Genomic DNA, 64,791 nt, shown 5'->3' with positions numbered 1-64,791 from the left:
CCCCCCCCCCCCTCCTCCCACCACTTCCTCCTTGGGAAAATGCGGACGCGAGCTGTCTTTCACTCTCTCTTAGCACGGAAGAATAAGCGGAGAGTCGCGTCGGCAATTATGGCGAGAGACAATCGCCGCGGAAACTCCGAAGTGGATCGAAGCGCACTGAGAAAAAATTTGTTGGTACTTTCTTAAAGTGAAAAGTAGTTAGTGCTTTTGATTGAATTAATTAAAACATATTTTTAGCAATAATAATAACTGAATTCATCGCATATAGAAAGTGTTTGTAACTATAATCTTACAAGTGAAAGAACTATAGTCAGAAGGAGCATTTTTTCTAGTAAGTGTTACTATGTTTGTGATGATAAACTTACATGCGTATTGCCATTACTATTTTTTGGGTTAAAACCAGGAGAAAGTGCATTCTCTTAAAATGAATTAGTGATAACGTTTCGGATTGAATCGGTAAAATACTCGTATATTTCATCAATACATATCGGTACTTTCATTGATTTCCAATGAAAATGCTCCGACTTAGCTCTTCCTATAGTCATATTACACTTCACTAATTTTGGCTAATGAAAGTAAAATTCCACTACAAAGAAATCCTTTCAAAGAGATTTTATTGATTGCAGTGCACTTTTAAACCACCGAGGCTATACTTATAACTGATTCCCCTGTTTTTTAGTGATAATATACTAATTCCATGTTAGAGAGCAATTGAGGCCGAAAATGACTGCAATTTTAATGTACAGTAAAAGATTTTATGTTATTTTAACATGGGGAATGTGTTAAAAAGCACACAAATATAATGTTAAATTAACACATTCATCTTGTTTCAACATATGTTAATTTAACATTAATATTTGTGTACTTTTCAATACGTTCCCTCGATGTTAAAACAACATAAAACTTCAGTGGACCGTTTTAAAGCAAACATTTTTACTAACGTGGGATTTCTCTCAGTGCGTTCTGTAAGATCTTCGACGCGAGTCTCTACGCGCCTCCGCGCACTAAGCGGCTCTTTCGCCGAATTGCGCGATTTCGCATTGTTCGGAAGAGACTTATATCCTTTTTCCCTCTCGGTACCGTCGCATTTTTCCGGATTCGCGCGCAAGATGCAGCGACGACGCCACGCGACAACACCGCGAGGACCCCCGCCGTCGGCGAATTGGAAATAACAGATAAAGTCAATCGTTGGATCCCTACTTTGATTAGTGTTTAATCGCCTAATTAAGAATAATACATTAGTGTAATAATCGGTAGTAACGCTAATAATATACACACGTGTGTGCACAATGTATGTCGGTTCCTGCGTTCGTCTCGTTTTTTAAACTTCCGAGAACGCAACGGGGTCCGGCAAAGAGTGAGACCAAAAACACGGGTTTTTTCGCCTGCTTCCTGGCCCTCGAAATTTGAATCGAATTGTGTGCCAAACGATGCTATATGATGGAACATTAATTAATTTCCGAAAAGTTTTAAATTGAGCATAGGGATAGTTTTGGAGATATAGGGAGTCAAAATAGCCGAATTTCCAAGTATAATACACACCAAAAGAAAGTTAAAACTTTCCATAACAGTGAGCTTCTGATTAAAATTAGTCAGAATGGTTCTCTGACTGTCGTACTAAAAATCGAACTTCTTTGTTGCTTTATTTTTTAAAAGGGTAAATTGCCCCCAAAATACTTTTCTGTCGAATTTCAAAACGAACAACTTTTACTTGAAACATTTTCGTATCTGCATCCGTTTTTGAGAAATTCAGCAAAAAGTATTTTAGGGGTAGTTTACCCCTTTAAAAAATTAAGCAACAGAGGTGGAAGAGTTAGATTTTTAGTACAACAGTCAGAGAACCATTCTGACTAATTCTAATCAAAAGTCCATTGTAATCAGAAGTTTTAACTTTCCTTTTATGTGTATTATACTTGGAAATTCGACTATTTCGCCTCCCTTCAAAACTACCCTTATGTTCAACTTAAAATTTTTCTGAGATTAATATCCCATCATATAGCATCGTTTGGCATACAATTCGATTCAAATTTCGAGGGCCAGAAAATAGGCGAAATTCGGTCTCATTCTTTGCCGTTGCACAGCGCTTCACCAGTGCGTCGCGGTTGGACTGTGTGTTTACGCGCGCGCGCACGTGTGTATGTGTGTGTATATGTGTGTTTGTGATTTTAACTGTGCGCGCGCACCCGATCGCCGTAACGATCGCGTACAATTCTTCGCGCTGAGGTCGATCGATCGATCGATCGATCGTTGCAGCACTGTCGCGCGCGCGCGGATCACGCGCGATTCTTGGGATTCCGGTGTTCAATTTCGTGAAATCGCTGTCGCGCACGCGCACGTATTTATCCTTATTACTGCTTAGAGAAACATCGTTTTACATAAAGTAGGTAACTGGTTTACTGACACACACACAGAGATTAATTTTTTTTTTTTCCGAAAGACTCGTTTGCAAAAAGACTCCACCGCGCCTAAAGCGACCGGTGTTTTACACGTACATTAATTGATGCGACAATAGTAAACGGTCATGTAATTCTTACATGCTACACTTACGTCCGTTATCGATTCTTACGACCTCGCGATATTTTGTTCGCGCGTTTTGTCGCTCACGCGTTACTCGCTAAGACGCCTCGCGATCACTTACGATCTACCATATTCGTCGGTAGTTTTAGTCGAGTCTCGATGTACTCTCTCTCTCTCTCTCTCTCTCTCGTTCGCTCGCTCACTCGCTCTCTTTCTCATTCGCACTCACGCGCACTCGCCCCTCGCTCTCCCAACATTTTCTCTCGCCGTCTCGTCAGAATTATGCGGATTAATTAACAGTGTAAGATAATTACTCGGCAATTACCTGCGTCCATTTCCGCGTTCCATTGTCAGCAAGGATTAAGATACACCTCAGCTGAAACGTATTGTCAGATTTCGTTTGATTATCTTTCGAAATTACATAGTCAATCGTTCAATGAGCAAAAAAACACAAATATTACGTATGAAATGTGAAGCAACTTTCGCGGTTACCGACAGTCAGAACTCATCTTTAAATTAAGATGAGAATATATAACTTTTGCGGTGTATGTAAAGATGTAAAAAATATGAACCCGTTTGGATTCTTTTAAGTTTTCCTGATCAGTATCCTTTTTAAAAATCGGACGTTTCCCAGCCGGATTCTGATGGGATTTCCTAGTCAGATTCTAGTGATAATTGGGGAAATCCGACTGGATGCCTACTTAAATTTCTACATAGGTACCACCATTATCTCTGACCCCACATCGTCTTCCCTCGTTCGAGAGATGAATGTACTAATTCTCGCATTAAACAGCTGCTTTATGTCGCATAAATCGCGTGCGAGATGTTAACGTGAAGATCTCTTCGTTTTGCGTTCCCGCGCTGTAACGAAATCAGAGATTGAAAGGGGAAAGTCATCGCACGTCACTATTCTGTGCAATATTCCATCATTATTCTGTCTGGAAAACAAGGAAAGTGCAGATCACTAAATGTTTCATCTTGTCCCTCTCTGTCAGTTCATGGGGAACTTATTTGTCCAACTTTTTCACTCTTCCCAAGGCTTTTAAATGTCGAACGACAGTTGAATGATGAATGTTGAATCTTCTCGCAATCTCTCGAACTGTCAATCTCGGATCTGCTTCAATCATGTCCTTTAAAACGGCGTCGTCAATGACGGACAGTGTATGCCCGCGAGGTAAATTGTCGAGATTTGTGTCTCTAGACCGAAATTTTTCGAACCAAAGCTTCGTCGTCCTTTCACAGGCAGAACCTTCGCCGAAAGCAGTATTAATGGTTCACGTTGTTTCGGCCGCAGTTTAAATTTGTATAGTAGAGTTTGAATTCGTATAAGTAAATTAAACGAATATCTTTATTTTTCATGTTGACTTGAATGCGAATTTGAACAATTAATACTGTAGTAAGTAAAGTTATATAAATTCATGTACGGCACACGTACTTTTCACATGATATACATACAATGCTACCTGTATGAAAGAAAGATGAATTACAAAGGCGAGAAATTTAAAATACGGAAAACGGCCATTTCATTTTTATCAACCTAATAGCTTATTCCTACATAAAATTAAAATTCAAAAATCGACTCTTAAAATATTTGTGCAGTACTTAAAAAACGCTGAATATTTATTTACTACGACAGCAATTAAATTTGCTATCTATATAAATTATTTCTCTCCGTATGCAGACTAATGAAAACTTATTGCCAGTGCTACACTTGTTACCTTCTCCTTTAAACCTTTTTAATTCTACAGATTAAATTTTAATGCTACCCTGAAGCTATAAATTTTCTCAATATTCAGATTGTTAACTTCACATGAGTATTCAAAACAGGCTATTTTGTCGCAAAAACAGTAAAAAACGAAAGTTTAAAATATTATCTTGGTGAAAGTAAAAATAAATTATATCATTAGAATTGAATATATTTCGCTATTTTAGTTCCTGCTGTGTCGTAAAATTACCATGATTCAACATCAAATTTCGGGGGCAATATTTTGACTCGGTTCCGCGATGTATTAACACGTACCGTTTCACTGCTGAAGGGCAGCTGAATATTACACGTGGCAAGCATTCACACGCCCGCCTTCCCCTTCTTCGGAACGCAACGTGACCTTTTTCATTCGCCCGACCCTTCGATTATCGCGATAACATTCGCAAAGGGAAGAACCATGCTCTCTCGTTCCCCGGAAAAGTGTCGATTGGCGGTGATCGGGGCATAACGAGCTGCGGTCGCGTTTAAATATTCCCGTGGAGTGCGCGTGCGACTTCACAAGGTCCCGTTCGCATATTTGCTGTACAGTCCGCAAATAACCACGGCGGGTCCAACGACCGGACCGTGCCGCGCACCGTTCGTGCAATCGATTGCCATAGTGTGGAGAAATATGCGTTCCCCCTCTTCCCCTCTCTCACCTTCTTCCTCTTCCGTAAAAAGAGAGGCCTGGCGCGCCCCTATCGATCCCCACCCTCTTGCCCACCGCTATGCTAATAATCCGTTGAACGAGTGCCACAGTCTTATCAGCGAATTCCATATTGACTCCCTCGCGCTCGGCTACCTTCCCGATCGCTCGCTATAACCTTTACCTACGAATTATACCGATCGCTTCACTCCGTCGTGGGGTCAGGCAGAGAAAGGCTGGAGAGATGAGAATAAAAATAAAAAAAGAAGAAGAAGGAAAAGAGTGAAAGAGAGAGAGAGAGAGAGAGAGAATAAATCGGGAGCGATGAAGTAGAGAAAGAGAGGATGCGAGAAAGAAAGCGAGATAAAGCGGGGGAGAGGAGGGAGGAGGGAAGGAGAATGAAAATAAAATAGCACAGAGTCTGTATTACATGTCCCGAGACCGTAATATCTTCAAGATCTCATGCGCGGAGGGTTGCCGGGCAAAATTGGAAAACCTTGCAACACCTCGGTCGAATCTCGCGCGGCGCGCTGGAAGTATCAATTAAACGCGAATCGGGGAGCGAACTGTATCCGAGAGACAAGAGCCAGGAGGATTTCGGCCGCGGCACGAACGATCTCGCTAAGAAAGTTAATGCTAATGATAGTTGAGAATGTTTAAAAGTGGGGTCTCTCAGGGGAGTCGCGGAAGGTTAGATAGGAAACGAGGCAAGTGCTCAGAGCGGCGGAGAGCGAAGAGAGCGCGCGCGCACACACATACACATAGGCATACACACACATACAGATACAGTCGCTCATTTAAACAATACGGAACCAGGCGCGCGAAATGTATTTATCGATTTATCGTTGTGTGGTGTATTGCGCGTCACGTACGTGCGTAAGCGCGTACATTTCCGCTAATGTACACGCTGTATCGGGTGTATAGGATTAATGGTACCGCTTGGAGCTTATGTTTCACCCTCTCGCTCGCACAAAACACGCACACACGCGTATCTTTTCACCTCTTTCTCTCTCTCTCTCTCTCTCTTTCTCCCTCTTCTCGTTCTTTCTTTCTCGCTGTATTTTTTCGGCGAAAGAAAATCAGGCAGCTCGTCGAGGCGAGGTGCTATTAGCTCGACGGAGTTAAAAAGTCCCTTGAGTCTGAACAATCTCGACAGATTTTTCATTGGCTTCGGATTACTTGGAAGCAAAATGGAGTAACCAATCGATGCTGTCGTATTCCAACTTCGAGTACAACTATGTATGGAGAGAACTAAACAGTTATATTTTCCGCAAAGGGATAAAATTTGGAACATTAATAAATCTAAGAATTGATGAAAAAGTTGCGACGTCATTTTTACACTTCACAGTGCCTACATCTATTCTGTCTTATTTAACTTTACTTTAACAAGTTCAAACCATAATGTATTTTCTTATTTGTTCATAATAGTAAAATATAAGAAATATATGTCTAAACAAGTTAATGTTGGGTCTATGCATAATTCCGTAGCGAAAATCGAGTAAATTTCAAACGCAAAATATTTAGCAAAAAAAAAGCGATTTTAATCAAGTAAATATGTTCCATTCTGTTCAATGACTTTCTGCCATCTCTTCACGAGCTTCGTTATCCCTCTTTCATAAAAGTTCTGAGATTTTTGGGCAAAGAAGTCATCCAAGTTTTTGAGGACATCCGGGGAATTGAAGGTTTTGTTATTCAAATTGTTCTGTAACGCCTGGAACAAGTGATAGTCTGAAGGTGCAAGATCCGGACTATACGGTGAGTGCACCAAAACATTCCACCCAAGCCGCAATAACTTTTACCGGGTCATCAGAGAAACGTGTGGTCTAGTGTTGTCTTCGTGGAACACAACGCCCTTTTTGTTCGCCAATTCGGGCCGCTTCTGATCGATTGCTCGCTTCAATTTGGCCAGTTGTGAGCAGGACTTGGTCGAACTAATTGTTTTGTTGGGTGGCAGCAGCTCATAATAGACGATTCCTTTCCAATCTCACCAGCCTTTGCGACCGTCTGAGCAGCCTTCCTGCGCTTCGACTATGATTTTTTCGACTGACATTGTTGTAGACAATCCACTTTTCATCGCCAGTAATCATCCGCTTTAAAAATGATTCGTTTTGATGGCGTTTGAGCAGCGAATCGCAAGCTGAAATTCGGTCCATTACATTCTTTCCGCTCAGTTCGTGCAACATCCAAACATCAAGCTTGTTTATCATCCCAAACTTCCGTAAATGTCTCGAAACAGTTGATTAGTTAATGTTGAGATTATGCCGATTTCTGTAGTCGTCAAATGCCGATCGGAATCGATTAAAGCCTTGATTTGATCGACATAGTGACTGGCCGACCACAACGAGGAGCATCTTTTGGAGATCAAAATCTCCACAACGGAATTTCGCAAACCACTTCCGACACACACTTTCGCTTATGGCATTCTCTCCGTACACGGCGTATATCTTTATGTGAGTTTGCGACGCGTTTTTGCCTTTTCGGAAATAAAAAAGCGAAATGCACCGAAAATACACGTTTTTTTCCTTTTCAAAATATAATTAAACTTCGTATACGTCACGGATCTCGATGAATACTTTCTTAAAATGTCGGCACAAATTTCAGCTTTCACTTAAAGTACGACACTTCATATGTTTGACACATGTGCGAGCGGAAAAACAACTGCGAACGACATCCGTCGGAATTCGCTACGGACTTATGCATAGACCCAATACAATGTGTATATTCAATACATCGCTACACGTTACAGTATATTTTGTATAGAAAACTCCATTGATGCTGTCTTATTCCTTAGGCATAATAACATCGGAAATTTCCAATCGGGAATATTATTTGCACATCATGACTGTTGCTAATTTGATGAATCGGCAACGATTCTTCAAAACAGCAGTCATAGTTCACAAATATTCAGAAATAACGTACCTAATTTGATATTTTCAATATTATTATACCTAAAGAATGGACAGCAGAGTCTGCTGTGTAGAAGACTTCATTAATATCGTGGCGTAATAGTGAAAGCAAAGTGACATTAAAAATTTCCAGTTAGACACATTTCTAAATATTTATTTCTAAATATTTGTACACCATGACTGTTGCTGTGAAATATCGTTACCAGTTTACAGGGTAATCAACAGTCATGATGCATGAATATTCAGAATGATGTGCTTAATTTGAAATTTTCAACGTCACTATACCTAGAAAATGGGACAGTATTAGCGGAGTTTGTTTACAATAACTAGATCCTTAAATAAAAAAAATAAATCAAAACTATCGACCATTTTGCTTCGAAACGAAAAATCGCCCAGATTCTACATTCGGAGAATTTGTTTTCTAAATGGAACTAGACGAGGAACGTACCGTTTTCGCCGATATTTTTCGAAATGGCGAGCGCAGATGTGGCACACGCGCGCTCGCCAGACCTCTCCTCTATCTCGCGGCGCCCTTTTCCGCATTGTGCGATCGATTCCTTCTGCAAGAAGCCCGGTCGTATGCGTCTCGAGCAACGATTGAATCGCGCTGTCGCCGGGGGAGAGGGGCGGGTGTTCCGTTGGCAGGTATATACGCGGGATTTCCGTCTTACGGAAATGGTATTTCTCACTAATTGGCGGATCTGCCCTGTGCCCCGTCGTCATGAGGACTAACCGCAAGTCGTTCCCGATCATCGCCGACGACGTGTCCCCTTTTGACGCGGTTTTACACTGTTACACAGTCGGGCACAGAACACGGTCCGCCATGTGACAGATTAAACGCGCAGGTGTGATCGTGTGTCGCTGTTCTCGCGATGGGAAGTGAATTTGTGCACTGCGACACCCCGCGCTCGCGGAATACGCGCGTACACGTGCGCCTCTTTATCTCGGTTTTATGTAGAGATCCCTCGTTTTCTCCCCTTTCAATTTTGGACCCTTCGAGGCAAAGTGATCACTCATCGCGCATTTGACAGCGATACACACGCGCGCGTTCACACATACATACGTACACCCACATATACTGATCCATGCACGCGCATGCAACACGGACGATGCGCGGTCGAAGGTATCGATGCGCGATTGATCGTTTCACGACGATTTACTTTTTCTCTATCTCCCCCTTTCACGCGATATCTCGATCGAACGGCGCACCGCCGAGTTTCCAGGGAACGAAAAATTAATTATTGCTGTAGTTAGGCTACGATATATATATATATATATATATATATATATATATATTTATATATTTATATATTTATATATATTTATATATTTATATATATTTATGTATATTTATATATTATGTATAATAGGAGGACTTGTGTTTGTAGAGAATAAAATTTTCCCGCGCCATTTTGTACCTTATCCCTATATACGCAAGGAGTCGCACGGGATACGCATACGCGTGCACATAAATCGACTCACACGTATACACATGTACGTGAAAAAAAATAAATTTGCTGTTGTAACGAAACTATCATTGCTACTACACATTCGACAGCGATGAGATTTAGCTGGCGTGACCGAATTAACAAATTATTCTTAATTAGAGCTGAGATAGGGATTTTGTCGCCGGGATGGAAAAATTCTGCCGAGTGAATTTATTCTTAGAACCACGTTAATTTGCGGTTAGAACGAAACAATATTTTCCTACATTCGCTGATTTGTTATTACAGCGAAATAATTTGTAGATTCAGCAAAATAATTCCAAGCGGGTAATTAGTATTACCAGATCATTTCACCGTCTGTATAGCGTTTAACAGATTTCGCTGCGACAGCATAGAATTTGTGCGGCGCCAGGAAATTACTTTTCCCCGTGCACACACACACACACACACACACACACACACACACACACACTTATATACCCGCTTACGCGCGAATCCGTATATACCCTACACGTACGTGACAGAATCGTTAAATTCTACGTAATACGTAATCCTCCGTTTAAAAGTAACATCGAAGACTCACGATTGGAACGCCGGACGTTTAAAGAGCCCGCTGCGGGGCCCGCGAATGTATATATATATATATATATATATATATATATATATATATATATATATAGTAGGAAACGTATCTTACATATCTCCTCTCACTTCCTCTCATTTATTTGTCAGTGATTCCGCCGAGACGATCCTAAAGCTGGTCGGTGTTTACGCAGCCGATCGATCGCGCGATCGGCCGTCCTCGTCTCCTTCCCGTCTTCTTCCAGTCGTCTCTGTGTCGTCGCCGCGTAAATATGACATACACATACACACGTGGTGCGTGTGGTGCACAGATCGAACGCCTTGGAGATCGCGTTTCCTCGCGCTCCGGTGCGATCGCGTCCGACGACTTCTTCCTGAACGATTCTGCGAGCCGTGTCACCCACGTGGGGATTCTCGCGTTGTCCTTACGCAATTATGGATTGTCATTCCTCTTCGTGTACGCGAACCAAGAGATTAGGCACGGAAACGGGTGTTCTCCATCCGGAGCGGCCGTCCGGGATGCGAGCGTCTCTCTCCCGCTTTTCCCTTCTCGCTCGGAAGAAGTGGAGGAGGAGGAGAAGGTGATCCTGCGTGCGATGGAACGCGGCCGGTAAGCGAAAAAATGCGCCTGGATGGAGGTGGGAGCGAAATATGCGCTGCCTCTTGGTCTACGAGAAGTCGGTATTCCTCGCTCCACGGGGTACATGGTGAAACCTGTACGAGAGCGCGCGATTGTGTGTTCCCTTTGGCCGGCCGGAGTGGCCACTGTTTTAACTCCGTTCTTTCTTCATCTCACGTTATTTACACGTCAATGTCCCGGACGCGCGTACGTATAACTCGACGGATCACGCGGCTGAGACTTTCCCGCCAAACGTGTCCTGTCTCGACGGGACGCTCTGTTATTGTGGCTGGTTCGCTTCCCCCGACGACGAGGTCGCGCAGGAAGGATCCCCTTGGGCGTCTTCAGATCCTCTCGCTCCCCGGAACCCACCAGTTGGACACTGATGTCCCAGTCGCCTCGTCGAATACATCTAGACTGGAGAGACGTCCCCCGCACGTCTCCGGGATAAGATCTGACGCTATCGGCTCAACGCTGTCGTGAAAGGAGCCCTCGGAGGGTGAGGAGGGTACCGGCGGGAATTACACGGACGTCGTCCTGACTCGGCGGTGCCGAGTCGTTCCTCGGCGCCTCCTACGTCCAATGCGTCGAGTGTTCGGATCCCGAAGAATTCGTCGCCTTCTTCACTTTGCTGAGGAAGAGGAACGCGTATTCCCGAATCCTCTCCGAAGTATCTCTTCCTCCGTCCTCCTCGCGCTCGCTCCATCCTCGGTCGATTCGAGGGAACGGGGATCGGCTCGGTGCGATCTCGGGAGAACGCGCGTCCTCGAGGTGCTATCGGTGTGTCGGCATGCCCGAGGACGGAAACGTGTATGCATTACTTACACACGTATATACGCGTATACATGCATGTGTGCTCACCCGCTGCGCGTATGTATGAATTACATTGCCGTTAGCGTCTCTCCTCTTGGTCGACGCTAGGCTGCAACGCTCATTTGTACAGTATTCGGCGGAACGCGCGGCGAAAGTCCTTGTTGAAGACCGTGTAGATGAAAGGGTTCAGCGCCGAGTTGGTGTAGCCGAGCCAGAAGGCGATGACGAAGGCCTGCGGCGGTATCTCGAAATCAGGGAACATCGGCTTGACGATATAGAGGACGAAGAAGGGCAGCCAGCAGAGGATGAAGCTGCCCATTATGAAGCCCAAAATCAGCGTGGCGCGCTTCTCCTTCTTCCTCGCCAGTCGCCTCTTCTCCCTCTCGGGATCGCGCGGCTTCGCCGCCTTCGCGTCGCCGCCGGAATCGTCCTTGCCGTGGTGTCGCGCCGCGTCGCCGTGCTCCCTCCGCAACTTACCTATGTGCTTGCGGCCGAAGATCGGCTGGCAGAGGCCCAGTTTCAACGGCTTCACCACTCCGCATCGCGACACCACGCCACTGTCCGACGACGAGGGATCGAACTCGGACACCATGTCGACGTCGATGCCGACGCTCGGCGCCCGGCATCGCGCCGGCACGCTCTGCCCGCCCGACTGGCCGTCCCCGTTCACCGACAGGCTCGCCTTCAGATTGCTCTTCTGCGTCTGCACCGGCGCGCTCACCTGCAACCATTACGACAAAGGTCGTCATACGTCGCTCGATCGCTTCTCCCTTTCTTTTCTTATTCGTCTCGCAATAACGTAATATAAGCACCACCGGTGTGTCGGAAATCAAATCGTTAGAGATGATCTTGGAATCCTGAGCGTAAAGGAAGATGTAAAAAACTTGCCGCTAGATTTAACGTAACGTTTTACGTGGACTAACTATTGTATTAAAGAGCCTGATATGTGAGTAGCAATCAGTGGATGCTACTCTATGTTAAATATTGATGATATTGAGAAATATTATGCGTAATATATTTAAAACTATCGTGTATCGTGGGAAGTGGTCAAGGCAATAGTTAAGCATACAACACACAACTACGATTCTCTTTAAGAATAAGCTCTGTTTCGCAGTCTTTATAAACGTCCGTCATCTTCCATTCTCGCTTGTCTTCTCCCTTTTCTTTCTCGACATCCCCCTTTGTCTTTCTCCTCGAGCGCCCTTTGCGCACCGACCGCCAACGCTCGGCTTCTTTTATTCTCGCGTCAGGAGGGCACGTTCGGCCACACGCGCGTAACTTAAAATAATTGTAATCGGCCTACGGCGAAAACACTTATTCATTGTCTTAAAAGACAGATCGTAGATATACTAGAAAGAAATAAAAAAAAATCGTCCCACAAATGAACACGCATAATCTCGAAATTTGAAAAGTGGCACAATGTTTTCGAGAGAACACGCAATCCCGAAAACTAAATACCGAGACAACTTCCCGAAATATTAGAAAATGAAAGTGAAAGTGAAGGTAAACGTGTATAATTTCGAAAAATCAGAATTTCGCAATTTAATAAGTAGAACAACATTCCGAAAGTCGCAATCCCGAAAATCGAATACCGAGATATTCTCCCGAAATATTGGGAGAAAATAAAGTTGTCTTACAAAATCATAACTTTGCGAAACAATTCCAGTATTTCAAGAGATTGTCCCGGTATTCGTTTTACGGAATTGTAACTTTTCGGGATGTCCTACTTTTTGAACTTCGGTACTTTTTTTTCGGGAATATGCATGTCCACCAAAATGGAAAACTTCATCAAGAAAATGGAAGTGAAAATGAAAACTTTATTTTTATCCAATATTTCGGGAGATTGTTTTGGTATTCAGTTTTCGGGATTGCGACTTTTCAAGATAATTACATTATATGTTTACAATATTTCGGGAAAGTTGTATTTCAGAAGATTATCCCGATATTCAGTTTTCGAAATGTTGTCCTACTTTTTGAATTTCAATACTATTTTCTCAGGAATATGCGTGTCCATTGTTTCGCGTTCTTTCGCGTGATCGTAAAAAAGAGTTCGTTCGTTCGTTTTTTTGCGAGGAGGGGAACAAAATTCTCCACAGCGGATTTAAATTAACCCTTTTCGTACGATTTGTATGATTTCGTACGATGATATCAGCATCATACTATAAAGAAGTGTGTTACAAAAAGACCTGTTTTTAATGCGTTCAGGAGAAATAAAATAGACAATTTCTTATAGTTTTTAGGACGATAAATCCAAGAAAATCTATTTGCACGAACATATTCCAGTCGGCTTTCTCCACACATCGGTTAGCGCTCAAAACCTGTTCGTTGTCTGCTATTTTGACTCGGGTATAATTTGAAAATTATCGTTGCTTCATCATTTTTATACTTAGACTTTCGTCTCAGAATATCCCGAAGAATCTGTCATTTTAAGGGCATACGGTGGATTCGGGACACCATGTTGCCCGGCGAGAGCCGGCCTCCATTGAAATATTAGCGAGATGTACGACGAGTGATAAAATTCCGACATATAATTATTGATATACGAGCGACGTTATGGACGGCGCGTTCGCTCGCGCCTAAGTATAACATACATCAGGAATATTGACTGACGCGTCTCTCGACGGAGAGTATCTCGCCGCTTCGGAGACAGAACATCGCGTATCAATTTCACGATACAACGCGGATATTTGACGTGGAGCAAGCAATACCGATTGTCGTCGTCGTCGTCGATAGGACGTCCTCGATGCGCGGACTTTAATTTATCACGGTATTGAGATACAGTTTACGGGAAGCGACACGACGGCCTAGTAATCTGGGCGCGCGGCAGATGCCGAAGGAAGCACGGGTATGATCGATCGATCGATCGATCATGCGATCCGTGATACCGCGCGCCGACATTGCGCACCCGTCCACAAGACTTTCCTCCGATTCCGCGAATCCACCTCCGATAACGAAATGTGTCTGATTTCGAAGATTTACTGCTCTTACTTTCGCTCTTTCTCTCTTTCTTTTTATGCGAGAGCCACCGACGATACAGGATATACTGTGACAGTAATAGCGAACGATATCGATACAATGACGCGGAAACCATAATCCAGGAATGCGACGAACGGAATAAGACTCCGACCTGAGACTCACGGAAATCACCTCCCCGTAATCTTTGCCGAGTGAACGATTTTACGTTGTACAAATGAAATTAAAAGAAGAAAAAAACAGGGCTTCCGGTCGATCATTGATGCTCAGTGGATCGTCATGAAACTCGAGATTCGGTCGAAACTAATTAAACACAGAGCCAATAAAAACCTGCACACAGATGTTGCAGGATATAACAAACGGTAAAATGCAATTTAAGGGGAGCGCCTCAATTCATCAGAATTTACTAGAATTTTTCGAACACGCTATTCTCGTTTCTGATTACGTAGAATCATAAGTCCTTTTGCACGATGATAATATATACGTTAATATAGTTTGGTCGACTTTATACCGAAAACGAAAAAAAAAAGTTTAAGAATGGTATTTCTTTTTACTAGTTCTTATTTCAATATGGCGTTTATAGCGATCAACCAAATATTCGCTTCATGCAAAAGTTCTGTGGGTTATGCGAATAAAGCAAAACCAGGCCGGGTACTGCACTGTGAAACACTATTCAACTGTTAGAAGTAAACTGTGCTGCTCCGTTTTGTTTTAATATGTGTGTATAGTCGGTCACAAAACCGTTGCAATATTTTCCTTACATACTTCAGAACACATAAAAAATACGAGGAAGCGATGATTGAAACTTTAAGTCAAATATCTCCGAAACTATATACGACTCCTACATAGTTGTGTAGGAAAAAGTTACTCAGAATTTCATTCTTTATAAGATATTTCAAAAAGAAAAAAATCAGCGTTACCTCTTATGCACTTTAACCGTTTTATTCTATGCTCTCTAAATTTCCCATACTTTTTGCAATTTCTTCGACGTTATAAATATATATCAGCCGAGAGTACTGCGGTACAATTCCGGTTCGTGAATGTTTATATCTTTGAGAGGAAATATTCTGCATGTGCTTGATTAATTCACATACGGAAAAAAAATTTGGTTGAATTTATCTGAACAAAGTAAACGCGTTTTGATTGAAGGGAACGGAATTTCTGATTTTTACGTGTTAAATTTGGCTCTTATAACTAGAAATGCCGTTGCCGTTTCTCGTTCCACAAAAACGCGTTCGGTTCGTTCATTTCAGGTGAACTCGAGCAAACTATTTTTCTTTGTGTATCGGATATCTGTAGACATTGATTATTTATTATCGCGAGATTCGAGCCGAGAACTGGCTTGGGAAAATTCGTGTGTATCCTGTTTTCCGACGCTATCGCTTCTCGAGTCATCACGCTTGCCTCGGCTGACGCGATGATATCGGGATCGAACGGTCACGTGACGTCCCACTACCTTGAGCGTGTCCTTCTCCTCCATCGGTATACTGATCCCTCCGCCGGGATCGGCCTCGGACGTGCTGACGTCACTGGCCAAGTCGCACGTGACAATCGGTATCTGGACCGGCTGATTCTCGATCGTCGCAACGTTCTCCATGACTGATCCCGGAGGCTTCTTGGCGTCGGTCGCCGGCGTGCTCTGAGTGAAGCTGGTCTGCCTGACGTCCGGCGATTCCGGCGGCACTGCCGCGCGCGGACGCGGCTGCTTCCGAATCCCGCGACGCGCGCGGGCCTTCGCGGCGAAATATATGCGTATATACACGAACACCATGATGCAGGATGGGATGTAGAAGCTGCCCAAAGCGGAGTATATCACGTACCCAATGTCCTCCGACAGCTGAAACACATAAATGAGCGCATTCGTTAGTTTCTCCAACGCTCTCAATCACATCTCATACAGCAATGAATATATACGCACACGTGTGTACGTGGCGGCACGCAAATTGGTATTCAAATTCGCGTAATTCGCGAATCGTCTTACAGTCGCCAGCGCGAATGCATTTTCCCACGACGCCATTCTCGCGTTAATGCAATTGCTATTAGCAGCGGAACCGCCGTCACGGCGCCCGGTATCATGGAAGTAGTCTCGGCTCGGGTTAGTAGTGAGCTACTCGACGTAATGTCTCGTTACATCGAATTACGAGGCCGCGGTTAAACGGGACCGAGCGATTCGGATACGCGAAGTGTAACACATCGGAGAACGCGTGTAACGCGACTGCTTCCTCTCTTCCTTTCTCTTTCCCTCTCCTCCTCCCCCCTCTCTCTCACTCGTGCGTATTCTTCTTGAATCATGACCTTTCCTTTGACGTCGTTTTACCTTCCTACACGTTGCATCTCAACTGCCAGTTTCTATTTTATTGTTTCGAGTACTCTGCTTTGCATCGGCATGCTCATTTAACGCGTTCACTATCGGCTTCATACATATGCGACCCAACGATCTCTCGAGAGGGACCAGATAAATCCAACTAAACTCATTTTCCAGTGTACTATTTTTCTCATTCCTTCTGTAAATCTGCAAGTAGTTTTTCCAAATTTTGCGAGCAAATTTTTTGACGCTTACACGTCGCGAATTTTAGGACGGACGATGATTGGATTGTAGTTAATTTTAATTCCGTACGTTTAGCTATGCACAGCGAATTTTCCAACTGTTGCTCGATGCAATCAATGGCGTACAGTCATTACGCGGGCGTATATACATACATAAACGAACATACGTTTGGCGACGTTCTGATTACGGAATATCCATCGTAAAGCAACTCAAAGCTGCGATCTTTGCTGTCTCTATTACCAGTATATTTTATTATTTATTTTACAAGCGTCTTTCTTGCCGTCTCTCTGTCGCCACGGCACATTGTTCTACAGGAATAGTCGATTGACCTTTAGATCCTTAGCACCCCAGTCGAGCTTATTAATGAGCGCTATCAGCGGTCATTAGTTCTCACGTCGCTGGATGCATTAAAATCGCGCTCGCTGTGTGATCGCATGGAAAACATCGGCTTATTCATGTCATTAGCGAGCGAAGCTAAAAAGAAGAGGTAATTCGCGTTTTTAACTGCCATATAAAAGTGAGACATGTTAATATTTACGGAGACTCCAATATTACATGATGTAATATTATATTTATTAACCATATTTATTAACCAGCTTTCAGAAATGAGTGAAACTACACCAGAAAAACGGTTTGCTTGAATTTACCTGAAATAGACAAACCAAATGCATTTTGATCGAGAAAAATAGAATTTCTAGTTGTAAAAAGAAGTTTCTAGTTATAAAATTTGACTTCTAAAAATCGGAAATTCTGTTTCCAGCAACCAAAACGCATTTGATTGTCCATTTCAAACGAATTTAATTAAATTCTTTTTCCGTGTAGTACCAAAACAAAACGTTCTTTCAATATGAGAAATTAATTACGTAGAAGAATTTAGCTCCACGGTTTTCTCGTGGCAGTGAATGTATTAATACAACACTTCGATCGAATATTAATTACGCAAAACCTTCCTGCCGATGGCGGAAATTAAGGGTCACGTGTAAAGCGGATTTCATTTCTCGTGGGGGCGCGCTTCTTCTCGCCATTATTTTTCATTATTTTCTCCCTCGAGCGGCGGCGTCTTTTCTTTCGCGGCAGAGATGCGCGCCTCTTGGCGCGACAGGAAAAGAAATTTCCCGAGGTGCGGCAGGTGCGCCGACTACGCGAGGGTCGCAGGAGGCGCGAATACGCGAGATAACGAGCAATTTCTTCAGTTCAGAAAGTCAAATTTATGAAAAGCGCGCGCGCGCGTGCGCGCAGGTCGACGTGCAGCGCTGCTTGTTTGCCGGGGCGATGCACAGATTTATCTTTGTCTATTCTCGTGTCGGGAGACTAATGGAAGTTCGCGGGACATCGTCAAGCTTCGCACCGTCTCGCGGCTGAGAAACGTCTCTGCTTGACACTCGAAGCGATTAATCGGCACATTCGCCAGAATCGCAATAGCGTTAATTAATACCTCAAAGCGAGAACAAGTTCTCGAGAAGGAGAGACAGAGACAGACAAAGAGACAAAGAGGAAGGTCGCGGTCTGCTCGTAAGCAGCGAGCGGATGATACAGAGCCGAGAACGAAGCGCCAGCGAATTATCCGTCCGCTTTAAAAGAATTCTCTCTATTTGAGCGTGGGATTGAAGAGCGAGCCGGTGGAGAAGCCGGCGAGGCGAGTAATCCGATGTCATTTTCGTCGAATAAAGATTACTCGCGCTTTCCGCCGTTTGCGAGATTCGCGCAATTTACATTTTGACGATCTATCGGTGATCAAAAAGAAAAAAAATCAAGAGAGAAATGGGACCGAAAAAGCGCGAGGTCGTCGTGATTCTGCGACGAGCCAATAGTTCCCTTCTCCCTCTCCACCCCCTCTTCCTATCGAGCCGACCTCATACGGGTGTACACACGCGTTGACGCTTAATACAAACGTGTGGCAGCGGCGTACGTGAAGTAACGAGCAATCCCGCAAGCGGCGAATGAAAATTCATGAAAATATGAATAGTAAGGTCAGCGGCGGGAGGCCGGGAAGCGGAGACAACGGTCTGGCCGGAGAAGCGCGGTCTGAAAGCGGGATACGTGGGAAAAAGCGGAAATCCGCGGAACGTTCCCGCGGGAGATACCTGTCGTGACGCGCCTGTGCTGTTTCGAGAACGGCCAGGCATACAAAAGGAGAGATACAGAGAACTGCGAAACGCGACGCAACACGCAGCAATTGCGTCGAACGCCGCGCGAAACGGACCGTCGAATCTCTTATCGGCGCGAGCTCGCGCGAAGAATTGACCGACGAACGCTCCAAGTCATGGCCCTACGGTTAATTTTAATTCCGCAACACAGTGGGAGCCGAGCTGATGAAATAAGTTTAATTTTACTCGATATAATTTACTCCTATTTTAATCACGATTATATGTCTTAAATATACGTTTCCCCTGTTTTTAGCGTCAAAATATAAGAAGAGGGGGTTGTTTTGAATACGCAAACGAACTTAATAATTGAAATATAGAGAGCATTTGTAGCTTCAAAGTAGCGCTAAATTAAATCTGTAGAATTAAAAGCTCGAATGAAAGATGTTAAGAAGTGTAATAACGATAAAGTAGGTTTTTTTAGTTAATCCATAGATCGTTTAAAGTAGGCGCAAACTGCACTGGTCGACAAAGCCTCTCTGTCGAGTATATTGCGTAACAAATTTCTTGAGTTTAGTATTAATTACTGTTGAGAACGTCCTGCTAAACATTGATCCTGTTGTGATCGGTCTTCAGTTCTTTACGCTAATTGGAAATTTGGATTTCGTAATCAACGTGATCCTTCCATGAAGATTATTGGAAATTTTTTAACGGGTTGAATTAGTATTGTTTTTTATTGAATTGCAAATATGACAACGTTCCTTTATTATTATCTGAAATTCGTTTCCAAAATAGAAATCTTGTTTTTTTTATGAATTGACCGATATGCATCTTATTTATTGGGAAGCTGGGTGTGAATAGCCAATATTTCGAAAAACTATTGCAACTTTATCACTGAATTGTAAAAAGTTCACTCTAGCGCCCAAACGGCTCATTTGCGAATATTCATTGACAAAGATTTTTTTATTTTTGTATCTTTTATAACCACTCAAAGTTTCTCGGTTTAACTTCGGGGCATGCATATGATGTAACCAAAGAGATAGCACAGCTGTATAACCAACCTTAGCTATTCGTGCCAATAATTCCAGGTAATAAAGCTATACCTTGCAGCAAATGCATTTTACTATCCAATTTTCGGTAACGACAGTAAAGTTCGTGCCAACTAAAGAAATTTAACTGCTATTATTAAGTCATTTCTCTGAACGTAAGTTTGGAACGACGGTCGAACGATTATCATGAACTCCCGTCATGAATTCCATCGTCGTCGTTAAATAACAAAACAAAGAACACAAAAAGGAAAAAAAGTAAACGATCCCCACACACACACACACACACACACACACATTCGTTAAATAGAATAGATAATAATAACAGCGAGGAGAGATCGCGCATCTGTTTGCAGAATTCCGGAAAATCGCTGTTTAGCCGACGGATTCTGCTCCGCGTCGCTGTCGCGGCAACCGATGGAGCGATCGTCATGTTTATTTATCTTAAAAATAAACAGGCGCACGTGCGCGCGCATTTACACTCGAAATACTCGGCCGAAAAGAGCCGGACTTATCGGCGGCGGAATGGGTGCATATATGCATATCGAGCGTTCGGAATGTTAAAGGTTAAAGGCGTGCGCGCAGTTTCGAACGTTGCAAACGCCCGTCCTACTTCCTTCCTTGCGCCTTGCTGGACGTCGTATAATTAGGATTGGATAGAAAATTAGGCCAAGTGGCCAGCTTGTATGCACGTGTGTATATGTGTGTGGAAGTTCCTTCTCGCTCGCGTTGGCTGTCAGCAGTGTCAAGGGCAAGGTGATATGCAAACATCGCGCGATTAGTGTGTCGGCCGGCGGAGGTGAAGAGGGTGAAATTACTTGTGTTCAACTACGGTCGCTTGTACTTGTTTGCGTTTGTTCTTGCCGGAGGGGAGACGGCACGCGCGAGAAGAGCGCGCTCTTGGAACTTGCGAATTTCCCGTATGCGATGCGACGCGACCGTAGTAACCGGAATGACAAACGGACGAACGCGTCAACGCTCTTCCGTCGGCAATATACGGCGGCTCGTCATGACTGTCCAAAGTATTCGAGTTGGAGAGGAAGCGCGACCGAGACTGAATATCGCGCAATTATCGAGCGCTTTACTCGTGTTTACTCTTTGTGCCTCTCGTCGAAGATGACACATACGCACACATATCTCGAATCGCATCTTTCGTAACTACACCGCGAGAGAAATCCTGTTAAAATCTTAGTCGATTCTCGGCAACTCGATCGTATCTTCTTCCGCTTTCAACCCGAAATATAGTACTAGCGCGCACTGAAAAATGAGTTTGGTTGGATTCACATGAAAATGAATAATCAAACGCGTTTCGGTTGAAAGAAACGAAATTTCTAGTTCTTCAACCGAATTTCCTTTTTACAACCAGAAATTCTGTTTCCTTCAGCCAAAACGCGTTTGATTGTCCATTTTTCAGTGCAATCTGAATAGAAATGTATCTAACCGGCCTGAGTCAAAAGCTTGTAGCTGGAACAGGATAGATTAGATTTTCGAACTCGTTACTAATTCGTTGCTAGCTAATTATTCACTAAAATGTAGAATTGGTTTGGTAACCTAACCGTCGTCTATCCATTGCATGTTAAATATGACAGAGTAGAGAGAGAGAGAGAGAGAGAGCATTCGAACGGTCGAAATGTGCAATTGCCGTGAGCGCTCCTTAAAATCTATTACACGGTTAAATCCGCGATTTTCTTCGGAGAATTACGACAGCCGCTGTTACGCTGATACAAAGAATGAAAGCAACACGGCGCTCGTACAGCCGCGCGGTCAGTATTTTCACGCGACGTCCAATAACCATATGCGTGTACACATAAACACGCACAGCCCGCACATACACATACACACGGATCTGCGTTAGCTCGCGGTATTGCACAAAAAAGTGTCCAAGTCGCGAACGCCAAACTGGGGACCCAGTTAGCCGCAAAGCTTTAAAGGGCGGCTTCTCGTGCCGCAAAATTACGGCAATCCGAGCACGTCCGCGGAATCTGGCACGCGCGCGCGGCACACGCTGGCTGGCTGGCTGGCTTGCGGAAAATACCAAATTGTGCCTTTGCTCGCCGTATGTTACGCCGCGAGTGTATAACAGCTACGGTCCGTGAAACTACAGCGATGTTCAACGGACCACGAAAGACCAAGAATACCGCGGCGCGCTCCTCCACGCTTTCTCGCTCTCATTCGCCGAATAACGGCGAGTACATTACGCCCGACCCAATTAAAATCTACCCTCACTCTCGTCCTCCATCGCCTCTTCCTTTTCCTTCCTCCACCCTTCATTCACATCCACATCCACTTCGCCTTCGGTTTTTCCATCGGTCGTTTTTTTCCCCTTTTTTTCCATTCGCTTTCATTTCGATCAACATTCTTCTTTACTTCGTATGTAACGGCCCGTAATTCCCTCCGCAGCTCGTAATTGCTTTTTTAAGCTAGCGTCATGTTGGTCTGGGGGAGAAAATGAGGTGGAGGAGGAGGATCGCGCGTATGTTACGCTCTTGGTTCATAAATCTCTGTCAGGCTCTGTGTATCGAGAGAACCGGAGCAGAGACGAGAGAGAGAGAGAGAGAGAAAGAGAGATGGGGAGAACGAGTATGTGTAACTGGAAGATTACGCTTTCGGAAGGTGTATTAACGTCGGATCGTTAACGTAAATCTGTCGCTCGTACGAGCTAACTCGTGCGAGGGGTCGACTCTCGAGCGCGCGTGTTTCTTTCCCTCCCGGCCGAAAAACGCGCACAACGAGCACGTCGGTGGTTAGCCGGTGGTTAATAGTACTTCGTCCCGCCCGAACTGAGATTTTGATGACGCTTTCACGCTTCTAAGGTCAATAAATATTCTACGTCTAGTTAAACGTTTAGTTAAATTATTATAGACTAATAGAAATCTATTTCGACGATACTACACTGAAAAAAATTGCTGCGTTCAAGTAAATATTTGCTAATGAGTCATTCAGAACAGCCTATTTCGGCGCTAAAAACAGCAAAGACGAAAATTTAAGATATCACCGTGGTCAAAGGTAGGAGTAAATAATTAATATTGAAGCTATTTTGCAATCTTAGCTCCTGTTTCGTCGTAGAATGAAAGGTTCAACGCAAAGCCGAAGTATCGGCTCGGACGACACGACGATCTCGAACAGGCCGATATTAGTTTCTCGATGATGAGACTCTTCTTTTTTCCTCTCCTTTATTTGTCACCTCGTCGTCGTGAAAGAGCGATATTTTCACGCGTATCCCGCGGCATAATAGAATTTTCAGCGTCGGGACGCGTCGACCAATACACCAGGCTCGCCGCTTTTGTTGGGAATTTCCAAGATTAGGGGTTCATCAGGGATGGCTTTCCGCGCCGTTCTCTACCCCGAAGCCGCCCCCTGCCATTTCCGTTCGCGAGCTCGCTCCTTTGACGCTTCGATTGATACTCCCTTTGTCGCGCGGCTATTGTGACGGCGACCCGGTGCGTCCTCCGCGCATTCCGGTGCCGGGCTCCGCTCGAAACGAAGATGCGAATGAAGATATTAATTACGGTTCACTGCACACGATAGCAACTGCGGTGATGTAACGGTGATATTCATCGCTCACGCGCGCGCGCGCGAGGTTTTGAAGCTTAACGCATTGAGCGCGGTGAGCACTGAGAGATACACTTTGCAACGTGTGCTCGCGGCGTTGAATTCGACACGATGCTCCGTCTCGCTGACATAGATCGAAACTTTCACGAATTCACGAAGCATCGAGATCCTCCGACATGTCGTTTGCCAATCAATTCTGCGAGGGCTCGCATAGAAATTTTCCCATACATATAGATTTTCCGATATACAGCCTGGATTCCGATTACTATGCCCGAAGTTGTCCCAAAATAGATTATTCCATTGCGATACCAATTGGAAACTCCATTCTTATCTCTCCAAATATGGGATGAAGCCTCTTGTGCGCGATGTTGATTGGCTGTGCGCTACGGTTTGCTTCTAGAATCTTTGAAAGAATCTGGTTGTTGTCCGTGTATGGGTATTGGTAAAGTCAAACTTTGTAATTAAATGGCGGAACAAAGTAAAAGTATATATAAAATATAAAAGCACATATACAAGTCAGGCAAATCCAAACGGAAGTACTATAAATGACAGAATAATTATAATCTTAGATGCATAATTCTCATAAAAATAATATCATTTCATTAATATGTCCTAATATCCTATAAAATTAACAGTTTTACATTAAGTATTGTGTTGTAAATATCAAATAGAAATTTGATTTATAATTGACTACATTAATTTAATATTCAAGGCATGATATAATAATTCTATATACTACAAGATAAATTCTTTATCAGATTAGGAGGTTAATAAACGGAGTTATATTTATTATTAACTTATTATTAATTTAGTTACTATGTTTAACAACGCGCGTATAACGTGTGTACTTGTAAAATGTAAATTATAATTTTAGTGGTTCGTAAAAATCGATTTTTTTTATTTTTCCATGGTTCTTTTCGACCTCTTTCTGCGGAAAATGTCAAAAAATATGTTTTTCCATTTTCAGGATATTTCCGGATATTTCTGTTTTCATTTCGTAGAAAAATTGAAACAAAGTTTTTTTTACGTTTTTTGTTTTAATTGTAGTATAAATACTTAAAGTGTTTCTCGTATATTTTGCTCAATCGTAGTGTAAAATGGAAAACCGAGAAAATCTCTGGAAAAACGTTGGAAGCGACCAGATAGGATTTGCTTGTTTTCCACTTAGAATCATGTGTCATTTGAAACATTAGACTTCTAGCCAAAATCAACGTAGATTACTGAACTAGAATCCACAATTATTTCGGGAAATCGTGATCGAATTCTAAATTAGATCCCAAGAAATTTTCTATGCAAGCGTTTATTCGGAAAACACACACGCTCACTCGCCGTTTCGCCGATTCGAGATGCAACAAGTACCGTTAACCACTTCTTCATCAGGTCACTCGGAAACAAAGCGCGGCAACTATTAAAAAGAACCTCCTCCATATCCGCGCAGTGAGAATACGCACACGAGAGTGCGGAACGAAGGGCCGGAGGAAATGGCGGGGAAAAAGAATTGACGTAAAATCGTCATGTAGGCGCGCGAACAGTGACGATGCGTTATTGAGATCGCGAGTGAGCCTTCGCGTTCCTCAGTACAACGCGAAGACCTACGAGGATGTTGACGCGAAAAGGCTGCCGACGTCACGATTGTATCGAGAAAATTACATGCTTTGTGCAGAGAGAGAAAAAATCTACCCATGTAGCGCGCGCACGGGCGTTGGAAAATAATCAATGGGAACTGTCAGGAGCAGATGAGAAGAATTCCTCTTTCTTTTTTCTTTTTTTTTATATCAGAGTCGAAGCCGACAAAAAGAACGGTTTGACGGAGGGAAAGCAGGGAAGGCAGACAGACCGCTGAACGTATCGAACATAATATGCGCGATCTGGATCTCGATTATTTCCTTGTAAGGGTATCCTCTCTCTCTCTCTTTCTCTCTCTCCATCCAGCGCTTCTTCTTCCCCTACCGTCCTCCTTTCTCTCTCTTTTTGCCTATCCGTCTTTCTTCTTTCTTTTTTTTCTTTTAATCGAAGAGAGAGTTAGAAATAGAGAGAGAGAAGTTATAACGCAGTGCGGAATATCTAGTAACGCGACGGAGGTGAGAATATGAAACGATATGGAAATAGAGTTCGGCTGTTTTATCTTCGCGCGAAGTGCCATATCGCGCTCGAAATGGAGGCTGTAACTCCGCTATTGCCCTGCACTGAGTGAACGACCGCGACGAGGTTACCGTTTCGAATAACAGCCGAATCTGCGCGTCGAAACCGCCGCTGCTCTTTTTTTTGCGCGCGTCAACCGGGCCTCTGCTCGATGTATCACGCTGTCCATATCATTCAGAGTCCCACGAAGTTCTAGATATAAATAGAGAAGCGACATTGTGTTCGAGAGAGAGAGAGAGAGAGAGACAGAGAAGAGAGATTTCGCGATGTCACAACGATCTTTCGAACCTCTCGCAGATCCCTCATTGTTTACGGGGATGTTAGTAAAGCATCTTCAACAACAATATCCAGATTCGCCCTTTGAGCCGAGTTGCGCTGAATTAAGATAAAGCCGGAAGAAAAGTGTTTTCTTTCCGAAGTATTCCTTCCTGACTCTCGGCGCTCTTGAAGGGCGATATTCACCGCGCGCCGCTGCCCATATTTCTCATTTTTATGTTCCGGCTTATTACAGACGGTAATTAATCTTGATGAAAGTATTTCCTGCCGGCCGCCGCCGTTGTTTGTTCTTGATTCGATAGCGCGTCCGCGCCGCTATTGTCCGCATTTACAGCTAATAAGACTCGCTCGCGGCCACCTCGCTAGATTTTACATTCTATTCAAATGTATTCCCCGCAGCTGCGGCCGCCGGACGCATTCGTGTTCGTTAATTCAATGCGCGTTCGTGCGCGCTCGCCCGCTAATAATTCCGTAATTTTTCATGCAAATAAAATGTAAACCAATCGCACTTAATCTCTCCCCCAAAATCGCACGTATAAATATTTAACTATCTCGCGCACTACGTACACGCGAACACGGAAGGGTACTGCGTGAGCTGAACAAAAACCGCGCTCGTAAAGCATTCCCCTCTCTTTCTGAGGATGTAAAATAAAATCGTGAAACGTGAACGCGGCCGTAAAGAAAAAAAGCGCGACCGCTGGGACGTGTTTCGACGAAATGGTTTCTTAAAGGTTCTTCAAAGGATTATAAAATGATGTTTTTAGCACAGAAACGTCCAAAATGGACGAAACCTATGCCGGCTTTTACTCTACATTACAGATTTAAACAGGATAAATGTTTTCAGCGATAGTTGACAGTGATAGGTTTCATGATAGTTGACGACAGAAAGAGACGATACGGTACCGATTCAACTATCTTTCTTTGATCGGCTGCCGTCGTGGTGGGAATATGTCTGTGCACCTTCCGATGTATTGGGGAACCTGGGGATATTTGATTCTTTGGAAGATTTGGTCCTTAATCATTACTTCGACAAAGGAAAGATATAATTTTTTTATATAGACATCAATATACTCGTATGTATATTCATCAACTGTAGGGAAAGTTAAATATCATTTTGATAGTTGAGTGCCGATAACAACAAAGTGAGGATGTGTTTTATTTTCTGGAGTGCCCAATTCTTCCTTTCGTAAATGTTTCAATTGTCCTTCAAGTTGTTAGATTTTATAGTTAGATTGGGACTCTACATTAGAATGAAAAGTTGGTTGCTTTAAAAAGGCAATTGCAAAATTAATCAACAAAAATCTATTTGTTTATAAAAAATAAGATGAAAATTAAAAAAAAATCGTTCATTCGCTCAGACAAAAGAATTCATTCCTCACTAACTATTGCGAATTTTGCAAAACGATACATGACTTTTCTGCTCAGTTTCACCCGTTCTACTTGCACACTGCGGGAACTGAGATTAGTCTGAGACATTCTGTGTATAATTTAATGACACAGAAATCAATGTTTGATTAATTTCTCCAAGGATCACCGCGAGATCGCATATTCGTCCTTATCTTCGCACTCGGTGGTATCTTCCCGCATTTGAGCGCAAGGACTCGTTGATATCGCGCGCCCTCACACGCGCGTTCGCTCGCTCGTTCGCATTTATCAAGCTCTACGTACGCGTCGTCGCGCATACGCGTTCATAAAACAACGCCGGGCGGAGTCGGGCGAATAAATCACGGACGTGCGACGTTCGAGCGGGCGAAATACACCGTCGGGAGCGATAAAGGTGTACCTGAGATTTCTCCGATTCGAGAGTCAGCGAAAATCGGGAGGAAAACGCGTGCCGGTGTTTCTCGCGCGTCCGAGATTGAAACAGTAAATCTTCATGAGTCCGCGAGAGAGGGAGAGAACCAAAGAGAAAGACGAGGGAAGCGCACGGAGCACCCGGTACTGCCATCATATCCGTCGAGCCACGAAGCCCGGCGAGCGCGACATTAAAATATGCGCGCCGCGCCCCTCGGCGCGTATCGTCATTAATTACGTCTATCAATAGAGGTTTAATCTGCTCGGGAAAATATTAATTAATCGAGGGGAAGCGCGATAGTGCGCGGATCATTTGGTAGGGCTTGTCAAATAAATTTGCCGCTCGCGGAACGAGAGCGTATGTATGTAACAAGTTGGACGCGCGGAGAGTGCCGCCTTGCTTCGTACGCAAATACGCGTGAATTCGACGTGCGGCCCGCGACCGCCGGTGAAGTGATGCTACGTAAAAAAGAAAAAAGAAAAAAAGGGGAAAAAAACAAACGAAAGTCGAAAATGATACTTTATCTTTCCACTTAGTGTGGAAGTTCCATTGATTTTTAATATCCGCCCGTTTGCCACGTCGATTTTCGTCGATTGTGCAAAAGTTTCATCGAGTGCTCATTCAGCGTCGTTCGCGGCGCGTCATTCGATCTCGACGCCGCGTGCGAAATCGCTGCCTCGGCGGCTTCTCGCGCAAGGTCCCGCGGGAGGAACCGGTGTATTGGTGGCTGTACTCGTGAAAACAGCTTTCAGTGCTCGACGGCCGCACCGACAGGCTTCTAACGATTTTTTGGTCGATTTAATTCGTCGTAGCCGACCGCGCCGTCGGTCGGAGTCTGTCGGGGAATTGCGGTCGACTCTGACGGCCGGCGGGGGACGCGCTCGCCGGCAATTTCGATCCCATCGGGAGTACACCGCGACCGCGGTAAGCCGTGCGGAGAACAATGCCGTCCCGGAGGAGAAAAACAAGACGCGGTCGCCGCAGGGGAGATGCGACGGACTAACGGAGAGGAAGAGATGGATAGATTGATAAATGAATGGGAAGGGAGGGAGAGAGAGAGAGAGAATACGACACGCACGCGCCAGCACGTTGCTTCAAGGACGAGTAGAGAAAAGGACAGGCCAAGGAGAAAGGGGTTGCGGAGGCTCAGGGATAAAAGAACACGAGATGGTTAAGCAAAAACGACGGTGGCTGCGGCGACGACGGAGGATATCGCGGCGAAAAGCGAGTTTCGAGATGAGGTTGACACGTTAAAACGGGAAAAAGAGGGAGAAAGGGAGAAAGAAAGACAGCCATCCTTCATCCTCTCTCTCTCCCCCCCTCTTCCTCTTTCTTGCCCTCTGCCGTTCCAGAGGGGACTTTAATTTATGCAAATTTATAATGCGCGAGCACTTTGCGGTTCACCCGTAAAAACCGGTCGAAATCATCGTGTCGCGCTCCAGCCCCGTGGTGCAGCGTTTTTCGTCGCGGGCACAACGTAGCGCCGGTAAAACCGGGTAACCGTACGACGACGGGGGCTGCGACAAGCAAGAGAGTTGGATACGTGCCGCGGCATGGCGTCGAGGCTTAAAGTGTCCGCCGCGCGCGCTATCGCGAAGATGCGGCTACGGCCGCTTCAGGCATGCATGACCACGTAAACGAGACGCGGGTAACACCGGCCGTGCGTCCATTCGTCCCACTTTTCGGTCCATTTTCATTCATTTCCGCCCGCGGCCGGCGAAGAAACAGGCGGCGCGCGCGACGAGAGATTGAAGAGAGGAAGAGAGATTGCACGCGGGATGTCCTTACGGGATTTATCGCGCGACCGCTCATTCCCGCCGATTAGCGCGCGGTGAATTAACGCGTCGCATCGCGTCGCGTTATTATCGGCCTCTCGCGCGGCGCTGTTGAGCGTGTAATGCTACAGTCAGCCCGCGATCAACCTTTCTCCTCTGTGTTCTCGTCGCAATTGTATGTCACGCCTATGTCCGATAGGTTTGACCATCGGCGAGTAAATGTTATGCATGCCCGTGCAGCGCACAGCGATCGAAACCAGGCAATTTGCGGCAATTCGTGCTCGGCGCAGTTGATTTTGCGTTAATCGTTCCAAGTTGTCAGTCCACACATCTCCTTTCTTGAGAATCTTGAACATTTTAACGACGCGTCAATCGAAACGTGGTCTGCATACGTGTAAAATTAGCAATCGCATCGGAGACGAAATAATTGAAATCAAATATGTGGCACTATTTACATATATCCCTGTCGAAGAAAACCAGGTGAGAATCCATATATAGGAAGTCCACATGGAAAATTTGGCCATATAATTTTCTAGAAATTTTTTGACGAAAAAAGTGTACAATTCCGGATAACAATTGAAGTATATAACAGCTAATCTGAAGATTGGACGATATTGTACACGCTATATTTTCCTTTATGTTTCTTGGCTAGACGTCTTTTTAATAACAGAGCAGTTAAATTATCTTAAATATCGATAATCAATAAGGAAAAATGCGTAAAATATAGAGAAATATAAAAACATCCGACGTCTCATAATTTTTCTAATGACCTGCGTTACTTTGTGTCTGTCGATACATACGATGTATTCATAATATAAGCTTTACACGACCTTACACCGACTTAACCGCCCTTACACGGGCAGTCTCAGTCGAAAATATTATACGTCGAAACACGAAAAACAATTATTATTTTATAAGCTTTTAAACATTATATAAGTCTGATTGATATTCTATTGTTACAATGTCAAGATAATATATCATAAATCATATTTATGAACATTTACCACAAATTTCTCGATTTCTTTTGTATTACATTAACCATGTGTTATATTAATCATTGCGTTATATTGCCTTTCTAACAATATTGTCACCGACTAAATGACTTTAACTCTTCAAGCTCCAATCATCATAATCAGAATATTGTCGAACATTGTATATATATGTGACAACATGGCCAACTATGACAACCGTTGGATGGATGGGTTTCTGAGAGCCATATATAAACTAAAATATGTTTTTCATGATTTCTCCTAAAAATGTTTAAATAGCTTTGGAAGGAAAACAGCACTTACAGAGTTTCCAAATAAATATGTCTCGGGTCTTAACACTTTCGCTGCCGATCCCGCGCCAGCGCGTGATATGACGTCAACACTACAGAGCCAATCACGCGCGGGGTGCGGTGTGATGTATCAGTAGCCAGTCACGCGTTCGGCGGGACACTAACCATCAACACACCCCCACATGACTGGCAGCCAATGTGTCAAGTAAATATTACTTGAATGTGTGTAGCACTTTCTCGGCAGTTAACGTGTTAAAGGGTGCGTGCGCCATCGACAATGCGTAATCGCTGTAATCGACTGTCGTTATTTATATTTTATCCTCGCCACAGTCGCACCCATTCGCAATTTTACGAGTATCGTATAAACGAGGGCAAACGCTGCGCGTGAGATATCCTTGACTGGTTTTACGAAAGGGCGAAGTAGAATTAAATGATTCCGCGCACTTCGGCATTTGAGAAAACTGGGGTGAATTGTGCCAACTCGCGCGATTTCGCATATTTTCACTGCGCGCCGTCGTTTCTATGAGAGGAACACGAGAACGCAAATAACCAAGGTGCTGCGCTTTTTCTCTTCGCCACCCCCTTCCCTCACCCTCTTCGTCTCTTCCGATTTCAAATCCTGCTGCTTTTTCCGAGAAAAATCCTCGCGCGTCACTCGGTCTCAAAATAGAGAGTAAGACGACGGGGGACGATGATATCGATTGCACGTCATCGTTCAAATCAGTCGTCTGGAATATTCGCATGGTGTGAATTAAATTACGTGGGGACGGCTGAATAGATTTCCGGTTATTGATTGGAGAGAATTAAAACGCTGACGAGCAAATTTTGAGATGCACATCAAACGCTCGCGCGCGTATTTTATTACGCTCGATCAGTCCTTCTTCCGTTTTTGTTTTATACACGCTACCAGCGCTTTCTCGCGCCCAATACGTTATTGTAGCGAAAAATAACAAGATGTCTGACGCGAGAACGCGCCAATTCTCCTCCAAGTTGGCAGGGTTGCGGTCATAGAATTTTCACGCGGTCGCAATGGCAGCAGAAACCAACTTGAAGCAAATTAGGAAACAAAACTCAGCTTGCTGTCTCACGATTAAGCTCTTAAACACGAGTAAATTCTCTCTCTCTCTTTCTCTCTCTCCCCCTCTCACCGGAGTAGTTTCTGGAAGTGAGAAGTCACGAGAAGCTTCTTAAAACTTCCGCTTCGGTCGTTTTTTAGAGGATCAAATTATTGTTGTCGAGACACAGTGATAAAAGCCATGTTTTTTTTTAATCTGAACATATAAATAATTGGGAATAACGCGACAGGAAAGAACAACAACGGGCTTACAAGCAGATAAACATTTAATATTAACGTTACGATTGTTTAATACAATATAAATAATTTATTTCTTACTCTCTCTCTCTCTCTCTCTCTCTCTCGACAGATATGAAAAAAGGCACGCATAGTAGCCGATACGTTATCTCCACATTTTCATATATATTTTCACTGCATTAATCGACGATAAAGTTGAACGAAAATAAGCTCGAATCAGAGAGGCCGGACCACATCGGCGACTATTTTTTGCAACCACCTCTAGCGGACGATTCAAACGCATCGTCGACAATCGATTTCGGCCGTTTCACGCCGTTCCGGTTTATTGACACTTCCCATTAAACCAGAATTTTCGATATACACGAGGCACGCTGTAACACTCCGTGCAGTTATTATGCTGATTTCGTGGTTTTACAGCGATAAATCATCGTCGTAATAATCCCCGGTGCACGTAACGAAGCTGTGTCGGAGATAGCGCATCAATTACGTTGATCCCGATACGCGTGTATCGCGCGACATACTGACATGAAATATATTACCAGCGAAAAATAATATCTCTCGATGACGCGACGGAGATATGACGCAAACGCGCGACACACCGGAGACGATATTGTTAATCGTGATTAATGCCCCCCCGACGACATAAATAACCGAATTACACATTTTCCACGAGTGAGGCTCCTAAATAGTTCGTTACCCGTGAGGCTCCAAATGAAGCGATGCCGATAATCAATAACTAGTGCATTATCGCGCGTGTGTGTTGTGTGTCCATATATATATATATATATATATATTATATTATATTATATATATGGATAGAAAATATATAGGATATAAGGAAACCTCAACCTTAACTGCCGTTCGGAATCGGTGTTAAACTGTAAGTCCCATATACTTGTGTATAATCTGCATATGTACCACAAGTATATGCGAAAAAGAAGTAGGCCCAGGCCCTACAAAGGGCTGCAGCGTCAAGAAAGAAGAAGAATCGCTTTTCTTTATAATACAATAACATTTTTCTCCGTGAATGGAATTTCGTATCAATTGGTATCGCAGGAAGATAATTTATTTTGGGACAATTTTGGATTCTAATCGGAATCTGTGCTGTATCGGGGAAAATCATGAAAAATTTTTATACAGACACTGCGGGATATTGTGTGTGGAACTCGCGTTCGAATGTAACCACTTTCACCGGGCTTTCCAAAATGTCGGTTTAGTCGGTTAATAAATTTCCGAGATCAATCGGCGCGAAACAACGGCGCCCCCGCGCGCGGACGGCTGCCAGCGTCGAACGAAAAAATGGTCCGAGAACGGTACAGAGCTTGATGCGCGTGTACGCGCTCACGTTTTCATTGTTTCAGTATTTCAATCGTTGCCGCGCCAACCATTTCCGAGATACACACACTCTCTCTCTCTCTCTATCTCTCTATGTGTGTGTGCGCGCGCTGCACGGCCATCGAATGATATTCCATCCGCCGTTCTCGCTGGTGGAAAAATCGAAATCAAATCCGCCGCGGGATTCCCGCGCTGAGGAGGGATCTTTGAAACGTCCTCGAAACATCTTGTACGCAGAAAGCCGCGGAGAAATCACGTTTGCGGATTCAACGAGAACAACAAACAAAGAAATATTCGTGTGAATCGCAGCAGGTTAATACGAAGCGACAAACGTATACGCGTTCCTCTTTTCCTTCGAGCTCGCTCCTTCTCTTCCATTTCGCCAGGAAAAAAAAACCGAATTTTGTCTCGTCTGCGAGGTCATCACTTTTTCGCTCGCCATTTTGTCTCTCTTTCTTCTCATGATTCTCATGTGAATCTCTCTCTCTCTCTCTCTCTCTTTGTGTGTATATATATATGTGTCTATAAAAGTTCCCTCGCTTGATTATCGCGAACGCGGCCATCAGTCGCGTTTACAGCGGTTCGTTTCGGTCGGTTTTGTGGCCGGGATTTCCATGCCGACGATGCCGTCGTCGCTTCACTCACGCGCACAAATCCCCGCGAAACTTCGCCGCGCGAATATCGGCTTGGCCATTCAAACGCGCGCGCACATGTGGCCCTCTTAAGTTGAGTGAGTGAAAACGTCACCGATTGAATCGTTAAAATAACATTCTACTGATAATCAGTGAGTATTTGTTAGTTTTTAATACAAATCCTTTCACTTAATTTTTTCGTCTAATACTTCATTGATTTTGGCCATTGAAAGATTCACTGCGAATCGTTACCCCGTAGCAGAAATACATATGCACATATTGTACAGGGTGCGCCAGCTAAATTGGGACTAATTTAAATTTGAATTTCTCGCTAACTGTTACTTCCCGGGTAAACGCTAGCTGGCGTTAGAGTAGTGCACACTCATCTGTAAAGCAGTCGTGAAGTAAAAATAGTCGAGTCAACACAAATAAGTTCGGAGCTTAACTGAAAAATTGCGGTTGTGGAAAGTCTTCGCGCTGGGCGTACGCCACCTGAGATTATGAGGTTCTTCGGTTACCCGAAATCGACTGTTTACCAGGTGACTCAGAAGTTTTCGGCTTCTAAGCAATCCGAGGAACGTTCCTGTGATCCGGTAAGGAAGAAACAGTCACGCGAAAGGATATCAAGGATCCCTGAGGCATTGGAAAAGCCCAGGATTTGATTTCAAAGGATCCAGGGATGTCGCTCCGAAAATTAACTTCGATCTTGAGTGTGAGCAATACCACCATGCGAAGAATTGCTGAAGAGGACCTGAGATACACATCTTACGTCACTAAAGTGCGACAAATGCTTTCGGAAGATGTCAAGATCAAAAGAGTTGCTCGCTGCCGCTTGTTGCTGTGCTGGCCCCAAAGCGTTTTAGCCCTCAAATAGTCCAGATCTTAATCCATTGGACTACTACGTTTGGAGTGTTGTTGAGAGAGTCGGTAATAAGTCGAGACACCCTAATGTGGCATCACTACGGACTGCAATTCAACAGGCATTGGCAAACACAGACCGAGATCAAATACGGGGAGTATATTCTCGCTTTAGACCGAGGATTGAGGCGATAATCAAGGCAGGAGGCGGCTATATAGAGTGAAAGTTTACAGAAAGTGTCCCATAATCAAAAAATGCAAGCCATTTTTTGTAAGTTTAATTTATTATTTAATAAACGACTTTTACTGTAAAATATAACTTTAGTCTCAATTTAGCTGGCACACCCTGTATATGCATTCAAGTATGCAAGTCATATTTGGCGTAATTAGTATGCCAGCAGACTCAAGATCTAAAGGTTCGAATTCAAATCCCATCGGGATAAACGTTTTCAAATTTTCAAATATAAATTAAATCAGTTAAACATAATATGAAGAACATTTCCTGCAAAATCCATAGACAATAAGATTATCCTCGAAAGTATGATTAAGATAATAAAGAAGAAGTAATAAATAATCTCTTTTTCACTATTTTTGCAGTTAGATTTTTCCGATGGAAGCAGTCGCTGCTATTAACGGACTTTTGCAGCGCTTTCTGAGCTTCCCAATTTTAATATCCTTCCTCTCTCTCTCTCTCTCTTTCTTTCTCTCTTCTGAATTGTTCTCATTCCGCTTGCTCACCACGTTCATCTCATTCGTACGTTTTCTTCTTCTCCTCACCCTTGTCCTTTTTTATACGGCGGAATGGCGACTCCTCCATCGCTTTTGTCTCGCCTGATATCGTCCACCGAATCGGCCACCGTTCTCCCAATATGTCGCTCACTTTTTTCACATCTTTCCCCTTTCACCCGTTCCGTCACAAGAGAAAGAGAGAGAGGGGGAGGAGGAAGAGACGTCTTCGTCTGAGACGGTGTCCTCCGAGCGGATTTCACCGCGTCATGGCCCCGCCATTGTCGTCCTTTTCGAATCGCACGTTTCGCTATCTGAATCGGCAGTTTCCAGCTTACTTCTCGGGACCGCCTAAAGACCGCGCTTGCGACCCTCCTGTCGGGTCGTACAATGAGGAGGTCAAATACACACGATAAGGTACATCTTCCCCTTCTCTCCGCGTAGCTCTGACCTTATCTACGGGGTGGAAGGGAAATAACCGGGAACAGCTTGCGCACGCATTTGCACGACGAGTCAGGTCTTGCTTCTTCGGCTCCATTTCGTGCTTTACCCTCCTCTCCTCTCCTCCCCTCTCCCGTTTCTCCCTTCAGCCACTTTCATTCTCTCCGTCTTCTGCGACTTCGTTTATCTCTTAAGGACATTCGCGCGAGCGAGCGACCGCTTTCGAGACGACATCGACGACGAAGATGATGACAGAGACGTCGGCGAGATGTATATATATATATATATATATATATATATATATATATGTATCCTTCGATCCGCGCGAACGCAAATCTGTCAGGGGAATATAAAGAAGGATTTAGGCGAGATTTACGCGGCAAATCGCTCAATTACTTTGCCATTCCGCGAGGGCGGCGGCCGTCCTCGTCATTCCCGCGCGGAATTACCGAGTCGAACGCGCGCACTCGGATCGCACCGGATATCGTCGCTAGCCATTATCAACGGCGACACCGACGTCGACAGGAAGCGGCGGCATTCGTGTTTCGGCATAATATTGTTATTGGTGCATCAGCATAATACGAGCTCCGCGTCGTCCCGCGCGAGAGACGTCCGCAATCCCACCGTTGTTAATCCTTCACCCCGTCGGCAACTTATTACTCCCCTTCCCCAGGCCGGATTTCGAGATACGGGCGCCTTTCGCCGGGACGACTCGCGACGCGCGATATCGGGCGAACGATTAATGAAAGACGCGTTAAGGGCCGTAAACGTCGGCGAGATTAAGAACAGAATTTCGTACGCCACATGAAAGTGACTGTGGAAGTGGCTGCCGAGAATGCGTAATCGGTCGGTTCAAAGGTGGAAGCGGCTGGGAGCAACGAATTAAATCTAAGGCGGAGAGCGGGACAGGGGGGGAGGGGGAGGTACATACGGAATAACGAATGAGGTAGACGCCTGCATGTTTTAACGACCGAAATGAAATAACCTTTGATATATTTCCGGGAGCCCTAAATCCGGTTTGAGCTTTCGCCATAACCCACTCCCCTCTTTCCCCGTAACCTCCCTCGCCTTCGTGTTAATCTAAAATTCGAGAAACACGTGACGAGAAGGACAATTTGCTGCTGCCGCTGTTGTTATTGTTACCGGGTAACATCGGTCGACCTTCTTTATGAAATGTCTTCCGCGTTGCACGGACGCGACGGGGAAGCCCGTCGAATCCCTCTGATCACATATGCACGTTTTTCATCCCTTCGCCGGCGTTTTTGCCTTTGTACCTTCAGTTTCGCTTTCTAGCTCGCTACGCCGAAAATTCGCCGGATTCTAAAGAGCTTCTTCCTCTCTTTGGCGCGCACGAAATTCGCGGTACAACGTTCTCTACCCTCCCCCGCCGCGTCTCATCTAGCGGACATTCGCTGTAATATTTTTCGAGCGTCGTCCCGTCGGATCCTCCGAGATTGAAGCGCGCGCACGGCTCGTGCAATCTCGGATACGTGATCGTAAATTTCGGAAGGATCTCGAGTCAACTGCCGACTATAGAAACGGGAATGCACTTTGGATCATACCCACATATTCTCATCCACTCGAGTATTTACCCGCAAAATCGCGGACAATAAACATCAAGCGTACGATTAACTTGGGAGATTCGGGAGAACGGTGGTGTAGCGCGTTATTAATCATTCCAGCGTGAAGCATCAGCCACGTCGGCGTTTAAGGGTGTTGCGCGTCGCACAAAGCGTTTTTGAGCGTGTTTCACTCCCGTTGAAATATATTCGCTTTGGCCAAGTGTGTTGCGATCTCGCGGATACGACGACGAGTAATATTTCATTGGCGATTTCCCGGCGATGTCGCACGAAATAAGTGTAAAACTTGCAGATAGAAGGAGAGAGAGGGAGAGAGAGAGAGAGAGAGAGTCAATATCGAATCTTATCAATAATCACATGTCTTTGTGAATTTCGAAACGTCCGTTAAATTGTGCAATCGCACGTTACGCGAGACAATAGCGATAATTTCTGTAATAACAACGGAGCAATTGTCTAAATAATGAAAAACACGCCGAGATAAATTCTTCGTGTTGCGCGGTCCTCTCGTGTGTTTTTGCGTTATGGACATTTTCGAGCGAAATACATTTCTCTCGCACAATGCGTCATTAGCGAATATTTTGAGTACTAATAATGGCGCACATCACCGTGTGTAAAAACACGATCAAACGGGCGAGGAGCTCGCATGCGCGCCATCGAGCGCGCGTCGTGCGTTAAAATTAAATTTAATAACTTATGATTTCGCGCTCTGAGCCCCGATTGAAGGAAAATAGAATTTGTGATAGCGCGCGCGCACACGTCTACGAACTGAGCCTGTAAATTTATATATACGGCACGCTCGTTTGTTCGTTCGTTCGGCGCTGCATCAAGATATATACAAATCGCCCGATGGGTTTTACGCTACTGCGCACGAATAAGCAATTAAATTTTAAATACACGCGCGCGAGTAATTTCATCGCATACGCGACGTTACGATAATTCCCGGCTGTTCAGACTTTAAGATAGTTGGCCCGTGATACGGTTATAGGAAAATAATGGATCGTATACGGGATGGCCCATGTAATTCTTAACAGTTTTTAACAATTGATACCTCGGAAACTATTTTATCGATTTTAACGATTTAGGTCTTGAATTGTATGGATCTGAAAAAAACCTTCAAACTGGAAAGGAGGTTAACCTTCAACTGTTGCGTGGATGGAACGGGAGTTAACTTTAAAATTTTTTGTGAAAACCCTTATAAAAGATTATATTTTTATATTCTGTGAAAAAAAACCACTTAATTTTAACCACTTAATTTTGTTCGAAATATTATCTTGTCAGGTGCTGCTTCCTAGGTAGGAATTAACGAATGGTTCTTATTTCCAATCATTGTTTTATCACTGATCTTATTGATCTATATATATGGGATTTAATGAATGAATATAAAATGTTATTATTTAAGTTACCTCTAAGTTTTTAATGGAAACAAAATGTAAAAATAAGGCTTACGAAATGTAAGAAATAGACAAGCCATAACGACTCATAAATTATTTATTGTCTACATCTAGATGACATATATGTAATATACATTGTCCACGCGTAGACGTACACTACTCTATTTTACGTATAGAACTCTCTCTCTCTCTCTCTCTCTCTCTCTCTCTTTCTTTCATATATATGTGCAGATTAATGTTTCAATTGACATGCTGTAAAATTGGAAAAGATTTCTAAGAAAACACGTTTCAATTATCTCAATTAACCAAAATATCCCGTAGAAATCACAATATAATACCGTTCCCGTACACATTGCTCGCTCTGTGTTGGAAATGTCATCACAAACGGTTTGATCGCAAGATAAATAATGCGTGAGTCCTTGCGTGTGTGCAGATGGCGAAGAAAATTTCACTTAAATCGCTCGCTACACCATGACGTACTCGGGTACACATCGTGTGGTCGGAAAAATACGGAAGAACGCAGCAAAGACGCGATTATGGTCTCTGTGGGATTAAATAAAATGTTTCGCCGAAACGATATTTCTTTTCAGTGCTCTCCTGGCGAATATAGACGCGTATCTTCCCTTATATACTGTGCATACACGTGCCGCCGCATGTGCGTCCTATGGATATGGTAAATGGAAACCACTTCTCCCTCTTCCTCTTCCTTTCTCTTTCTCCTTCTCTCTGTTCCCGCGTGTGTATCATGCAATCGGTGAACCATTGAATGCAATTCTACCGAAACTACCTCTACGAACTACCCGTCTCCTTCCTTTGCTGGGAGCGCCCGTAGCACGATTCCCACTTAATCGCATCCCTCTATCTGGTATGTTAATGCCGTCCGGTGCGCTTAAATTTCTCCGTAATGTTTGAGAAACGCATATCCTCAGGCACGCATAGTTAACAATGTGATTCGACAATATTATTGTGTGTGTGTATGTGTGTGTGTGTGTGTAAGAAGGATCGAACTTAAATGCGTGTATCGCGCAGTTAATTTTGCGAATGCGGGACAACCGAATCGATATTAAGATTTTATTGTCCGGAAACTCCAATAATAGGTATTTGGTTGTAATGTGGTTCGAACACTACTTTCACGATGTAGCTTGGAACGTAGATGCTCGAGGCAAGACTTTGGTCTTATGTGAAACTTTTCATTCTACAATATAATAGTAATTAAAATAATAAAATAGGTTACATTCTAATGATATAATTTACAATTTACAGTAATACCCGCGATACATATACACCTATTTAAATACTCATATACCACTTTCTATTATGTGTGCACCTCTATCCTCAACTGACGTATAAATAAAGCATCAATAAAAAACATAAATGAATAATATCTCCGTGATTGTAATATGGTGTGTAAATTTGTCTCAATTTCGCTCGAAATTTTCATTTCTTTCTTAGATATATTTAAATAAAAGTTATAGGGAACTGTTTTTTTTTCAGTAAATAATACGTAACGGCTCCTTAATATCTACCGACCAATTATTTAAAAACCGTCAAAGTAGCCTCAAAATTTCAACTCCGGGGTATATGCAGCCGATACAAGGTGTATTTATCCCGCGTATCTTATAATTAATTCCGGGCGTGGTACTGAATCAATTGGAGCCGAACTCTGGCGGTGTACGCGCACATACATACTCCCCCTCAAACAGAGCGATGTTGAATGTCCCATGACGCGTTAGTGCAGCGTGCGGCAGCGTAGCCGGCCGATATTACACACTGTGTCCACGCGATGCGCATCGATGACGTACTGATGCATCGCTGGCGCGTCGCATCCCTGCCCGCGGCGTGATTGATTTTTCTACTGAAATCGCGCGCGCACGACCGACTCTGACACCCGGATCGCGCCAACACAGGCTGACGAATCTGACGGGCGTGTGCTTTCGTTCAAACGAGTTTTTCGCGCCTCTCGCCGGCGCAAAAATGACAGAGGTCCGCACGACGAGCTCCCCGCTGGCCCTTGTCCTCGCCTGGATCCCCCGGTGTTTCCAGCGGTATTAGTTCCGTTAAGCTACTCCGTGCGCGAGCGACATAAAGATACAACGCAGTCACCATTTGCTTGAAGATCATCACGCGCGCGTACACTGATATATCGGGATATCCGTTTGAACTGTGGTTTGCAGGGGAAATTAAGTTCACTCGAGAAATAATAGTGACCTTAATTTCCATCGCCAAAAGTCACTGAGTGAACAATAAACAAAGCACTGTTGATATTGTTACGTCCTGGAAGAGGACGAACGCAACAAAATTGTTTACTCGCGCACTGGCGAGTCCTAAACGTACTGGTAGGTCTGCAGATCAGGTCAAGGTCCGGAGAGGCCCATTTACTCCGATCACAGAACGTACGTTAGGTGGTCCTTTATTTAGGTCAAAGAACTTAATCTCTTTACCTGGGATAGGACCATATGAGTGTGTTGAGAGGGGAATTTATATTTAGGTAGTTGATAGTAGATGAATAAATAGTTTTAACGACTTGATTAAATTTAGGGCATTTTGAATAAAACTGTTTATTAATAATATAATTTGGTTCTCGGATGGATTAATAATAGTGGTAAATTGATAAGAACAGTCATTGTAAAAGATGCAACATTTAAAAGATGAAAGGGTTAGCTAAAGTTAAACAATGAAATATGCGGGTTAACATTAAACAAATTTTTATAAATCAGCATTACTGGAATAACGCAAATACAAAATGAGGATTAAAGTGAGATTAAGCAAAAGGTAATTCGTGTAACTTAATTTAATACAATCGGATATAACGCAACAAGAATGTTTAACATATCGGTATAGCGAGGAAAACATCGTTATATAATATAAAGAAAACAATAATCACGCAGTGCAGGTATGTGTTTTGAGGGAATCAAATTTGTTAGTTTTATAATCATAAGAGGAGGAATCCGTTGCTATTTAGGTACCCAGTATGAACACATACGTGCCTAACGTAGAGGTGGCTGGATATCTTAGTTATATAAAAAAACGAATCATACCTTACATGAAGGCGGAATGAATGATAACACCTAGGGAACCATACGGTACGTTTAACGGCGGCCAATGTACTCTTATCTTTGTTACAGTAGCGCTAGCCCGAAATTCGTCTGTTTCCCAATCATATAATTAAAAAGAGAGATTCATAGTTTCCGGTACACCCAGGACGAAACAATATATAAAATCGATTATATATATTTATCATACAGAGGATTTCATAGCGAAGTTATAACTATCATAGAATTGATCTTAACAATTTCAAATATATCTTGACATTTTCGATTTTTTCCCCAAAAAGCCTCATGCTCCTTCTTTAAAACTTAAACAGATACCTTTTTATAACTTCCTTCGTTAATTACTACAGGAAGAAAAGTAGTTTTCGGTGGAATGATACTTCGGAACATTTACCGAATATTTTCTTAAGAGCGTCAAATTTCGACCTGGGTGGGAGACGATAGTAAGAAGAACGAGAGAACATGCTTTACGGTTGACATGTACATGCACCTCGTGGCCGGTATCGCGTTTAGATCAGGTTTATCAGCCCTCAAGCAGGCGACCGATCTCAAGTGAAGAGAGCGGCCGGACGCGACGTGACAGATGCAGAGCGAGCGACGTATGGATTTGAATATTCCAGGCGACTCGGGATATCGGAAACTGCGGCCGCTGTTCAATCGGCGCGATTTGGAAATACTTGGCGAGGGAGTGTGGAAGTCGTTATTACGGGGGCACGGTGTGGGTGTATTCGATCGTGACCGATCGACACGGTGACCGCTCCGCCGCAAATGGGTCGCGCGCATCATCGGTGCGGCCGAGCAATGACCCGTGACCATCTAACAAACCGTAAAGATACCATCGAGCGGCCGGCCAGCGGCGGCTGCGCACGTAGGTAGGTGCGTTTTTCATCGAATAATGTATTAAATGCGCGCCCACTTTCACAGCCGTTTCACCGACTATCGCGAACTACGAGGGTAAATCAATAATTACCCGTGTTAGTAATGAAGACGCAAGTTTTTCACAAACATTGTTTTTTTTATTTTTCAACGTAATCCCCTTTTAGAAGGATACGCTTTTCCCAACGCCCCTGCCATTATTTTAACCCCTCTGAAAAATACGATTTGTCGAACTCTGCAAAATATGCCTCCGTTTCGGCGACGACCTCCTCATTCGACGGGAATCTCTTTCCACCGAGCCATTTTTTCAAGTTTGGAAACAGGAAGAAGTCGCACGGGACCAGATTTGAAGAATACGCTGGATGCGGCGGCAATTTGTAGCACAATTCGACCAATTTGGCTGTGGCGACTGCGGAGGAGTGAGCCGGTGCATTGTCGTGATGGAACAACATTTCTTTTTCGCCAAATATGGTCGTTTTTTCTTCAATTCAATATCGAATCGTCCCAATAAATCAGCATGGTACTGCTCCAAGATAGTTTTTCCCTTCTCCAAATAGCCGATGAAGATCACACCTTGCGCATCCCAAAAAACAGTGGCCATCACCTTTCCAGCCGATGGGACCGTCTTGGCCTTCTTCGGAGCATGTTCGCTGGATGAAGTCCACTATTTTAACTGTTCCTTGGTCTCCGGTGTGTAATGATGGATCCATGTTTCATCAACGGTTACGACTCGACGCAAAAACCTCTGCGGATCGCTCCGAACACTGCTTCGAAATTGATAGCCGCATCCGCTTGTTGTCCACTGTGAACAATCGCGGCACCCATCGGGCCGACAGCTTTTTCATTCCCAAGTTATCATGCAAAATTTTGAATGCTGTTCCGTACGACACGTACCTCTGCTACTTCACGCACTTTCGTTCGGCGATCAGCGAGAATCATGTCGTGGACCTTTTCAACGATTTCCTTAGTAACCACGTCTACCGGGCGGCCTGGGCGCTCATCATCAAAAACAGATGAACGACGTTTGAATACGTTGAACCAATATCCGACGGTTGTCATAGATGAAGACGAAAGGTTCCCATAGACGGCATTCAACTTCATTTTTATTTCTTCGTTTTTCCATCCAAAAATAAAAAGCGAATCATGAATCGATATTGTTCTTTTTCCATTGTATCGAAAAACATCAAACACGGCTACTACGAATTGCTGTCAAGTCAAAACTATCGTATGAATCACTTTGAAATTTTGTATGACGCCGTCTGTAAGATGGTAGTACACGATGGTATTGCCAAACTGCATCAGCAACGTCGCCTGTCTTCAAATACGGGTACTTATTGATTTGCCCTCGTACTCCGCGTGGTGGCCGTCGTTATCCGTAGTAACCGCCGTGTGGCTAAACGGCACGCTTCGCCTCGAGATATTGTTTCCCCGTGCGTGTACATAAAAAAAATTTGTATCAATTCAAGACTCATATTCTCATGTATTCGGATGTCCCGAAAATTAGACTGACACACTTCGGGTATTTGTAATGGACACGGAAACAAATAATTGTTGTCAATAAATCCATGTCAGCAAATGAGCATCGTTTTGACACTAAAGTAAATTATTTACGGCAGTTGTTCCAAATATACTGGCCATTTATTTCAATACGGATATATCAGAAATTTTTTTTCCTGGTTCTGGTTTTTGTTGCTACCTCTTGATAAAAATTATTTATCAAAATCGCTTTATCAAACTACACAGATTGTTGGGAATTTTCAAACTGATAGAATTAATATTGTTCGTTATCACAGTGTTTTTTATTATTTTCCGGAATTCGTTTGCACAATAAAATGTGTTTTTTTTATTAATTGGCCGATATGTATCTTATTTATGGGGAAGCCAGATATAAATGGCGATATGAAATATCTCATAAAGTAACATGATTTGAACACTCTTGTACGTAAAATGACAGATGAAATCAATCGCTGTAAGCAAACGTAAATAACTGAAAAAAATTATATTTATAGGATTAATCTAAAACCAAAATTTAGCTCGATATAACACATTTATCGAAATATATTTATACTGAGTATAATATTACGTGGTACATAGAATTTCATATTTGTGCCCTTGGTGGGGCCGAAAACACACACACACACGTACACAGACACACACGCACGCACAATCGGTTGAAACAAAACGCAACGTGAAAGTGATCTCGACTAGTGTCGCCAAGTTCTTCTACTTTTCAGAATTTGTCTGGTTACTGATATATAAAAGAAATTAGATAGATAATTAAATAATTATTAAGCATGAATAGTCATCCGGAAATTATATTCGCAATCACGCTTATATGTTCTATACGAGTCTCGAGTTTTCCTCGCGCTGCGAGGTGCGCGAGCTTAGTACCACGCTCAAAGTGCATTAAAGTTTCCGGCAATTTCGCTGGGCGAAAGATTACCGAAGAACTGCGGGACGAAAGATAAGCCTGCCCCGTCTCCGACGTTGTCGCCGACTTGGCGACTCCGCCGCCGCCGCCGCGTCCGAGTTAATTCATAGCCGGCGAGTTGTTATAACGTCCGGGTATCCCACTTCCAAATTCAAGCCCCGCCAACGATGCGGTTACAAGCACCATTGGCAACGTTACAAGGCTCGAATACAAACACAGCCGTTCGCGCCATGTAGCACCGTGCGGTAAACTGTTCAAAGCGCGTACTCGGTGCATGAATTCTGTATATTCCAAGTTCTCACGGCCGAGATTTCCGCCTTATCGAAGGGCTCGCTCTCATCGACGCCTGCGGCCAGTCCCAAGCTACTTCTCGGAGACCGCTCGGCTACTCGGCGAATTCCCCCCGCACCTCGGTTCGTGCAATCTTACTATTATGGAGAAAAAGATTAGCTTCAGTAGTTAAATTTGTTGTATACATTTGTTTTATGTACATCTAAAACTTTTGCAGCGTAAGCAACTTTCATTGCTGCAGTAGCAAACCCTTTTGCTGCCGCGACAAACATATTATCGTAAATGGCATATAGTATGTTTTGATAGTATGTATGTAAACATGATAGTATGTTTTCTGCTACAGCAAAAACGTTTACTACTGCGGCAAAAGAATTTGTTGCTGCAACAATGAAAATTGCTTACACTGCTAAAGTTTCAAGTGTCCATATGTTGCAACTAATTTCGCTGCTGCAGCTAATCACTTTTTCTCGTGTAATGTGCAGTTTCATCCATCGTCGCCCTCCTCTCTTTAAGACTTCTTGGAATGATTTGCGTTTCAAAAGCAATTTTTGAAGGCTATATCTATTTTCTTAACTCTCGCCCGTTCATACACTCAGAGAAAGCACTGTAGGAATTAAAATTCAGTTGTGGCGGCTAAAATATGTCTTTGAAATAAAGACAGTTGATGTCGCTGTTACCGCAGTTAAATTTATTAGCTGTCTGAATTTAAGCGCTAAAGCGAAAAATATTAACTAGATCGCGCAACAGTGCAGAACCTTGTTGAAAAAAAGAACCAGGTGAAAATTCATATAGGAAATCTATATGGATTTCCATGATTGCTTTTGAGGATTTAAGCCAAAAATTCAGGTTCTAAATAATAATCCAAGCAACATACCCAAAATAGATTCCTATATGGATTTTTAATATCCTATATGGATTCACATGGATTCCTTTGGATTTTCATGGGGGTCAACTTGGAAATTTTCAACAAGTAAATCTCCATTAATATTGTCCCATTCCCTCGACATAGTAACATCGGAAATTTCCAATTAGGTAAATCATGTCTGAATATTAGTACATTATAACTGTTGCTTTGAGGTATCGCGTTGCCGGTTCACAGAATAATCAACAGTTATGATGCATGAATACTCAGAAATTATGCGCCTAATTGGAAATTTCCAACGTTCTATACCTTAGAAATAGAATTCAGCATTGATGGAATATTCTATAATAAAATCATATTCATATTCCCGATTACAAATTTATTGCTTTTTTTTTAATAGAAGCTATCTTGAAGGTTTTAGCGTATGCTGATTTTATGTGAAATCTAGCCATTTATCCAAAGAATATCCTGTTGTATTCCTTGTATTTTTTCGGATATCTTGAGGAGCAATATGTAGATGCTTCGAACTATACGAGCTATACTCGAGGAAATATTCTCAGATTATTCTATTTCAAAATCCTAAAATTGTCCATCTGTAATCCTTGGAAAAATATGCATAACGTAATCAAAATCAATCTAGAAATGTTATTGTAATATTTCATATATTATTCCCTCACAGAAATTTATCATTAATTTATTATCAGTCATTAATTATTTATTATTATTTTCAACATTTGTCGATAAATATGCGATTACAATGATTTTTAAATGACATGAGAATGCATTATACGTATAATCACTAAAGATATCAGAACTCATCGTAGGTTTCTGTTTGATTTTTGAGATTAAGCAATAAGAGCCGCGTCTAGGAGAAGGATTAATGACCGCGCTAACAGGATCATAAAGTTACACATGTATGAGGTAAATAGAATGCAAAAAATAAAATAATAGTTTTTTTTTGCATTTAAACACTACATAAAATACTATAATAACATTTTCTATATTGATTTTGGTTGCATTAAGAATATTCCAAAAATTACAGACGGATAACTTGGGACTTTAAAATAGAATATCCTGAAGAATATCCTTAGGATGTTTCAAGGGCTAGTAGTCACCTATCATTTGTTCTTCTTCAGGAAGATGTGCGAAGAGTATAACAGGATATCCTGTAGATATCCTGTGTTTCCAAAAGGGACATCTACATCCATAGAACAATCAGATGACATCGGTGTGCTGTGTTAGACACGACACCGACTCTATTATCGGACCTTGATTGCAAGGTTCCAGAGAGAAATTCGCTCTCGGTTGTCGATTGAATTTTTTTTTCGAAAAAGCCCGAGAGCCCGGCAATATCTCATGATTTCGCCCGATAATGATCGCGAAAGCGACGATGTGGGGAACGGTAATTAAACAAACACGACGGTAATGACGCGCGCATTAGCTGCGCTCGCGTTTTATTGTTATCCTACCAACAATCGCAGAAATGTGCATATATTATTCGCCATGCTACAGATTGCTCGCAATACGGCCGGTTATTTGCATATAATGCCCGAGCATTATCAAATATTTCTGTTCTATGGGCCGTTTAAATTATGCTCATCCTTTGTCACTCAGCAATACCCAATGAATCATTTTGCCGCGTCACGTCATTCGCAACGTCCCTTACGCAATCGGATAAGGGTTACTTGCCGGGGAAATGCCGCGCGATTGCGAAATAAAACTCGTCGAGTAAGTAGAAGAAAGCAAAGAACGGCTAATCGCCGCCTCCTCAGTTTCCTTCGCTTCTTTTCTTTCGGTCACGCAAGCCTCAGAATTCGTAAACGTCCCAACATGCGACGTTTAGCGATCGATCGATCATCATCCTGACACTTTGACTGCAAACCATGCTTCATGGAAATATATTCCCGGTATGAAAATGATTCTTTATAACACTATAATGATGATGATGGGAAAATTTTGTTTACGAAAGAATAATTTTGGTATTTCATGCTCGACAAAATTAAACGAGTATCACACGTGTGATACGCATCACGAAGTCACTCCCGCTCACGCATGTGATGATACATTCGACGTGCCAATTTGATCGGAGGATCGGAGGAAATGTAAAATGTAAAAAAAATATTTCCAGTTGTTGGAATACTTGCGCTTCCAAGCGTTTTCTTACTTCCAAGGATTTGCCCGCATCGAAAATTGAGAAAAACAGAGGAAAAACGGAGGAAAGCGTCATCGGTTTTCCTGTTCGGCGCTGGCAGATACACAAATATTATGTAAGACGAGCGCTACGATATCGCGTGACAAAAGCGTCCTCGGATCTCCGATAACGCTATGATTATTAGCTTTCGTGGGTATACGATCGAGAAACGCGAGGTGCGAAAATTCGCGCGAAAGAGGAAGGGACGGGCGACGTTCAAAGGGAAAGTTGACGATCAACACGCTCGGATATCGGCGAAAGCCGCTCGATGTCGGGGGTGCTACCGCCACTGTCTCTTGATTTTCGCTTTGTGTTAACACAAAGAAAAAGAGGGAGAAAAAGGCGGAAGTGCGGATGAGACTGGTAGTCAAGCAGGAAGAGAGGGAGAGGGGAAGAGAGACAATTGTTTTGTCGTGCGATAATAATTTAATTACGATCCTTTTACACACGTATTCGCGCTGGTGCAATATATGGGGCACAAATATATGGATTATAAAACAATATTATAATAGTGGCTCGAGTAGCCGCTCCCGTTCGTCTCTCTCTCTCTCTCTCTTTCTCTCTCGTTCGCTCGCTCGCTCGCCACTTCACGATGAACATAAATGCCGGTGCACGTTTGCGCGAACGCGAATGACGCAAACGAAACGACGCGACGCAACGCTCCTCGCGGGAATCCCCATTTCCTATGTAGTTATCGCCCTGAGATATTTAATAACACACGCATACGCGTTACATATTACGTCTGACTGAAACCCGATTACGTCGTCGTATGCGCATGTCAAGAGCGCTTATTGCTCTAGACAGTTTAATTGTACGATTGCGGGCAATAATAATACGTAATAATACGTAATAATACGTAATACGTAATAATAATAATACGTAACAATGATGGTAATAATAACATAACTAACAATAGCCACAATAACTTTATTGTAATTGTAACAATGTCATAATTAGATGAAAAGTATCAAAATAGATACACCGTTTTGTTTTTGGACTTTAAAGCTCCGTTGAAAGCGTATAATTGAAATTAATGTGGATGCAAATCAGCAAAATTTCCCTATCAAATTATATGATAGTCTTCCAAAAATGATTACACGTTTCCTTACAAATAACTATTCTTTAAGGTGTTTGAGGATTGACGCTTGTAGAAATTAGGCCCCGAAACCGACGTACCCATGATACCTATGGGAAATTATCTAAAAATTATTGAACATATAAAAAATGAATATAAGTAAGAGTTACAATACAAGTAATTAGCCATGTTATCGTTTCAAGTTGTCAATTAATTTTCGTTCCATATGATTGTTATTTCCAACATTTGTCAATATTATGGTATTACAATGTTTTTCGAAAGATATAAGAATTTATTATGAGCATAATCATTCAAGATATCGCAGAGCAAATTGGTATAAAAAATTCCTGTTTGATCATAGACTACGGTTAGGAAAAAGACTGAGTGGCTACTACAAAATCAAAACCACGGAGGGACTCATTACGAGATAAGAAAATGCAAAAGATAAAACGACAGTATGTTTATTTAACCAAAATTATTTAACATTAGTCTATTTTATCTTATTTGTATCAACGTAATTTTGTTGCAAACAATATACTGTACTTCACTTTTTTTATACTTAATTTTGTAATTACAGTAACTAACAGCGATGAATGGTCGAAATTTAAGCCCATATTTAAGTTGAATCGACTACAAATTTCGGTCGTTGACAGACCGCTACAATCGACATCGGTTCGGCTTTTCGTTTCTGGATCGGTGTACCTGAATATTTATCTTCGCGAAGTGATAAAAGAAGAACTCACACCCGGACGGAATCTACGGGAGGACTTTCATCTCGCGGCTTAATAATCGATCTCAGAAACCGAAATTCGCGCTGAAATTAATCAAACGACAGGAGAATGTACGGAATTCTTCGACGCGTACCTCCTATCTCGCCTCCTTCGCAGGTCCGTGTGCGGAGGAAGCATTCTTAGCAATTCTTTTCTGTGGCACGCGGCACCGAGAAAATCTCGGGGAAAATTAATGGTTGCGCGCGCGCGCGAACATCCACCGATCCTTCCGGGTAATTCGAATCCGTTGTCTCCCGTTGCCTTCGATTTCCGGGTCGTGTTATCCGGCACTCCTGTGTCGAAACATGAGCGCCACCTCGACGCTACACCACCTAGCTTCGTGCTCATCTTGCTCGTTATTTTTAAATGCCGATTAACGAGGGGTAACTACGCTCAGCGCGCGCTTGGATCCTCGCGTNTTAAGATCCTTTCGCGAAAGAGAGAGGGGGGGGGGGGGTGGAAGAGAGAAAGAGGGAGACAACACCGGGGAAGCTCCTCGGTGTCGGATTATTCTTCCCCGGAAGGAGATTCGCGCTAATTGTATAGATAATTAGCTGTGTTTGCGACGGAACTGACGGGAAACTTGATTCGCGCGAGAAACGATACGGTGATACTTGAGGATGAGCGCATACAGAGGAATCAAAGTTTTCCCGTCTCCGATGAGAGCAGACAGTTTTCTTCGCGTGAGAGAGAAGACGAAGTCCGTGACCCGAATCAAAATTTCAATCCTTGCTAAATCTTTAATTTTACAACACAGCAGGAGCTAAGGTGGCGAAATAGATTCGATTCTAGCGATAAAATTTACTCGTACTTTGACCAGGATGATATCTTAAATTCCCGTTTTCACTGTTTTCAGCGTCAAAACAGGCTGTTTTGAATACTCATGTGAATTTAATTTGCAATGATGTTAATTTAATCATCGAAATGTCAAGAGCATTTATGACTTCAAGGTAACATTAAATTAAATGTACACACGAAAAAAAAATTAATATCACTTCAAAACTCGTATTCTCATAAATAAAGAAGAATATATGAATATATCTTATATGAAAATCAAACTTGCTTACGCATGAAGAAACACACACATTACATTAGTGAAACTCTATATAGTTCCACTCAATATAATATATTTTTCTTATTCAAGAATAATTTTCTTGAATGAGAAGAAAACATTGGATAAAAAAAACGATATTTTCAAACTAAAAATTATATCAGTTTAAAGATAAGATTTTTTCTATATACAATATTTTTCTTTTCAAAGTTTCTCTAGAAACATTTATTAAAAATACTTTTATTATGATGTATCGAAAAATATCAAATTTTAAAGAAAAGATGATCTTTCTCGAAACATGGGTTTACTTTATCGCTTATAACTTTGTTATTATTGATATTAACAGATTATCCATGCCATAGCTACATTACTGGAGGTTTGCTGCATCAAATAAAAAAAGTACCCACAAGAAATGTTAAATTTTACAAAAGTTATGGAAAGGTAAAGTTGACTCGAATACGTCATACCCGGTATGGTTTTCTCGTTAGAAACCATAGAGTGTAGGATTCTAGGATTGAAATTAAATCTTAAACAGTAATAGTAGAATTAAAGTTCAAGAGAAGTTGACAAGCGTGTGTCAAAGTAGGGTTTATTGTCCAACTAGTCTATAAATCATCTAAATATGCGCAAATTGTCTTTTAAAGCGTTAAAGTAGCATGAAAATTTCGACTCGGGAGTCCGCATCATTGATGATTATCTCGAACGGAGTAACTAGAGGTCTTGGGTTATCGAAAAAAGTCCTCGTGCACGAAAGCGACGTCGTGACTTTTTCCCCGCTGTGCGAGAAAAAGTTTCGCTGACATTTGCTCCTCGATGAGCTCCAAGTGAGCACCTCGGAACACCGTTTACCCTTATCTGCAGCCGCACATATAAAAAGGTGATGCTCACAGGTATGTTTTGCGCCCACTTTCACCATGACACGCGTAGGTGTGTGCCTTAGTCCGAGCGTGCGTGCGGAAGAGGTAAGATGCGTATTTTTTTTCTTCGGATGTATTTTTTCTCGCCGCACAAAGGCGACGAAGTAAGTTCACCTGCGTTGGCGTTCGCGCTACAACGACGACGACGACGACGACGTATTTTTACCGTCGAGGTATTTTTACCTCGCGACGTGACATTTTTAATAGAACATCTAGCCTACCGCCGCTAGTTACGACGACAAGGTGAAGGAATACGTGCGCACACGTCTGATCTAAAAAAGAAGAAAAGAAGAATAGCATTTGCAGGAGTCACGCTCTTCCTCCGCTCTGTTCGCTGAAAAAAGGACTTGGCAACAATTACTAGGATTTAGTTAAATAAATTTAATTAAATTGCTTGATTATTGCAACTAAATCATCAATACCATATTAATATCATTTACGGTATATGATACTAAATATAAAGTATATAATAGAGGAAGAGGGAGTATTATATGGCTCCTGTTAATATCTCCGCTATTAAGTGACGAATTATAGTGATTATTTATATGAAATTATTTATTGTTATATAGTAGCCCTCCGTTACGTAATGGCGCTAATATTGTACTACATTATACTTATAATATTGTACTACAATAGCCGGCATTTGTTATACAGTTTCTATCTACCTTCTGACAAATCAGTTTCTATATTAAAAATTTACGGTTATATTCATTGTTGTTCCCTCCAAGAGAATTTATTTTGAATAAAAATGTGAATTTGTAACACTATATTATTTTTTAAATGAAACCAATTTTTTAATTCTATTTTGGGAGGACATTCCTGTTCCTCTTCGACACATTAAGCAATGTCGTCGCATTTTTATAAATAAAGTCCTAAGTAATAAATAATTCATTACTTTGAGTCCAGAACCGATAGAACAACATCTCGACGAATGTAATCGTTGAGTTTTCAAATTGAAATATTGTTTATTCACAAAGTTATCATACAAAATGTAAATGGAGTTGTAATATTACCTCCTCTTTTACCAAATGATTTGGTTACAGTAATCAAACAATTTTCATATAGCCCGGAAATTTGCAATAACAACGCTACAGGCTTCTGTGTTGTATAGATTGAAACTATTTAACCATATTTTGATCATTGTTATCAAATCCTTTTTTTCAGTGTTCACACTGAACGATTCAATTCATCTTCATGGACCGTTGAATTCGATATCACGGCCTCTCTCTCTCTCTCTCACCGCGAGATTCCCGAAATTTCGCGCAAAATTTGAAAAGTTCGCGCGCAATTGAAACACAGTACATACGTAACTTTCGTCAGTTAATGCGTAATGTTTCGGAAAAAAAGCGCGAGAACGTAGGCCGAGAAGCGGCAAGGGTGGGAAGAGCCAGAGAGAAAAGCAGCAGGTGTTTCTCTCGTTAACGGAAAATCGCTCGCCGCAAGTGCGACGTGCGTCGAGCCTCAATCGCTCGGCGCGAACGCGCGTGTATTGTTTAACTCGCCGCATGATTTTAGGAAATAGGTCAGTTGATAAATTGCAGCGGAGCTCTCTGCGCGCGTTTCGTATAGAGAGAGAGAAAGAGAGAGAGAGAGAGTGGGAAGAGGGAGGTAGGAGGGAGCGAGAGAAGGAAAGCGAACGCGGCTGCTGCCGGTCGTTTCCGCGCAGCGTACCGCGCAACGTATATTTTGCTTTGTAATCGCGGCGCGGTGCAGTACGAGCATAATTATGTGCACGCAGTCTATTCAATTATGCTTATTGCGCCCTACTACGCTAAACGCGGAGATAGAACGGCTTTGCGAAACTTCGGCCGAAACCGATTACGGTATGCTAAAACCGTGGCTTCGCTGCCGCTTGCCGGCTACACTGTATAACGTGTGCTGACGCTGACGCTTCCGTGCACACGTGTGCGCGCACAGCTATTTATACGTAATATCTCACTTAACGCGCCGCGAGTTTGTCGAACGTGGTGATTCGCCGTCGTCGGACGGACGGACGGACGGGTTCCCTCCGGAGCCTGCGAGGAATCTCTTTTTAGACGTTCCGGAAATGTTGCTTCCGGGAAGAAAACTTCTGGTGAGATCGAAGCTACAATAGCACAAAGACGTATTGTCCGTTAATGTATTTGTATTTCCGAAGGTGTATCAAGGGAGGCTACTTATAAATTTAGCTCCGTATTCTGAACGAGCTTACAACGATGTTAGCGCGCTGGCAAGTCAACTTATTAGCAGTTCGGGAGAGGAATTTTGCTATGAACATACGTGATTACGGATTTTTTTCTAATTGAGCGCTTTGACACCGCGTTCAGAATATGAGCGATACTGTGAATGCTCATATCTCTTAACTTGTTAACGCATTAACGTGCGTATGTGGTACGTGCATTCGTCGTAATGCGGATGTAAGCGTCACTGCAGTAGTGTTAACAGTGCGGACCTTATCAAGCAAATCGTCATACAGCAAACAAACACGGAGAAACAATATTGGTTGAATTAACGTGATGATGAACGAAATTCGGTTTGTAAGGGTTGGAAATTCCGTTTCTTTGAACCAAAACGTATTTAATCGGTTCATCGTCGCGAATATATATAATTTCAACTAATTTCTCTCCATAAATCGGTCAGGAGAACTATTTTTGTACACGGAAACAGAAGTTTGTTAAATTTACGTGACAATGAACGAATCAAATGCACTTTGCTTAAAAAAAGAAACAGAATTTCTGATTTTAGAAACTAAATTCCACTGTTACAACCCGAAATTTTATTCCCTTCAGCCAAGACGTATTTAGTTTGTTCATTTCTATTATTTGTTTGTTTGTGTATATTATGTATATTCATTGTTATGTATATGTTGTGAATTCAACTAAACTTTTTTCCGTAAGCGTTACTGCAATAGTGTCAACAATAACCTTACATGCTTATTGCCGTTACTACTTTTGTTTTGTTAGAACAGTAAGGAGATAAATTGGCGTGGAAAATGATTATAATTTGAAATTAACCATCTTTTTCTCTCTTAAAGTGGGGTCTTCGTTATAGTAAGAGTCTCGTCGCAAAATTACCGCGGTACTCTCTCTCTCTCTCTCTCTCTCTCTCTCCCGATTTCGCCGAATTATCTGCGTTTAACTCACACGATTTGCGAAATAATGCAATGTGTACCGATGCGGTGCAAAGAACATTAAATATGAATGAAATAATGAGTATCAAGAGTGCTCCGGTAATGCGTTATCGCATTCCCTCTTGCCTCTCCCCCTCCCTTCTCTGTCTCTCACTCTCTCCCTCTTTTTTCCTCTCTCTTACTCTATCTCAGCTGAGAATTCTCTTATGAATTCGGAATCGACTTTATCCGTCTGCGTAACGGAATACATAACGACAACGTTAAGAATGAATAAAGTTTGGGCAGCTAAGTCTCTCGAAAATGCGAACGAACGATAAACTCTCTTTTCTTTTTCCACGGCACGAATCTCTCCGAGAAAATATATCAGCGTTCCAGTTATATTTATCGTCGTTAATTCATCGTCGCGCTCTTTTATTCAAATGATCGTCGCGCGCTAAGGATATTACAAAATACCGCAGTACACTCGCGAATCGAGCTCACTCCCTCCCCCCCCCCCCCCNCCCCCCCCCCCCTCTGATAGCCGTGGTATCCGATAGCGAATAAGTGGAAGAGCCGATAGAATTTAAGTATGTCCAGAGACGACACACTCTCTCTCTCTCTCTCTTTCTCCCCTTCCTTCCCATCTCTTTCTCGTGCGCGCGCGTTCTTTCTCTCTCTCTCTCTCTCTCTCTCTGTACACCGTAATCGATAGCGCCGAGTTCTCGAATACGCTATCCAAATTCCATAGCGCAAATTGCGTGCCAACAGAAATCGATAATATCGCGCATGTCGTTCCGCGTAACCGGGCCCGTAATTAAAAGTTGCATTTTCCGGCGGCACAGCTCACGCGCGAACGAACCGTTCGTGTCACACCGGCCGAGCCCAGTCTTCGTCTTCGGCGTCGATGAGACCGGAAGTGATTGTTCTCTCTTCCCCGCTTCCTTTTCACCCTGTCCGCCATCTCGCTCTTTTACCACGGGTGCGAGTAGATAGATATATTCGAGGCCGCTACTCTCCCTTGCGGGCACCGCGCTCAATCCCATCTCATTACTCTTAATCGCACGACTCGCAACCAGCGTCATTTTTTCTCGTTACCGAGCGCTCGACCTACACGCGGGCCTAACACATACTCGACGTCTGTATTTACGGGCGTAACGAAACACCCAGGAGCCTGTGGAATTCGCGTTGGCGATACAAAGCGCGCGCCTCCGAGCGAAAGCGCTCTGTGTGTCGCGCGGCTGCATCCACGCATCGCCTTCTCCGGTTCGCCCATCGACAAGTCAAATTCGAATCGAGATTCGACTGATTAACCCTTTGAACCCGTTATCCCGTTTGAGAGCGGGATGTTCATTCCAGGTTCTCTGGAGCTTGCACAGTTCGCGGACTTTCAATGCTTTTAGAAAAGAAATCGCACGTTTATCTCGGTTTGTTCCAATGATTCGTGAAATAATTTTTAAAAAACATAGAACTTTGCAAAAAAATATATTTTATAAGTTGAGATAGTTTGAGCTTTGTACAGGACATTCAATCAAGATCATACGATAACCGACAAATTCGGACTGATGAAAATTAGGTTGGCTTTCGAGCGAGATATCATTTGACGTGACGTTGTGTATTTTGTACAGTTGCATTTTATGAAGTTTAATTTTAGAAGGTAAATATACAAAATGTCATTTTCTACACTGAGAGAAAAACATTTGTAACCATAATTACCGTAGTGAAGTAATTATAGTTAAAAGAACCATTTTTTTTAGCAAGTGTTCGTGAATTTCACGGATATTCTTACTCCTTTTTATTCATTGATCATCTATTTTACTCCTTTATTAAATGCTTAGCTTACACACCACTTCACACGTTTTATTCATTTGCCTTTTCAGAACCCACAAATATTCTCTTTCATCGATTCCGTAGGAACCGCGGCGTTTCTTTCGAAATTATTTCCGGATCGGGGAATCACGCCGGATTCCGCGTTTCCGCGCGCAACGAGAAGGCCGGTTCCATCGGATTTTATGAATTTCCGCGAGGAGGCGAGTGCGCACGGACGGGACGAATGTTATTTTCGATCTGGCGCGATCTTAGAAAAGAGCAATCCAGCGAGGCGATAAATACTAGGTTCATGCGGCAAATAATATGCTCTCTGTAATGCCTTTTTCTGGAATATGAGAATTCACGTGCGGCCGGCAGCAACTTCAATTGCGCCCTGATAGCAGAGCGTTCGTTCGTTTTATATCTCAGCGTTTATAAACTTCGATTTCTAATACAACGTAACGACTAACGCATTCTCCATCGAGAAAGTCATCCGTTCTCTTGCGTCCACGCGGTATAAATATCTTGCATTTAATATTATATTGCGTTATTTACCTCGCGTTCCGCCTCATATCACGTAAACTCCTTCTCTCCTGCAAACCTCTCCGTTTAAATGCCGCGCTGGTCGGTACGACGGCATTTCATTTAACAATGAAATGAATGAATTCCCGGGACTTTGTATCGGCGGCGGCAGCGGCCACTTAGTTATATTCGATGAAAATTTCGTTTCGACTATTTTGTTATCCCCCCCCCCCTTCTCTCTCTCTCTCTTTCTCTGCGTGCGCTCGCGCGTGCGTATACGTGTTTTTTTTTGTTTTTGTTCCAGGGAATAATTTCGTTACGCTGAATTCCCTGTTTTGCGTGTCACGCTTGAACAATAGGTGGTAGGAATGAACTTGCGTTTTAATCTTCGTTCGAGACTTAATCCCGGGGTGCTCGGGGTTACCGATAGGATAACCGAGCGGCGTTTAAACGTAGCTCTGGGCATGGGCTGGTAATTGGACTCGATTAATCGGAGCCTCGATCAAGGAAGCAAATTCGGGTACATACTGGATAAGCAATGACCGAGGGCTGTCGTCTCAGTTTGCCTAATCGATCGCACGGTAACGGCGTCGCTGCCCGTAAAATTTGACAAAACTAGCGAGAGCACTCCGCGAAATGATATAGAAAGAGCGAGGGAGAGAAGGAGACGCGACAGTTAGCTCCTTATTTTCAGCGTCATTATTTTCGTCGTTAATTACGTACTCAGAGAAAGAATTAGCCGTCCTAGCTAAAATACACGCGCGCCAAGAATCTTTCTCGAAAATATCAACAGATTTATGAACAGAAAAAATGCCATAGTAGTCTTGCTCGGCTAGGATTATATAATATTAATTCCGTGGATAAACCATCTCGTGACTCGTTGGCACGACATTAGTCCCCGGCGGGGGGACTAATCGAGTCGGCGTTCGGTCAGTGAAAAATCGCAACGGAACAAAGCGAGTCGCCGGTGAACTCGTCGGGCGGTCTCTTAGCCGTGTGGCGTACCCGCGCGAGGCGGCGGAAGCTTCAGCCGGGGATAAATCACATTAGGGCGGTCGTAAATGGAAAAGCGCTCGGAGTCAATCGATGGAAAACACATTGCTGGATCGCGAGCGGCGCGAACATGGGGGTTCCGTGCGAAAGTGCGTCGAACGAGCGCCGGACTAATTCGATTCCGGCCGTTTCTTCCGTTCGCTCGACGGCGACGACGGCGATTCGAAACGATCGTGCGAGTTACGCACGAGGAGAAAAAAGGCGAGCGAGGAATGAGAGCGGGAGAGAAAGAGAGAGAGAGGGAAGGAGGGAGGGAGCCCATTGTCCGGGGAAAAATTGCGCTGTATAAATACGAGGAGCGCGCGGGGCGGGTGCGAAAGTGAATTAACGGCGGGAAATCGATCGGACACTTTCAGCGCTCTCACTCGCTCGCACGGCATTGTGTCCACGGCGCTACTTGGCGCCCGACGAATTCGAATTAATTACATACACATCCCACTTCACAGCCGCGGAATTTCTCCAGGGCGAAATCACGCGATGCAAAATATGTACTGCGCACTGGTGCGCGATACGATACTGCGACACGTACAGGATGAGGCAATTGCTATCACCGCCTTTCCAGTATTTTCGAGGAAGAGAAATAATTTATTAACAGCCAGGTGGAAGAATGGAATGTTTACGTTTGCGAAATGTGCTCGAAGTAACAACCGTTTTTATACAATATATTTTCTGTTATATCAATTTTTCTCCCGCACGGAGAGAAATAATTCGCTGGCTTAGCAAGTTTTATGCTGTCGCAACGAAATTTCAGTCACTATGCGGACAACGAAACGATTTGTTAATAATAATAATTGCAATTCGCTGGATTATTTGGCTAAATTTGCAAATTATGTGTAGTAATAGTAATTAAATCTCATTAGCTAGTTCGAAATTGGTTATTATTGTTTAAAGTTGGCTATTAGAGGTTAAATACATTTGATGCGAGGTACAACTTTATTAGCAGAAATTGATTAGTATAACTAGTGAAGATTAGTTAACTATTCTCTCTCTCTCTCTCACTCCCTCTTTCTCTCTTTCTCTCTCTGTCAGCTTTTCCATAGCATGCTTCGGGATAAGAGTGCAATCGCTATTAATTTCATATTTCATATTCTGCTTTCTTATATATGCTTGTGTAAATTTCATTTTTAATTTTATTTTTACTTTAGCTTCTTTTTTTTTGCAATTACATTAATTTTCATTTCATCAGTACTTTCTATTATGTACCTATTGTAAGTGCAAAATGTTTTTTTTTTTTTACTATGTAGCTGCCCAGCTATATTTTAACTTCAACGGTTAATTCTTTCTATAAGTATAGTAACACTTATTACAAAAATAGTTCACCTGATCATAATTCTTTCGTTATACGATCCAAACTCTTTTTTCGCCGAGTATTCAAAGTGGCAATTGCCTCACTCTGTACATATGCACACACAGGCACACACGCACACACATACACATATATACGTACACAGGCAAACATACACGTTGTTTAAAGCGTGTTGCTATATGCGATGGCACTCGAACGGAACGAGTGGTGCTCTCTCCACTTTGTCATCGTTGCGCACGGTGATAATAAAACTAAGGGCCAAAACGGAACCGCGCGCGCACCTGGACGCGTCCATTATCCTCGCGACTCGAATGCCACATTCGGAATTTCAGCACACGACGAAATTATTTCACGCGCGCTTTCATGACCGTCGTAAAATTACGTCGGCACGGAACACGCGGCACCGTCGTCACTCACCTCCTCGGTCTTGACGAGCCGCTGGTGCGCGAGCAATTCAAAAGTGACTCGAGGCAGTCCGAGAAAGCTCTTTGTGCCCTGTTCGTTTCCATTGCCATGAATTTCCACATTGCAATTACATAGCGTTCATTCGAACGCTTTCTCAGCGCCCTTGTTTGTTCACTTTCTATTTTCTTTACTTTTTATTTTTCCTCTTCGCCAATTTGCATCAGAAATGGATATCCGTTTCTGCGCGGAAAAACAATTTGGTTGAATTCACCTGAAATGAACAAGCCAAACGCGTTTGGTTAAAGGAACAATTTCTGCACGCAGAAAATGTTTGTTGAATAATGCAACGTACTAACAGCATAATTTATTAAACTTGTATTATGCGATTAAGATATACTTATATCGAAGCCAAAATTTATACGTGGCAACGATAAACGATTAGTTTAGCTACAAATATTATTGAATCTGATTGGATACGAATTTCACATAGAAGAAAATATCAAAAAGGTAAAAAATGTTCCATAATGACATATGCATTTTCCATTTCGCTGTAAGTTGGACTTCACGTTATTTCTAATGCCAGAATGGGAAAATATTTAATCTCGATTAATAACTATTGTATAACGAATAGTATTACTGTGTATGCGCACCTATGAAAATAGCAGGAAGACGGAACATTCGTTGTATTTGTAATATAGATTCCTGGATAGCGAAGCACAGTTTTAATCATGTCGTCCCCGTGGGTTTCAAAATTTCTCATATTGCCTTGAAATTGTTTCGAGGTTACAAGTATATAACAGGGTAAGGTCGCTATGGTACTTTTCCGGTTCATGAATGTTTATATCCTTGAGAAAAATTCTCTGCGTAATTCTTACTGTGGTTTGTATAAATCTAACTCGGTTCTTATAACCGAAATTCTGTTTCCTTCAACCAAAACGCGTTTGATTCGTTCATCATATTAATATGTCATATTAATTCAACCAAACTGCTTTTTCCGTGTAGCCATTACAGAAACAGATACCCGTCATACAGTCAAGAATAGCTCGATACAGAAATTTGTGTCAACTTGCAATAAAGCTAGCGATTCTACGAATATTTCTTCTAAAAAATGTATCTTATTTATTTAATTTATTTGTCGGAAAAATCCAGTAATATAAATATATACAAAAAAGTGCTAGAATCAAGTAAATGTATTTACCTGCTCTTCGATCTCTTGAAAAGCAATATTTTTATCAATTTGAGTATATTTTAACACATTGTTGACCGGTCACGAGTTAACTCGTGTCTTCCTGCTCAAACGTTGCTGACCGGCCACGAGTAAACTCGTGATCGATGCAAGATACATTTGCGTGATCGAAACAAAATATATTTGCAAAACCTGTTGTGTACCATTACACGTAGGTGATTGCTATGCCGTTTATCATACCAAAAAGAAATATTAAAAGTTAAATATTAAATAAAATTTATTGAAGTTTATTTATATTGTTTCACTTCCACATCCAATTACGAAATAATAGCCGATGACATGAGATAAATTCTAGGTAAAATTGCCGGTCAACAATGTGTCAAAAAAGTACTGGGAACTTTGGATTAGAATTGATTTTTAAATAAAAATGTTATGATAATTATTAAAACAATTTTTTAAATAATATCTGAAATGCATACTATTTTACAATTTTTAAAAAATTCGTAAAAATTTATTTTTAAGTAAAAAAGTTGATATGATAATTATTAAAAAACATAATTTTTTTTCAATAATACCTAAAATGCGTCCTATTTTACAATTTCTGAAAGTTTGACAAACATTGCTTCATCAATAAAAATGTTATGACGATTTTAGTAACGTGCAAGTTTGCCCAAATACGTGCGGTCCCAGGCGTATGTCTTACAGATTTCTTAACGGCGCAATGTGTTAAAATGACTCGTAATAAATATTTACTTGAACGCAGTAATATTCTAATTTGTAAAAGAATTATTGAACGTAAGTATGTAAAGTCATTTTAAATGTAAAGAAGTTTTTATTAGAATTACGTAATACTTCTTTCTCGTTGAAGAAACGAGAAAGTGGTTTCAAATGTCGGTTTTTCTATCGAGTAAATATTTTCCTAAAATTTCAATATTCTCAATATTATAAATTTAATACTTATCGCAATTGTTTTTTAACACGTGCAAGTAAATATCTGTTCATATGAAGGAAATATATTATACATAGTCAATTATATTTCCACTTCTAATAAATATTAGTCAAGGAGTATTGGAGTAACTACATTTTACTCGGATCAAGTAAATATTACTTCAACGGTGGCACCTTTTTTTCCCGTGTATTTTCTGAATCCCCCGATGATGCGAACAGGTTAAATAGCTTCTCCATTCGTGATCAGATACCGAATTTTTATTCCCGCCGATTGTCGTCGAATCTCGGTCGGATACGCGTGAGAAAATGCGACACGAAGGAAAGATTTTACGATATTAAAGGACCCGCAGTTACCTCAGCTAACCCTGCACGAGGCGGTCGCGTTCGGCGCACGTAACGTCGCTCGCCTCTTCGTGGTGCGCGCCGAAATGGTCCCCGCTGAATGGCGTCTGGCGGAACAGCCGGATAATACAGAACAGCGATAGCGATACTTGATCCGCAGGTGGAAGGCAGTCGCAGTCGTCTACTTTTCTCTCTCTCTCTCTCTCTCTCAGCGGACGTTTCGCGAAAGTTAATTCCACGGAGAGTCTCGTTCTAGCTCTCTCTTATCTGCTCGCGCTACACACTTTTCTCGCACGACCCGCTCTTAACGGTCGCCCAGAGAGTGCTTCGAAGATCGAGGGATCGGGCAGACGATCATCGCGGAGGCGACAGCGTGGAAGGAGACGGGACACGGTGACGGAAAGGGGGCGATACCGCGATAACGACGCCGATGCATACGATTCGCGGTGGCGGGGGACACGTCTCTCGCTTAAGCGAGAAGGCGAAATGACCCTTGTCGGAGCGTACGCGAGTGCGACGAACGGTGAGCCGAATTCATCCGTGAAGGTACGGGTACTCCCTGAGGCAAATTTGTCCCGTGGATTAACTGCAGTTGGATGTCTCCGGCGTACGGGTCCGCAACTTCGCCCGTAACGTGATCTCGAATTTGACGGCAACTCTGTCTCCGTCTCTTTCCCTCGCCTCAGTTTCCTCGGGCGAGCAATGCGTGTTTGGGAACACCGTTATTTAATCATTGTTCCGCGCGCGTGCGGTGTGTGTATCGCTTGCCTGTGGTCGTTCGGAGTTACGCCTAGCTCGCGCAAAGCCGGTCAACGTGACCATCTGGACTAGGTCTCTCTCTCTCTCTCTCTCGTTCTCTCTGCTCTTTCTCGTTTGTTCTCGGTTTTTGCAAGCCGATCTAATTTTGAGAACGATCGTGGCGAGTATCGCGCTGCTGGTATTTTGCGCATGAGAATTCGTGCGTAAGAGAACGCGAAACGGATGTTTGCGAAAACTCAGCTCAGGCTATGATAAATTATTTCCGAGCTACGCCTCCGCGCTCCTTTCGTCCACGGACTTTGTACTTATTTCGGCAATTATATACAAAAATTTGCACAGCATTTTAATGATAATAATAGATCTTTATTTACGGGAGCAGAAGAACTCTTTAGTTTACAGTATTGGTTAATCGTAGATTGAAATAGACATGTAGTTTACAGATTCATAATGAATAAAATAATTAAAATAATTTAGAAAGAAACACAAAGTATATTATAAGATCGCACACATTGTGGAATGTTTAAATTCTAGTGGCGTGCCATAAAAGAAATCAACATGTTCGGAAAATATTGTGATCATATTGTGTTCGATGTTGTGCGATATAAAAAAAGAGGACATCTTAATATTCTAACTAGTACAACAAATCATCTGATATAGCTGAACAGTCAGTATGATGATTAAAAATATTATATATGAAGGAAAGGTTAAGTATTAACCTTCTTTTATTCAAGGTTAACAAATTCAATCGCGCAGGAATTTATTGATAGTCATGACACGCGAACGATATTGGTTCATCCAGACAATAGCTGGAACAAGAATTAATAAAAAATAAACGCAAGAATTTA

General features: G+C 42.8%; 1 protein-coding gene across 1 annotated transcript; it reads right to left on the bottom strand.

The window, feature by feature from the left end:
* Positions 1-11,390: 11,390 nt before the first annotated feature.
* On the bottom strand, positions 11,391-16,031 carry LOC106745112 (alpha-2B adrenergic receptor-like). Its single transcript, XM_014620396.1, has 2 exons — positions 15,702-16,031; positions 11,391-11,993 (listed from the first exon to the last, which is right to left on the bottom strand). The coding sequence occupies exons 1-2, from the start codon at positions 16,014-16,016 to the stop codon at positions 11,391-11,393; spliced, it is 918 nt and encodes a 305-aa protein (XP_014475882.1). The 5' UTR covers positions 16,017-16,031.
* Between the last annotated feature and the right edge of the window lie 48,760 nt (positions 16,032-64,791).

The sequence above is a fragment of the Dinoponera quadriceps genome, unplaced genomic scaffold (assembly GCF_001313825.1).
Source record: "Dinoponera quadriceps isolate SergipeBrazil2010 unplaced genomic scaffold, ASM131382v1 scaffold1501, whole genome shotgun sequence".
NCBI classification, from domain to species: Eukaryota; Metazoa; Arthropoda; class Insecta; order Hymenoptera; family Formicidae; genus Dinoponera; species Dinoponera quadriceps.
This window is presented reverse-complemented; position numbering and strand designations above follow the sequence as displayed.

Coding starts and splice junctions, on each gene's coding strand:
- LOC106745112 (XM_014620396.1), bottom strand. CDS start 16,016: ATGGTGTTCGTGTATATACGCATATATTTCGCCGCGAAGGCCCGCGCG. Junction 11,994..15,701: donor AGGAGAAGGACACGCTCAAG/GTAGTGGGACGT, acceptor TAATGGTTGCAG/GTGAGCGCGCCGGTGCAGAC.